The sequence below is a fragment of the Rutidosis leptorrhynchoides genome, chromosome 1 (genome assembly GCF_046630445.1).
Source record: "Rutidosis leptorrhynchoides isolate AG116_Rl617_1_P2 chromosome 1, CSIRO_AGI_Rlap_v1, whole genome shotgun sequence".
NCBI classification, from domain to species: domain Eukaryota; kingdom Viridiplantae; phylum Streptophyta; class Magnoliopsida; order Asterales; family Asteraceae; genus Rutidosis; species Rutidosis leptorrhynchoides.
Window position 1 is genome coordinate 343,017,621 of NC_092333.1, and position 72,089 is coordinate 343,089,709.

The 72,089-nt window shown below is 36.4% G+C and overlaps 1 protein-coding gene and 1 long non-coding RNA gene across 2 annotated transcripts in view; both read right to left on the reverse strand.

Annotated features, from left to right (window-relative positions):
• Window positions 1-18,790: 18,790 nt before the first annotated feature.
• Window positions 18,791-19,590, reverse strand: LOC139899737 (uncharacterized protein At2g29880-like). The gene is made up of 2 exons (XM_071882580.1): window positions 19,498-19,590; window positions 18,791-19,396 (listed from the first exon to the last, which is right to left on the reverse strand). Exons 1-2 carry the CDS (start codon window positions 19,588-19,590, stop codon window positions 18,791-18,793), a joined length of 699 nt encoding a protein of 232 aa, XP_071738681.1.
• Window positions 19,591-70,843: 51,253 nt separating this feature from the next.
• Window positions 70,844-72,089, reverse strand: part of LOC139870529 (uncharacterized) — a 2,441-nt gene continuing 1,195 nt past the window's right edge. Inside the window, exon 4 of the long non-coding RNA XR_011766593.1 lies at window positions 70,844-71,133. This is a non-coding gene — a long non-coding RNA (uncharacterized lncRNA). The remainder of the gene's footprint in view (window positions 71,134-72,089) is intronic.

Genomic DNA, 72,089 nt, shown 5'->3' on the forward strand with positions numbered 1-72,089 from the left:
CAAACGAAGACGAGTTTGGTTCTGGAATTTTTACAGAAACTAAAGGACTTATATACGGAGCTATTGCCACTAGTTTCACCTTATTTCAGTAGGTATAGAGGCCGTGGTGACAGATCGAATTCAGCCTTTGTTTTAAACTCTTTTCTAGAACGAAACTTACTTTACACTTTTTATTTGATGATGAATGATGATGACCCTTAAGACCTAATTTACATACATTTAAACCTATTGGGACGATTTACTGACTTAGTAATATTTGACTTAGGTTGAGGACTTTCCGGACCTACATACTTGCTTACTTCCCGACTCAACTTTACTACTACTTTACCACTGTGAGTTATAGCATCCCTTTTTACTTTAACTATTTTGAGAACTGAGAATACATGCGCATTTTACATTTTACATACTAGGCACGAGTACTTAAACTTTATATATGTGTGGGTTATACAACGGCATAAACATTCCCTTTAGCTCGGTAACGTTTAGTCATTGGTTTTTGAACCGGTGAACGCGAATCTTAGATATGGATCCATAGGGTTTGACATCCCCACTCGGGCTAGTAGCACTAGCATTTAATGGGTGTTTAATACTTCGTAAACATACGCACTCGCCAAGTGTACTTTCAGGGGGTTATAAACGTTAAGTTAGTTACCAAGTGCCCACGGTTAAACATATACTTTATCATACTGTTTTGAAACGCTCTTTGTAGCACTGAAATCTCGTGGCCTACATTACATGAAATGTCCCGTTCTTATTGGTTAAAAACGTTCCATATTAATTGATTTCGTTGCGAGGTTTTGACCTCTATATGAGACGTTTTTTTCAAAGACTGCATTCATTTTTAAAACAAACCATAACCTTTATTTCATAGATAAAGGTTTTAAAAAAAACTTTACGTAGATTATCAAATAATGATAATCTAAAATATCCTGTTTACACACGACCATTACATAATGGTTTACAATACAAATATGTTACAACAAAATAAGTTTCTTGAATGCAGTTTTTACACAATATCATACAAGCATGGACTCCAAATCTCGTCCTTATTTAAGTATGCGACAGCGGAAGCTCTTAATAATCACCTGAGAATAAACATGCTTAAAACGTCAACAAAAATGTTGGTGAGTTATAGGTTTAACCTATATATAACAAATCATAATAATAGACCACAAGATTTCATATTTCAATACACATCCCATACATAGAGATAAAAATCATTCATATGGTGAACACCTGGTAACCGACATTAACAAGATGCATATATAAGAATATCCCCATCACTCCGGGACACCCTTCGGATATGATATAAATTTCGAAGTACTAAAGCATCCGGTACTTTGGATGGGGCTTGTTGGGCCCGATAGATCTATCTTTAGGATTCGCGTCAATTAGGGTGTCTGTTCCCTAATTCTTAGATTACCAGACTTAATAAAAAGGGGCATATTCGATTTCGATAATTCAACCATAGAATGTAGTTTCACGTACTTGTGTCTATTTTGTAAATCATTTATAAAACCTGCATGTATTCTCATCCCAAAAATATTAGATTTTAAAAGTGGGACTATAACTCACTTTCACAGATTTTTACTTTGTCGGGAAGTAAGACTTGGCCACTGGTTGATTCACGAACCTATAACAATATATACATATATATCAAAGTATGTTCAAAATATATTTACAACACTTTTAATATATTTTGATGTTTTAAGTTTATTAAGTCAGCTGTCCTCGTTAGTAACCTACAACTAGTTGTCCACAATTAGATGTACAGAAATAAATCGATAAATATTATCTTGAATCAATCCACGACCCAGTGTATACGTATCTCAGTATTGATCACAACTCAAACTATATATATTTTTGAATCAACCTCAACCCTGTATAGCTAACTCCAACATTCACATATAGAGTGTCTATGGTTGTTCCGAAATATATATAGATGTGTCGACATGATAGGTCAAAACATTGTATACATGTCTATGGTATCTCAAGATTACATAATATACAATACAAGTTGATTAAGTTATGGTTGGAATAGATTTGTTACCAATTTTCACGTAGCTAAAATGAGAAAAATTATCCAATCTTGTTTTACCCATAACTTCTTCATTTTAAATCCGTTTTGAGTGAATCAAATTGCTATGGTTTCATATTGAACTCTATTTTATGAATCTAAACAGAAAAAGTATAGGTTTATAGTCGTAAAAATAAGTTACAAGTCGTTTTTGTAAAGGTAGTCATTTCAGTCGAAAGAACGACGTCTAGATGACCATTTTAGAAAACATAATTCCACTTTGAGTTTAACCATAATTTTTGGATATAGTTTCATGTTCATAATAAAAATCATTTTCTCAGAATAACAACTTTTAAATCAAAGTTTATCATAGTTTTTAATTAACTAACCCAAAACAGCCCGCGGTGTTACTACGACGGCGTAAATCTGGTTTTACGGTGTTTTTCGTGTTTCCAAGTTTTAAATCATTAAGTTAGCATATCATATAGATATAGAACATGTGTTTAGTTGATTTTAAAAGTCAAGTTAGAAGGATTAACTTTTGTTTGTGAACAAGTTTAGGATTAACTAAACTATGTTCTAGTGATTACAAGTTTAAACCTTCGAATAAGATAGCTTTATATGTATGAATCGAATGATGTTATGAACATCATTACTACCTTAAGTTCCTTGGATAAACCTACTGGAAAAGAGAAAAATGGATCTAGCTTCAACGGATCCTTGGATGGCTCGAAGTTCTTGAAGCAGAATCATGACACGAAAACAAGTTCAAGTAAGATCATCACTTGAAATAAGATTGTTATAGTTATAGAAATTGAACCAAAGTTTGAATATGATTATTACCTTGTATTAGAATGATAACCTACTGTAAGAAACAAAGATTTCTTGAGGTTGGATGATCACCTTACAAGATTGGAAGTGAGCTAGCAAACTTGAAAGTATTCTTGATTTTATGTAACTAGAACTTGTAAAATATATGAAGAACACTTAGAACTTGAAGATAGAACTTGAGAGAGATCAATTAGATGAAGAAAATTGAAGAATGAAAGTGTTTGTAGGTGTTTTTGGTCGTTGGTGTATGGATTAGATATAAAGGATATGTAATTTTGTTTTCATGTAAATAAGTCATGAATGATTACTCATATTTTTGTAATTTTATGAGATATTTCATGCTAGTTGCCAAATGATGGTTCCCACATGTGTTAGGTGACTCACATGGGCTGCTAAGAGCTGATCATTGGAGTGTATATACCAATAGTACATACATCTAAAAGCTGTGTATTGTACGAGTACGAATACGGGTGCATACGAGTAGAATTGTTGATGAAACTGAACGAGGATGTAATTGTAAGCATTTTTGTTAAGTAGAATTATTTTGATAGGTGTATTGAAGTCTTTCAAAAGTGTATAAATACATATTAAAACACTACATGTATATACATTTTAACTGAGTCGTTAAGTCATCGTTAGTCGTTACATGTAAGTGTTGTTTTGAAACCTTTAGGTTAACGATCTTGTTAAATGTTGTTAACCCAATGTTTATAATATCAAATGAGATTTTAAATTATTATATTATCATGATATTATCATGTATGAATATCTCTTAATATGATATATATACATTAAATGTCTTTACAACGATAATCGTTACATATATGTCTCTTTTAAAAATCATTTAGTTAGTAGTCTTGTTTTTACATACGTAGTTCATTGTTAATATACTTAATGATATGTTTACTTATCATAGTATCATGTTAACTATATATATATCCATATAAATGTCATCATATAGTTTTTACAAGTTTTAACGTTCGTGAATCACCGGTCAACTTGGGTGGTCAATTGTCTATATGAAACATATTTCAATTAATCAAGTCTTAAAAAGTTTGATTGCTTAACATGTTGGAAACATTTAATCATGTAAATATCAATCTCAATTAATATATATAAACATGGAAAAGTTCGGGTCACTACAGTACCTACCCGTTAAATAAATTTTGTCCCGAAATTTTAAGCTGTTGAAGGTGTTGACGAATCTTCTGGAAATAGATGCGAGTATTTCTTCTTCATCTGATCTTCATGCTCCCAGGTGAACTCGGGTCCTCTACGAGCATTTCATCGAACCTTAACAATTGGTATCTTGTTTTGCTTAAGTCTTTTAACCTCACGATCCATTATTTCGACGAGTTCTTCGATGAATTAAAGTTTTTCGTTGATTTGGATTTCATCTAATGGAATAGTGAGATCTTCTTTAGCAAAACATTTCTTCAAATTCGAGACGTGGAAAGTGTTATGTACAGCCGCGAGTTGTTGAGGTAACTCAAGTCGGTAAGCTACTGGTCCGACACGATCAATAATCTTGAATGGTCCAATATACCTTGGATTTAATTTCCCTCGTTTACCAAATCGAACAACGCCTTTCCAAGGTGCAACTTTAAGCATGACCATCTCTCCAATTTCAAATTCTATATCTTTTCTTTTAATGTCAGCGTAGCTCTTTTGTCGACTTTGGGCGGTTTTCAACCGTTGTTGAATTTGGATGATCTTCTCGGTAGTTTCTTGTATAATCTCCGGACCCGTAATCTGTCTATCCCCCACTTCACTCCAACAAATCGGAGACCTGCACTTTCTACCATAAAGTGCTTCAAACGGCGCCATCTCAATGCTTGAATGGTAGCTGTTGTTGTAGAAAAATTCTTCTAATGGTAGATGTCGATCCCAACTGTTTTCGAAATCAATAACACATGCTCGTAGCATGTCTTCAAGCGTTTGTATCGTCCTTTTGCTCTGCCCATCAGTTTGTGGATGATAGGCAGTACTCATGTCTAGACGAGTTCCTAATGCTTGCTGTAATGTCTGCCAGAATCTTGAAATAAATCTGCCATCCCTATCAGAGATAATAGAGATTGGTATTCCATGTCTGGAGACGACTTCCTTCAAATACAGTCGTGCTAACTTCTCCATCTTGTCATCTTCTCTTATTGGCAGGAAGTGTGCTGATTTGGTGAGACGATCAACTATTACCCAAATAGTATCAAAACCACTTGCAGTCCTTGGCAATTTAGTGATGAAATCCATGGTAATGTTTTCCCATTTCCATTCCGGGATTTCGGGTTGTTGAAGTAGACCTGATGGTTTCTGATGCTCAGCTTTGACCTTAGAACACGTCAAACATTCTCCTACGTATTTAGCAACATCGGCTTTCATACCCGGCCACCAAAAATGTTTCTTGAGATCCTTGTACATCTTCCCCGTTCCAGGATGTATTGAGTATCTGGTTTTATGAGCTTCTCTAAGCACCATTTCTCTCATATCTCCAAATTTTAGTACCCAAATCCTTTCAGCCCTATACCGGGTTCCGTCTTCCTGAATATTAAGATGCTTCTCCGATCCTTTGGGTATTTCATCCTTTAAATTTCCCTCTTTTAAAACTCCTTGTTGCGCCTCCTTTATTTGAGTAGTAAGGTTATTATGAATCATTATATTCATAGATTTTACTCGAATGGGTTCTCTGTCCTTCCTGCTCAAGGCATCGGCTACCACATTTGCCTTCCCCGGGTGGTAACGAATCTCAAAGTCGTAATCATTCAACAATTCAATCCACCTACGCTGCCTCATATTCAGTTGTTTCTGATTAAATATGTGTTGAAGACTTTTGTGGTCGGTATATATAATACTTTTGACCCCATATAAGTAGTGCCTCCAAGTCTTTAATGCAAAAACAACCGCTCCTAATTCCAAATCATGCGTCGTATAATTTTGTTCGTGAATCTTCAATTGTCTAGACGCATAAGCAATCACCTTCGTTCGTTGCATTAATACACAACCGAGACCTTGCTTTGATGCGTCACAATAAATCACAAAATCATCATTCCCTTCAGGCAATGACAATATAGGTGCCGTAGTTAGCTTTTTCTTCAATAACTGAAACGCTTTCTCTTGTTCATCATTCTATTCAAATTTCTTCCCTTTATGCGTTAATGCAGTCAAGGGTTTTGCTATTCTGGAAAAGTCTTGGATGAACCTTCTGTAGTAACCAGCTAGTCCTAAAAACTGGCGTATGTGTTTCAGAGTTTTTGGGGTTTCCCACTTTTCAACAGTTTCTATCTTTGCCGGATCCACCTTAATACCTTCTTTATTCACTATGTGACCGAGGAATTGAACTTCTTTCAACCAAAATGCACACTTTGAAAACTTAGCGTACAATTCTTCCTTCCTCAATACTTCTAACACCTTTCTCAAATGTTCACCGTGTTCTTGGTCATTCTTTGAGTAAATAAGTATGTCATCAATGAAAACAATGACAAACTTGTCAAGGTATGGTCCACACACTCGGTTCATAAGGTCCATGAACACAGCTGGTGCATTAGTTAAACCAAACGGCATGACCATAAACTCGTAATGACCGTAACATGTTCTGAAAGCAGTCTTTGGAATATCATCTTCTTTCACCCGCATTTGATGATACCCGGAACGTAAGTCAATCTTTGAATAAACAGACGAGCCTTGTAGTTGATCAAATAAGTCGTCGATTCTCGGTAGTGGGTAGCGGTTCTTGATGGTAAGTTTGTTCAACTCTCGGTAGTCGATACACAACCTGAATGTACCATCTTTCTTCTTGACAAACAAAACAGGAGCTCCCCACGGTGATGTGCTTGGTCGAATGAAACCACGCTCTAAAAGTTCTTGTAATTGGCTTTGCAGTTCTTTCATCTCGCTGGGTGCGAGTCTGTAAGGAGCACGAGCTATTGGTGCAGCTACTGGTACAAGATCTATTTGAAATTCAACGGATCGATGTGGGGGTAATCCCGGTAATTCTTTCAGAAATACATCTGGAAATTCTTTTGCAATGGGAACATCATTGATGCTCTTTTCTTCAGTTTGTACTTTCTCGACGTGTGCTAGAATAGCATAGCAACCTTTTCTTATTAGTTTTTGTGCCTTCAAATTACTAATAAGATGTAGCTTCGTGTTGCCCTTTTCTCCGTACACCATTAAGGGTTTTCCTTTTTCTCGTATAATGCGAATTGCATTTTTGTAACAAACGATCTCTGCTTTCACTTCTTTCAACCAGTCCATACCGATTATCACATCAAAACTCCCTAACTCTACTGGTATCAAATCAATCTTAAATGTTTCGCTAACCAGTTTAATTTCTCGATTCCGACATATATTATCTGCTGAAATTAATTTACCATTTGCTAATTCGAGTAAAAATTTACTATCCAAAGGCGTCAATGGACAACTTAATTTAGCACAAAAATCTCTACTCATATAGCTTCTATCCGCACCCGAATCAAATAAAACGTAAGCAGATTTATTGTCAATAAGAAACGTACCCGTAACAAGCTCCGGGTCTTCCTGTGCCTCTGCCGCATTAATATTGAAAACTCGTCCGCGGCCTTGTCCATTCGTGTTCTCCTGGTTCGGGCAATTTCTAATAATGTGGCCCGGTTTTCCACATTTATAACAAACTACATTGGCATAACTTGCTCCGACACTACTTGCTCCGCCATTACTCGTTCCGACACCATTTGTTCCTTTCGTTCTATTAACCCCTGGTCCGTAGACCTCACACTTCACCCCGCTATGACCATTTCTTTTACACTTGTTGCAAAATTTGGTGCAGAACCCCGAGTGATACTTTTCACACCTTTGGCATAGCTGCTTCTGATTGTTGTTGTTGTTGCGGTTATTATTGTTGTTGGGATGATTGTTGTAGTTGTTGTTGTTGTTGTTGTTGTTGTTGTTGGGCCGTTTGTTGTAGTTGCGATTGATGTTGCGATTGTTGGGATAATTGTTGCGATTATTGTTGTAATTGTTGTTGTTGTTGTATTGTTGATTCTTATCACTGTTTTCCTCCCACTTTCTTTTGACTTGCTTCACATTGGCCTCTTCAGCAGTCTGTTCTTTAATTCTTTCTTCAATCTGGTTCACTAGTTTGTGAGCCATTCTACATGCCTGTTGTATGGAGGCGGGCTCGTGTGAACTTATATCTTCTTGGATTCTTTCCGGTAATCCTTTCACAAACGCGTCGATCTTCTCTTCCTCATCTTCGAATGCTCCCGGACACAATAGGCACAATTCTGTGAATCGTCTTTCGTACGTGGTAATATCAAATCCTTGGGTTCGTAACCCTCTAAGTTCTGTCTTGAGCTTATTGACCTCGGTTCTGGGACGGTACTTCTCATTCATCAAGTGCTTGAATGCTGACCACGGTAGTGCGTACGCATCGTCTTGTCCCACTTGCTCTAGATAGGTATTCCACCATGTTAACGCAGAACCTGTGAAGGTATGCGTAGCGTACTTCACTTTGTCCTCTTCAGTACACTTACTTATGGCAAACACCGATTCGACCTTCTCGGTCCACCGTTTCAATCCGATCGGTCCTTCGGTTCCATCAAATTCCAAAGGTTTGCAGGCAGTGAATTCTTTATAGGTGCATCCTACACGATTTCCTGTACTGCTAGATCCAAGGTTATTGTTGGTATGTAGCGCAGCCTGTACTGCGGCTATGTTTGAAGCTAGAAAAGTACGGAATTCCTCTTCATTCATATTCACGGTGTGTCGAGTAGTCGGTGCCATTTCCTTTAAAATAGTCAAATGGAACAAGTTAATCATACAGAATATTAAGAGTAGTTAATAGTATTTCGTAGCATAATATGAACTCATTTATTAAAGCTTTTTCTTCATATTAGCGTTTTATAAGTTTAAATTCGGGTAGTACCTACCCGTTAAGTTCATACTTAGTAGCTAATATACAATTCAACTACTACAATTCTATATGAAAAACTGATTATAATAATATTTCGCGTTCAAACTTTTATCCAATATTTTACAAACTTACAATACCGCTTATTTTACATAAAGCATGAAATATAGCACACAATAACTTTGATACAAGATAGTTGTGAAGATAATTCTAGCTAGTACACAAGTCGTTCAGCAAAGGCAATAAAGACACGTAATTCATACGTCCAGAAACAAGTCATGCATTCTGGTTTTACTAGGATTACTTCCCATCCTTGGTCTTGTGGAACATAACCGTTATGGCCGTTGATAAGACAACGTGTTGTAACGTCGTCAAAGGGACGAGGGTTACGTAATGTCCAACAGTCCCGTAACAATCTAAAAACCTCATTTCTTACCCCAATTACCGACTCCGTCACTTGTGGAAACGTTTTGTTTAATAGTTGTAGCCCGATGTTCTTATTCTCACTTTGGTGAGAAGCGAACATTACTAATCTGTAAGCATAACATACTTCTTTATGTTGCATGTTAGCCGCTTTTTCTAAATCATGAAGTCTAATATTCGGATATATTGAGTCAAAATAATTTCTTAACCCGTTGCGTAAAATAGCATTTGGGTTCCCCGCAATATATGCGTCAAAGTAAACACATCGTAACTTATGGGTTTCCCAATGTGATATCCCCCATCTTTTAAACGAAAGTCTCTTATAAACCAAGACATTCTTGGAACGTTCTTCGAATGTCTTACAAACTGATCTCGCCTTAAATAGTTGTGCCGAGGAATTCTGACCGACTCTAGACAAGATTTCATCAATCATGTCTCCGGGTAGGTCTCTTAAAATATTGGGTTGTCTATCCATTTTGTGTTTTTATACTGTAAAATAGACAAGAGTTAGATTCATAAAAAAAAAATACTTATTAATACAAGCAATTTTTACATATATCATAAAGCATAAGCACACTATATTACATATATTACACCACACGAATACAACTATCTTATTCCGACCCGCTCGTTTCTTCTTATTCGATTTTGGTTCGTTTTGCCAAGTTTCTAGGGATATATGATGTTCCCCTAATATGATCCGTCGTTGTCCACATTGGTTTAGAAAAACCTGGTGGTTTAGAGGTTCCCGGGTCATTGTTACAACTTAAGGACTTCGGGGGTTGACGATACATATAATGTTCATCGGGGTTGGAATTAGATTTCTCTATTTTTATGCCCTTTCCCTTATTATTTTCTTTTGCCTTTTTAAATTCAGTTGGGGTAATTTCTATAACATCATCGGAATTCTCGTCGGAATCCGATTCATCGGAGAATTGGTAATCCTCCCAATATTTTGCTTCCTTGGCGGAAACACCATTGACCATAATTAACCTTGGTCGGTTGGTTGAGGATTCTCTTTTACTTAACCGTTTTATTATTTCCCCCACCGGTTCTATTTCTTCTTCCGGTTCCGATTCTTCTTCCGGTTCCGATTCTTCTTCCGGTTCCGACTCTTCTTCCGGTTCCTCTTCGGGAACTTGTGAATCAGTCCACGAATCATTCCAATTTACATTTGACTCTTCATTAATATTAGGTGAGTCAATGGGACTTGTTCTAGAGGTAGACATCTATTACATAATATCAAACACGTTAAGAGATTAATATATCACATAATATTCATATGTTAAAAATATATAGTTTCCAACAAAAATGTTAAGCAATCATTTTTAAAGAAAACACGGTCGAAGTCCAGACTCACTAAGCATCCTAAAAAACTCGATAAGACACACTAATGCAAATTTTCTGGTTCTCTAAGACCAACACTTGGATACCAACTGAAATGTCCCGTTCTTATTGGTTAAAAACGTTCCATATTAATTGATTTCGTTGCGAGGTTTTGACCTCTATATGAGACGTTTTTTTCAAAGACTGCATTCATTTTTAAAACAAACCATAACCTTTATTTCAAAGATAAAGGTTTTAAAAAAAACTTTACGTAGATTATCAAATAATGATAATCTAAAATATCCTGTTTACACACGACCATTACATAATGGTTTACAATACAAATATGTTACAACAAAATAAGTTTCTTGAATGCAGTTTTTACACAATATCATACAAGCATGGACTCCAAATCTCGTCCTTATTTAAGTATGCGACAGCGGAAGCTCTTAATAATCACCTGAGAATAAACATGCTTAAAACGTCAACAAAAATGTTGGTGAGTTATAGGTTTAACCTATATATATCAAATCATAATAATAGACCACAAGATTTCATATTTCAATACACATCCCATACATAGAGATAAAAATCATTCATATGGTGAACACCTGGTAACCGACATTAACAAGATGCATATATAAGAATATCCCCATCATTCCGGGACACCCTTCGGATATGATATAAATTTCGAAGTACTAAAGCATCCGGTACTTTGGATGGGGCTTGTTGGGCCCGATAGATCTATCTTTAGGATTCGCGTCAATTAGGGTGTCTGTTCCCTAATTCTTAGATTACCAGACTTAATAAAAAGGGGCATATTCGATTTCGATAATTCAACCATAGAATGTAGTTTCACGTACTTGTGTCTATTTTGTAAATCATTTATAAAACCTGCATGTATTCTCATCCCAAAAATATTAGATTTTAAAAGTGGGACTATAACTCACTTTCACAGATTTTTACTTCGTCGGAAAGTAAGACTTGGCCACTGGTTGATTCACGAACCTATAACAATATATACATATATATCAAAGTATGTTCAAAATATATTTACAACACTTTTAATATATTTTGATGTTTTAAGTTTATTAAGTCAGCTGTCCTCGTTAGTAACCTACAACTAGTTGTCCACAATTAGATGTACAGAAATAAATCGATAAATATTATCTTGAATCAATCCACGACCCAGTGTATACGTATCTCAGTATTGATCATAACTCAAACTATATATATTTTGGAATCAACCTCAACCCTGTATAGCTAACTCCAACATTCACATATAGAGTGTCTATGGTTGTTCCGAAATATATATAGATGTGTCGACATGATAGGTCAAAACATTGTATACGTGTCTATGGTATCTCAAGATTACATAATATACAATACAAGTTGATTAAGTTATGGTTGGAATAGATTTGTTACCAATTTTCACGTAGCTAAAATGAGAAAAATTATCCAATCTTGTTTTACCCATAACTTCTTCATTTTAAATCCGTTTTGAGTGAATCAAATTGCTATGGTTTCATATTGAACTCGATTTTATGAATCTAAAAAGAAAAAGTATAGGTTTATAGTCGTAAAAATAAGTTACAAGTCATTTTTGTAAAGGTAGTCATTTCAGTCGAAAGAACGACGTCTAGATGACCATTTTAGAAAACATACTTCCACTTTGAGTTTAACCATAATTTTTGGATATAATTTCATGTTCATAATAAAAATCATTTTCTCAGAATAACAACTTTTAAATCAAAGTTTATCATAGTTTTTAATTAACTAACCCAAAACAGCCCGCGGTGTTACTACGACGGCGTAAATCTGGTTTTACGGTGTTTTTCGTGTTTCCAAGTTTTAAATCATTAAGTTAGCATATCATATAGATATAGAACATGTGTTTAGTTGGTTTTAAAAGTCAAGTTAGAAGGATTAACTTTTGTTTGCGAACAAGTTTAGGATTAACTAAACTATGTTCTAGTGATTACAAGTTTAAACCTTCGAATAAGATAGCTTTATATGTATGAATCGAATGATGTTATGAACATCATTACTACCTTAAGTTCCTTGGATAAACCTACTGGAAAAGAGAAAAATGGATCTAGCTTCAACGGATCCTTGGATGGCTCGAAGTTCTTGAAGCAGAATCATGACACGAAAACAAGTTCAAGTAAGATCATCACTTGAAATAAGATTGTTATAGTTATAGAAATTGAACCAAAGTTTGAATATGATTATTACCTTGTATTAGAATGATAACCTACTGTAAGAAACAAAGATTTCTTGAGGTTGGATGATCACCTTACAAGATTGGAAGTGAGCTAGCAAACTTGAAAGTATTCTTGATTTTATGTAACTAGAACTTGTAAAATATATGAAGAACACTTAGAACTTGAAGATAGAACTTGAGAGAGATCAATTAGATGAATAAAATTGAAGAATGAAAGTGTTTGTAGGTGTTTTTGGTCGTTGGTGTATGGATTAGACATAAAGGATATGTAATTTTGTTTTCATGTAAATAAGTCATGAATGATTACTCATATTTTTGTAATTTTATGAGATATTTCATGCTAGTTGCCAAATGATGGTTCCCACATGTGTTAGGTGACTCACATGGGCTGCTAAGAGCTGATCATTGGAGTGTATATACCAATAGTACATACATCTAAAAGCTGTGTATTGTACGAGTACGAATACGGGTGCATACGAGTAGAATTGTTGATGAAACTGAACGAGGATGTAATTGTAAGCATTTTTGTTAAGTAGAATTATTTTGATAGGTGTATTGAAGTCTTTCAAAAGTGTATAAATACATATTAAAACACTACATGTATATACATTTTAACTGAGTCGTTAAGTCATCGTTAGTCGTTACATGTAAGTGTTGTTTTGAAACCTTTAGGTTAACGATCTTGTTAAATGTTGTTAACCCAATGTTTATAATATCAAATGAGATTTTAAATTATTATATTATCATGATATTATCATGTATGAATATCTCTTAATATGATATATATACATTAAATGTCTTTACAACGATAATCATTACATATATGTCTCTTTTAAAAATCATTTAGTTAGTAGTCTTGTTTTTACATATGTAGTTCATTGTTAATATACTTAATGATATGTTTACTTATCATAGTATCATGTTAACTATATATATATCCATATAAATGTCATCATATAGTTTTTACAAGTTTTAACGTTCGTGAATCACCGGTCAACTTGGGTGGTCAATTGTCTATATGAAACATATTTCAATTAATCAAGTCTTAACAAGTTTGATTGCTTAACATGTTGGAAACATTTAATCATGTAAATATCAATCTCAATTAATATATATAAACATGGAAAAGTTCGGGTCACTACATTACATTACTGTTATACTTAAACTATAGCTCACCAACCTTTATGTTGACGTTTTAAGCATGTTTTTCTCAGGTGCTTAAGGTTGCTTGCTTCCGCTGTTGTACTAGTCTTGCTGATTAGCCACCCGCTGCCTTGTTAGAGTTGTTACCGCATGAAATATTTTATCTTGCATTCAAACTTTATTACTGTTGAACAATGATTTGTAATGACCTAAGGGTCATGTACTACTATTACTTACTTCCGTTCATAGAAGCATACTTTTGGTTGTAAAACAATTGACGTTGGTTATGACGTCAGCTTTTATCATGAATGCAAACTTGTTTTGAAAACGCATATAGTGTTTGACCTGGTAATGATCCTGTTGTTGATGATTCGTACACGATGGTTTTGTACGGGGCATCACATTTGGTATCAGAGCATTGGTTGTAGGGAATTAGGTTGCATTAGTGAGTCTGGACTGACCCGAGTAGGATTCACTAATAGGACTAATCTACAACTTGCTAGTTTACTTGTTTCTGCGGAATTTGCTGCATGCTACTGCTTACTTTTACTGCTATATGCCGTATGCTACTACATGACTTCACTACTGCATGCTATTATCTGTTTTCGATTGCATGATACTTGCCGTTATTGCCATGCTATTTACTGTTATACATGATTTAGACTGTTGTAGCTACTTGGCCTAATACGTGCTTGCTTTATGACTTACTGACATGGAAAATTTATTTTTCCTTGTTCAGATGTCGGATATTCCACCTGTCGTCATTTTTGACAGCGACACAGACTCATCAGCCACTTCACCGACCGTTGTTGCCGATTCCCAGATGCCGTCGTCGACACCCACCAGTGACCCTGGCGCTTCATCCTCTGGTGCCAGTAGTCATGCACCTGCCCCAGTGGTTACCTCTAACGGAGCCGAGGACCTCCAGGAGATTCCAGCTCCACTTGCCCCCGGACCCTCGGAGCCACAGCACCATCCCGGTGGTGCTGTGATTCCCACGGATCTTGGGGAAGGTCCAGTCCGTAATGAGCATAACCATTGGTGCCGACGCGCTCCTGATGGACGTCTCGTGCCGATCGGACCCGCCAGATACCGACAGATGATGGTCGCCCGAGGAGACACAGTACAGCCACTCGTGCAGTGACCTCCACATGATTCGGACGACCCATCCTCCGCTGACTCTTTATCCGACGACACCTCCTCAGACGACTCCAGTGACGCTAATTCTGATGAGGACCCTGATGATGCACCTGTACAGCCACCCTCCACTCAGCCGAAGAAGCGGTACCATTTCGATGGTACCGTCATTCTAGGGATTAATGGAGGTCAAGCATTCACTGACGCATATGGTCAGCGTCGTAGGGTTACCGCCCGTAAGCGGCTTGTGGCGTATCCTGCTGATCCCTTCATCCGTAAGCCTTACCGCTTCGCAGCCTCTACTTCTGGAGCCAGACCGTCTGCACCACCAGCTCCACCAGCACCACCCGTACCGACTGCACCACCTGCCCCACCATCCCCCTCTGTCAAGGAACTGATGAGGGAGGTGGATATCCTCCGTGCTCGGATAACTGAGCTCGAGGACCAGATGTCCCACGTATTGGACATCCTACACCCACCTTCACCATAGGACCTTTGTAGTAGATTTCATTATGTAATCTAGTTGTAGTTTTATGTTTCACTTATGTATTGTACGAACCTATGCTGATGTATGCAACTTTTTATTAATGAATGGAACTTTGTGTTATTTAATTCTTGTACTATGTTCTATTTACATTACTGTATGATGATTCTGTGGTATTTGTACCTAGTTGCATTACTTAATAAACATGTGATGTGTTGATTCCATGTTGGTTACTATATACTGTATTATTACTATTTGAATACTGGATTTTGACTTGAGTCAAAATTTTTGTTTAGAACATCATGACCAACGGAAGATCAATACCGACCACAGCCCAAATCGAGGAAATGATTGCTGAAAGGGTAGCCGCAGCCATTGCAGAAATGCAACCCCAAGCCCCGCCGCCACTGGTTATTCAGCCCATTCATAATGGGTGTACGTACAAAGAGTTCCAAAGCTGCAAGCCCCATAACTTTAGTGGAACGGAGGGGACAGTTGGTCTCACTAGGTGGTTTGAAAAACTAGAATCTGTATTCCGAGTTAGCAACTGCTCAGAGGCAAACAAGACAAAATATGCCTCTTATACACTGGCGGATGGCGCCCTCACTTGGTGGAACACAATGGCTCAAGCCAAGGGTATTGATGAGGCGTATGCCACGCCATGGGAAGAATTCAAAGCGGCCATGATTGAAGAGTATTGTCCGAGAACTGAGATACAGAAGATGGAGATTGAGTTTATGCTGTTGAAGGTTGTGGGGAACGATCTCGATGGGTACAATCGTAGGTATTTGGAACTAGTCCTGATGTGTCCTACCATGGTTACCCCGGAATTCAACCGTATAGAGAGATACTTGTGGGGACTTCCTAAGTCCATTAAGGGAAATGTCACCTCGTCCAAGCCACCCAATGTCCCGGAAGCAATGCGCATGGCGCACACTTTAATGAACCAAATCATCATCGACGAACCGGAAAAGGCTAAGTCCGAAGCGGGAAGTAGTGATAAGCGAAAGTGGGATAACAACAACAAAGGGAGAGCCTATGATCAAAACCCGGCGAAGCGACATGAGGGTTTTAAGGGAAACAACAATGGTAGAAATCCCAATCGGAATACCAACTCGAACCCCAACTACAAAGGTACTCTACCACAGTGCAAGATATGCTACAAGCACCATACCGGGTATTGTAATGTGGTCTGTGAAAAGTGCCAACGGACTGGACATATCGGTAAGGACTGCTAGGTTACCACCCTGAATGTGAAGGCGAACCCCGATGGACCGAAAAAGTGCTACGAATGCGGACAGACGGGCCACTTCAGAAATGCGTGTCCCAACAAAAGAAAGGACAATAGACCACCGCGTGGCAGAGCTTTCAACGTTAATGCAAGGGACGACCGTGAGAACCCCGACTTGGTGACAGGTATATTTACTATCAACAATCTATTAGATTCGGTCCTATTTGATACTGGTGCCGATAGAAGTTATGTATGTAGACACTTTTGCGATAAGATTAATTGGTCGTTAGTTCCTTTAAAGGAGAGTATGCTTGTAGAGGTAGCCAATGGAAAACTTGAGAAAGCTGACCATATTAGTCGAGGAGCCATTATCAGCATAGCTGGTGTAGATTTCGAGACTGAATTGATACCCATTAAATTAGGAAGTTTTGACGTGATCGTCGGTATGGATTAGTTGGCCAAAGTAAGAGCCGACATTATCTGTGGAGATAAAGCTCTTCGTATACCATACGAAGACGGTAAGCCACTGATCATTTATGGAGAGAGATGTACCTCGAAGCTGAACCTCATTAGTTGCGTGAAAGCGCAAAAGATCATGAAGAAAGGACGTCTTGCCGTGCTAGCACATGTGAAAACATTAGAAACCGAGGTGAAGAGTGTGAAAGATGTTCGAATTGTGAACGAGTTTTCCGATGTCTTTTCGGAAGAATTGCCTGGATTACCGCCATCGAGAGCAGTAGAGTTTCAGATTGATTTAGTGCCAGGAGCTGCACCTATAGCTCGCGCACCTTATCGACTCGCACCTTCCGAAATGCAGGAGTTGTAGAGCCAATTACAAGAACTGCTAGACCGAGGATTTATCCAACCAAGTTTCTCGCCTTGGGGCTCACCTGTCTTGTTTGTGAAGAAGAAGGACGGATCTTTCCGCATGTGTATCGACTACCATGAACTCAACAAATTGACGATCAAGAATCGGTATCCTCTTCCCAGTATTGACGATCTTTTTGATCAACTACAAGGATCGAGCATTTACTCTAAGATCGATTTGCGATCCGGTAATCACCAGTTGAGGGTGAAAGAGAGCGACGTGATGAAAACTGCATTCAGAACCCGTTATGGTCATTATGAGTTTCTCGTGATGCCATTCGGTCTAACCAATGCACCTGCCGTGTTTATGGATCTTATGAACCGTGTCTGCAAGCCATATTTGAATAAGTTCGTTATCATCTTCATAGATGATATCCTCATCTACTCTAAGAGCGAAGAAGAGCATGAGCAACACCTCCGACTGGTACTTGAACTCTTGAGACAAGAACAACTTTACGCCAAATTCTCCAAGTGTGAATTTTGGTTGAAGGAAGTCCAATATCTGGGTCATGTTGTGAGCGACCAGGGTATCAAAGTTGATCCCGCCAAGATTGAAGCTATCAGCAAGTGGGAAACCCCCACTACTCCAACTCACATTCGCCAATTTTTAGGTATCGCCGGTCACTACCGAAGATTTATTGAAGGATTCTCTCTGATTGCGCGTCCTTTGACCGCGCTGACTCACAAAGGGAAGAAGTTCATTTGGGAACCTGAACAGGAATCTGCATTTGAAACCTTGAGGGGCCGTTTGGTTCGAGATTTTGAAATCCCAGTATTTGAAACCCAAGGGATTTGAAATCCTGAAGGATTTAAAATCCTGGAATTTTAAATCCCATAACATGTTTGGTTGACATTTTTTTGTTAAAAGTTTAGAAAGGATTTCTGATTAATTGACAAAACTACCATTTGTTGATAAAATATATATATGCCACAATTACTTATCAATACATAACGATAGAATTATGACCATATATTTTGATGCTAAAACAATAAACACAAATGAGCTTCCATGACATCAAAATAGAACTGGAGCTTTCTAATTACTAAATAGTTAAACCAGATTTACATCAGTGTTGATGTAATTTACATTCTTTACACAAAACAACTTTCATAATATTTGTTTGCTAATAATCACAAACCAAAAGGCTAGCTAAACATTCACAGCATCAAAAAACTAATCCATGAAAGTTTCATAATATAGTTAAAACGTACCACATGTAACCCAACTACTCTTTCAACATATACTTCACCCAACCCTCTCTATTTTCTTCATCCAAATCCCAGTAGGCTTCAACATTATCGGAATCACTTCTAATCTTTCCCATTACCTGGTACTTTTCTTCTTGAGTAAGTGATGACATTTTGAAAATATCAGTAGTGATTTTGGCCCTTTTCATTTTTAAATCCACTTGAAAGTCAATGTCTCGACTCATTGTGCTAGCCGCTTCGCTTATAGTGTTACCAAGTACATTAACTACTTCATGCAATCCATCAACAAAAGGATCAGTTTGATCTTTTCTTTTTCTTTTCTTGCTACGAACACTTGAAACATTTTTAGCTTGAATATTAGTATTTCCTTCGACTTGAACATTTTCATTAGTTGGAGAATTTGTATTTCCTTCGACTTGAACATTTTCATTAGTTGGAGTATTTGTATTTTCTTCGACTTGAACATCTTCATCAGAATCTTGCACTCCTATATTCGTCTCCTCATCGATGTCACCAAATGATCTACTTCCACTCCCGCGAGCCCGATCTTTTCCAAAAACAGTACACAATTCATTATAGTGAGGAAATGGTTTGTTTCTCCATTTAGCCGCTTCTTTATGATGCTATTCAATGCCAAAATAATTTTGTTAAATGCAAGAATAATTTATCTAACATTACACCATGCAATACCTAATCATATACTCCATAAGTATATAGCATTTACCTTGATGTACGCATCCCAAACTTCAGAAGTAGCACTCAAAAGTTTTGTATCATCAAACCAACCAAACCCGCTTGTGTTAGAACCACTAAACATGTCATGAATGTAGCGACCTCGACAAATCGTCAAGTGACGGCGTCGTCTACGTATGGTCCCATTACATAGTTATAAGTATTTATAACAAAGTTTGACCGAAAATATGTCGCATACATTTCATAAAGGATGTTTCAATGTTTACAAAAGTAATTCCCAAGACAAGTACATAACAAAAGTTATTGTTCATATGAAACACGTGCGACATAGTTTAAAATAGCCAAAAAGACGCTCCACGTATGCAAGTATACTCGACATCCAATGCAAGTATCAAAAAGTATGTGCGGAAGCATGTATCACCTAAGTTCAAGGACCTGAGAAAAACGTAGAGAATCTGTCAACGAAAACGTTGGTGAAATCATAGGTTTAAATAAGTAAATGAGTAAAAGCAAGCTGAACCACAAGAGTTGCAATATTGATAAAGTCATAGTACATTCTAAAAGTTAATATTCACGAGCACCCAATTATCAAAGCTTAACATTCCGTCCGTTGAATACCCCATAAATTAGTGCTAGAACAACACTGTTTCCCGAAAATATATTTCATCCGTAGACGGTAGCGAACCGTCAAAGATGAGGGTTGTCAACCCATATGGCCATATAACATAAGTTCTCGCTTACACCATCTGATGTAACTAATGATAATCGGATTGAGGATTTTCGTTCTAAACTCGTATGTAGAATGTTTGTTTTCCCGTTCTTGTGTTCACTTAGTTCAAAAGAATCGTTTATGTTTTCTCATCCCAAAAGTAAGTTTAAAAGAGTAAAAGTGGGACTATGATCTCACCTTGTATGCACGAACAAAAAGTACTTCGACAAGTAACGTGTGCAAAGAACAATGCTAGTCTTGACCTAAACAAATAGGTTGTATCAATAACGATAGTCACGAAGGGTCAAAGATGTTCAGTTAGTCCTATGGCTCAATACGACTCGATTAATAAAGCATGTGAATCAAATTGTCAAGTTTCATGCAAGATACAAGTAGTTGAGCATGTTAGAACGATTGTATAATCGTTTGGTTAAGGTTGACTAAAAGTCAAACTTGGTCAAAGTCAAAGTCAACGAGGTCGGGTCGGGTGTCCGACAATTTTCTCATGATGAGAAGTCATATACGAGCATAATAGTCAAGTTTCATGTTAATCGGAGTTACGGTTAAGCGGGAAACATTTTGGGAGTGTTTAAAGACAAGGAAGTTGGCCTGGGCCATTTGCGCGGTGCGCAATGGGTTGCGCGGCGCGCACCCATGTGCAATACCAGGTCAGAACTCGACCAAGGGAACCATTTATTTGGTTTTTCTGATTTGCGCGGTGCGCAGGTGCACGCGTGGCGCGCATAACCTGGGGAAGTGCTGATTGCAGAAAAAAATAACTTAAGTAACGAACCAAAACTCATTTTAACATATTTCATACACCGAAAACACTTAAAACGCATATCATATAACATGAGAAAGGTAATTTGACAAGGAGAATAACTAAACGCATTTACTCAATCAAAACCAAACAACTTATATCAAAATCACCATTAATGCTCATCATTTATTACTCCAAGTTCATAAATGCCATATTATGATTCGGTAAATTAATGCACATGTGTAATACGCCGTTTTGAAGATAATCAAGCATACAACACAACTAGACACTTACAATTAACATTGCTAAGCATTTAATGCATCAAATATTCAATTTACTTTTATCAAACCCTAACCCAAAATCATAAAATCAACAATCTTGCTTATGAAACTAATCCATGTCAAACTACATACCAATTTGAAGCTAGTGATGTTAGGAACACAATTAAAACATGAATTTTCATCATCAAATAACATATGTACACCTAAAACTCAAGATTAAACAAGCATTCTTTCAATATGAGCTAGTTACACCAAAATAGCAAGAACAAGCATACAAAACACATAATCATACTAGACTTGAGCCATAGACACTAATTAACAACCTTTTAACTCAAAAACTCAAGAACACATAAAATTAGTGATTTTAGAAAGTTACCCAAATTTGATGAAATCGGTATGGAATCGAAGAGGAGGTCACGAGGAGTTCAAATATGTAATTTGTTTGGCCCGAAGCTTGATCGATTGAATATGGATGATGAATTGCTTTTTGATGGAATTAAAGAAATGGTGGAAGTATTAGATGAAAAGGAAAATTAAATGAGGAAATGAGGTGGAAGAGGTTGACTAGTCAAGTGGCTAGTCACCACTTTGGTGTCTTGGCGAAACTAGTCCCTCAAGTTGCAATCGGGTGCGTTAAATTACCTAAAACAAGATAATTGAAACGCGTATTAATGGGAGATGTTATAAACATATAACGGAGTTTAAAATAGTTAAACGGAAAAGTTGACGGAAAAAGGCGGGATGTTACATTACCTACACCTTAAAAGAAATTTCGTCCCGAAATTTAGGTAGGCGTAGTAGTCGTTGTTTCTTCCTCGGAATCTGACGTTTCCGGAACCGGGAATAGATGAGGGTGTTTCTTTCGCATTTGATCTTCTCTTTCCCAAGTAAACTCGGGTCCCCTTTTGGCATTCCAACGGACCTTGACAATTGGGATCCGGCTTTGTTTCAATTCCTTCTCGACGTAGTCCACAATTTCAACCGGTTCCTCCACAAAATGAAGTTTGTCATTAATAGTAAGTTCCTCGAGAGGAACGATGATATCGGGCTCGGCAAGACATTTCTTCAAGTTAGATACATGAAAAGTAGGATGGACGGAGCTTAGTTGAGGCGGAAGATCCAAACGATATGCAACGGTTCCAACACGTTCTAAGATTTCGAAAGGACCAACGTACCGCGGATTTAGTTTCCCACGTTTCCCAAAACGGATGACACCTTTCCAAGGTGCGACTTTTAACATGACGCGGTCACCGACTTGAAATTCGAGGTCTTTGCGTCTTTTGTCGGTATAGCATTTTTGACGACTCCGGGCCGTCCGAAGCCTATCTCGGATTTGAAGAATCTTCTCGGTGGTTTCGTGAATGAGGTCGGGCCCGGAAATTTGCACGTCACCCACTTCGGCCCAACAAAGAGGAGAGCGACATTTTCGGCCATATAATGCTTCAAAAGGTGCGGCCTTAATACTCGCGTGATAACTATTGTTATATGAGAACTCGTCGAGGGGTAAGTGCTTGTCCCAAGCTTTTCCAAAATCAACAACGCAAGCCCGTAACATATCCTCCAATGTTTGTATGGTACGTTCACTTTGCCCATCGGTTTGGGGATGATATGCGGTGCTCATGTCCAAACGCGTTCCCAACGCTTCTTGTAACGTACGCCAAAATCTAGAAACGAAACGACCATCTCGGTCGGAGATAATCGATAACGGTACTCCGTGTCGGGCTACAATCTCTTTAATGTAAAGTCGTGCAAGTTTCTCCATTTTGTCGGTTTCTTTCATGGCGAGAAAGTGCGCGGATTTGGTGAGACGGTCAACAATGACCCAAATTGTATCATAACCGCCCGAAATTTTCGGTAGTTTGGTGATAAAATCCATCGTGATCCTTTCCCACTTCCATTGTGGGATCTCGGGTTGTTGAAGTAACCCGGACGGTCTTTGGTGTTCGGCTTTGACTTTAGCGCAAGTCAAACATTTGGCAACGTATCTAGCAACTTCCTTTTTGATATTCGGCCACCAAAATTGTTCTTTAAGGTCATGGTACATCTTATTGGCGCCGGGATGAATCGAGTATCGCGATTTGTGGGCTTCGTCTAGGATGAGGTTTCGTAAGTCGCCATATCTAGGCACCCAAATTCTTCCGGCGTAATATCGAAGTCCGTTCTCCTTAACTTCGAATCGAGAGACGAGGATGTTTAAAAGTTCACGTCCGATGTGGTTGTCTTTAAGAGCCTCCTCTTGGGCTACACGAATTTGGCTATTAAGGTTGGAGTGAATGGTGATGTTTAAAGCTCGGACACGAAGAGGCACCGCTCTTTCTTTTCGACTTAAGGCATCGGCCACTACATTTGCCTTCCCGGGGTGGTAACGAAGCTCGCAATTATAATCGTTCAAGGTTTCAATCCACCTTCGTTGTCTCATGTTTAGTTGCTTTTGATCGAAGATGTGTTGGAGACTTTTGTGATCGGTAAAGATAGTACTTTTGGTACCAAGAAGATGATGTCTCCATAACTTAAGTGCAAAGATGACGGCACCGAGTTCAAGATCATGTGTCGTGTAGTTTCGTTCGTGGACTTTGAGTTGTCGAGAGGCATAAGCAATGACTTTCTTTCGTTGCATTAGTACACACCCATAACCGTTTTTCGAGGCATCACAATATACAACAAAATCATCATTGCCTTCGGGAAGTGACAAGATAGGAGCGGTGGTTAGCTTAGTTTTCAAGATTTGGAAAGCGGTTTCTTGTTCGGATGTCCAAACGAATTTTCGTTCCTTGTGAGTTAACGCGGTTAGAGGGCGAGCGATTAAGGAGAAATCCTTGATGAATTTACGATAGTATCCGGCGAGACCTAAGAATTGACGAATTTGAGTAGGAGTAGTAGGAGTCTCCCATTTACTAATGGCTTCGATTTTTGCGGGATCGACTTTAATGCCTTGATCACTTACAACGTGACCGAGGAATTGCACTTCCTTCAACCAAAATTCACACTTGGAGAACTTGGCATAGAGTTGTTCTTTTCTCAAGAGTTCAAGCACGAGTCGGAGATGTTCTTTGTGTTCCTCTTCGCTTTTAGAATAGACCAAAATATCGTCAATGAACACGATAACGAATTTGTCGAGGTAAGGTTTGCACACGCGGTTCATGAGATCCATGAACACCGCCGGTGCGTTAGTGAGGCCAAAAGGCATGACAAGGAATTCGTAACTACCGTAACGAGTCCGGAAAGCGGTTTTGGAGACATCTTCCCCCTTAACCCTTAGTTGATGATAACCCGAACGGAGATCGATTTTTGAATATACACAAGACCCTTGTAGTTGATCAAAGAGGTCATCGATGCGAGGAAGAGGATATCGGTTTTTAACCGTCAATTTGTTTAGTTCACGATAATCAATGCACATTCGTAGGGATCCGTCTTTCTTCTTAACGAACAAAATCGGAGCGCCCCATGGTGAATGGCTAGGTTAAATGAAACCACGGTCAAGTAACTCTTGGATTTGACTTTGCAATTCTTGCAATTCGGATGGGGCGAGTCTATACGGTGCACGCGCTACGGGTGCGGCTCCTGGAATAAGATCGATTTGAAATTCAACCGGTCGATGAGGTGGAAGACCCGGTAATTCGTCGGGAAATACATCGGAATAGTCACTAACAATTGGCACATCATCGATGCGCTTCTCATCGGCCTCGACTTTCTTAATGTGAGTAAGAATTGCGAAACAACCCTTGCGAAGTAGCTTTCGAACTTTAAGGCATGAAACGAGATTGAGTCCGGTGAAATTTTTGTCGCCATAGACAATCAATGGTTCACCGTTCTCGATAGGAATTCGGATTGCGTGAAGGTCGCAAAGAATGTGAGATTTATTTTTGACCATCCAATTCATACCGATTATTACATCAAAACTTCCTAGTTCCATGGGTATCAAGTCAATTTCAAATTCATTACCCAAAATGTTTAAAGTACACCCCCGGTAATATGTATCGGCACTTAAGAGTTTTCCATCGGCCACTTCGATGGAATAAGTAGTATCTAAAGGGTGTGGTGGAGTGCAAAGAGTAGGAGTCAAAGTCTTAGACACAAAACATTTATCGGCACCCGAATCGAATAAGCAAGTAACATAAGTGTTGTTGAGAAGAAACGTACCCGTGACTAGTTCGTTGTCATCTCGGGCTTCCTCGGTGTTGATGTTAAAGGCTCGGCCTCGGTTGTTAGGGTTGGCTTTCTTCTTCGGGCATTCGTTCTTATAATGGCCCGTTTGGCCACATTCATAACAAGTGACCGTCCTTGGAGGATTGGGCCCCTTTCGAGCGACGGGGGCGGTGCTTGTGCAATTGTTGGCCCTATGACCAACTCCTTGGCAACGGTGACAAATTAGCTTGTTACATTCGCCGTAATGATGTTTGTGGCACTTGTAGCACAAAGGTAAGTTTCCGACATAACCCTTCTTGCCGTCATTGTTGAAGGGCTTTTTGGTGAAGGTGTTGTTGTTGTAGTTAGTTGATGGAGTGGCTTCCCATTTCCTTTTGTTGCCACCCAACTTGTCCTCGGCCTTAGGAGCCGGTACTACGATTTCATCAACCGTTTCAATTAATTGGCGAGCCATGTTCATAGCGGCTTGATGAGTAGTGGGTTTGGATGACATCACCCCTTGTTTGATGCTTTTTGGAAGACCGAGCATGTAGAGCTCAATCCTTTGAGATTCGGGGTTAACAAGATTAGGACACATCAAGGATAGTTCGGCGAAGCGTTGATTATAAGCTTTAAGATCGTTTCCGACCGCTTTCAAAGCTCTTAGTTCTTCCTCAAGCTTGCGGGTTTCTTCACGCGGAAAATATTCAACAATCATCTTTTCCCTTAGATCGGCCCAAGAGAGGGCATGAGCTTCATCTGTACCCACTGATTGAACATAGGTGTTCCACCATGTTAGAGCAATCTCGGAGAAAGTGTGGGTGGAGTATTTGACCTTGTCTTGATCCCGACAACCGCTTATGCTAAAGACGGCCTCGGTTTGTTCAAACCAACGAGTAAGCACAACCGGTCCACCGGTCCCATCATAAGAGTGAGGTTTGCACCCCATGAAAGCTTTGTAGGAGCACCCTTCGCTAGAGTTACCGGCTCCTTGGTTGTTGTTGTTGTTATTATTGTTGTTGTTGGACGAGTGACCGGCCATGGCCGCATCCACGGCGGCGGCTATCATGCGTTGCAAAGCTTGTTCGGGAGTTTCGGGAGGGGCGCGTCGACGAGCCATTGTTCCTTCAAAACACAAGAATACCGTTGGTTAGTATTCTAAATAATACTAACCGTGATATGAAATAAAGATAGAGAGAAAAATTATCCTTGACTCGCCTTAAATTCTTTATGTCATAATGTCGGAATGTTCATATGAGTCACCGTAATATAATCCCGGAAATTATATTACCCTAATTCATATGTGCATTCGACATTACTACATATAGTCAAGGTGGCGTGTCAATTAAATCATACAACGCAAGAGTAAGATAGAATAAGAGTAGATATGAGTAAGAGAGTTCGAGTATAAATGCACAAGTAGTCAGGTAATTCCTATGTCAAGTCTATATGCCGGTTGTAGTCTAGACTCACCAATGTACCCTATGACTCGGGGTTGACACTAATGAACTCTAAATCCCTACAACCAAGGCTCTGATACCACTTGTAGCGACCCCGACAAATCGTCAAGTGACGGCGTCGTCTACGTATGGTCCCATTACATGGTTATAAGTATTTATAACAAAGTTTGACCGAAAATATGTCGCATACATTTCATAAAGGATGTTTCAATGTTTACAAAAGTAATTCCCAAGACAAGTACATAATAAAAGTTATTGTTCATATGAAACACGTGCGACATAGTTTAAAATAGCCAAAAAGACGCTCCACGTATGCAAGTATACTCGACATCCAATGCAAGTATCAAAAAGTATGTGCGGAAGCATGTATCACCTAAGTTCAAGGACCTGAGAAAAACATAGAGAATCTGTCAACGAAAACGTTGGTGAAATCATAGGTTTAAATAAGTAAATGAGTAAAAGCAAGTTGAACCACAAGAGTTGCAATATTGATAAAGTCATAGTACATTCTAAAAGTTAATATTCACGAGCACCCAATTATCAAAGCTTAACATTCCGTCCGTTGAATACCCCATAAATTAGTGCTAGAACAACACTGTTTCCCGAAAATATATTTCATCCGTAGACGGTAGCGAACCGTCAAAGATGAGGGTTGTCAACCCATATGGCCATATAACATAAGTTCTCGCTTACACCATCTGATGTAACTAATGATAATCGGATTGAGGATTTTCGTTCTAAACTCGTATGTAGAATGTTTGTTTTCCCGTTCTTGTGTTCACTTAGTTCAAAAGAATCGTTTATGTTTTCTCATCCCAAAAGTAAGTTTAAAAGAGTAAAAGTGGGACTATGATCTCACCTTGTATGCACGAACAAAAAGTACTTCGACAAGTAACGTGTGCAAAGAACAATGCTAGTCTTGACCTAAACAAATAGGTTGTATCAATAACGATAGTCACGAAGGGTCAAAGATGTTCAGTTAGTCCTATGGCTCAATACGACTCGATTAATAAAGCATGTGAATCAAATTGTCAAGTTTCATGCAAGATACAAGTAGTTGAGCATGTTAGAACGATTGTATAATCGTTTGGTTAAGGTTGACTAAAAGTCAAACTTGGTCAAAGTCAAAGTCAACGAGGTCGGGTCGGGTGTCCGACAATTTTCTCATGATGAGAAGTCATATACGAGCATAATAGTCAAGTTTCATGTTAATCGGAGTTACGGTTAAGCGGGAAACATTTTGGGAGCGTTTAAAGACAAGGAAGTTGGCCTGGGCCATTTGCGCGGTGCGCAATGGGTTGCGCGGCGCGCACCCATGTGCAATACCAGGTCAGAACTCGACCAAGGGAACCATTTATTTGGTTTTTCTGATTTGCGCGGTGCGCAGGTGCACGCGCAGCGCGCATAACCTGGGGAAGTGCTGATTGCAGAAAAAAAATAACTTAAGTAACGAACCAAAACTCATTTTAACATATTTCATGCACCGAAAACACTTAAAACGCATATCATATAACATGAGAAAGGTAATTTGACAAGGAGAATAACTAAACGCATTTACTCAATCAAAACCAAACAACTTATATCAAAATCACCATTAATGCTCATCATTTATTACTCCAAGTTCATAAATGCCATATTATGATTCGGTAAATTAATGCACATGTGTAATACGCCGTTTTGAAGATAATCAAGCATACAACACAACTAGACACTTACAATTAACATTGCTAAGCATTTAATGCATCAAATATTCAATTTACTTTTATCAAACCCTAACCCAAAATCATAAAATCAACAATCTTGCTTATGAAACTAATCCATGTCAAACTACATACCAATTTGAAGCTAGTGATGTTAGGAACACAATTAAAACATGAATTTTCATCATCAAATAACATATGTACACCTAAAACTCAAGATTAAACAAGCATTCTTTCAATATGAGCTAGTTACACCAAAATAGCAAGAACAAGCATACAAAACACATAATCATACTAGACTTGAGCCATAGACACTAATTAACAACCTTTTAACTCAAAAACTCAAGAACACATAAAATTAGTGATTTTAGAAAGTTACCCAAATTTGATGAAATCGGTATGGAATCGAAGAGGAGATCACGAGGAGTTCAAATATGTAATTTGTTTGGCCCGAAGCTTGATCGATTGAATATGGATGATGAATTGCTTTTTGATGGAATTAAAGAAATGGTGGAAGTATTAGATGAAAAGGAAAATTAAATGGGGAAATGAGGTGGAAGAGGTTGACTAGTCAAGTGGCTAGTCACCACTTTGGTGTCTTGGCGAAACTAGTCCCTCAAGTTGCAATCGGGTGCGTTAAATTACCTAAAACAAGATAATTGAAACGCGTATTAACGGGAGATGTTATAAACATATAACGGAGTTTAAAATAGTTAAACGGAAAAGTTGACGGAAAAAGGCGGGATGTTACAATGAACAACTTGCCAATCACGCTTCATAGTCCTTACCTTTGATTCAATGTGGGGTTTACCCAACAAACCCGAGTCCGGAAATGTTTCTTTTAACTTTTCTTCAAGATGTTGTAAGTATCCCGATTTAAAGCCATTATCGGCTTTAAATCGACCACTATTAACCATATTTACTAGAATCTCCACAAGCTTTGTTTCTTCAATTGGTGACCACCCGCGATAACCTCTATTTTTGGTTGTCATAACTTATTTTAGTTTGCGAGTAAGATGACCGCGTAAAAAAAACTAAGTTAGACATTTACGTTATGCATAATTTATCAATAAATTTCATAGAACAAAATGCACATGTTTGGCATACCTAATCCAAACAGTAGCTAAAAGTAGTATAATCAAAATTAAATAATCAAGATGAAATCAAAAATATGTAAACAGGGAGTAATACATACCCATAATCAATGAAAAAGACATCATTAATTGTACATGAAATTAACTATGACTTTTAATCTACAATTGAAGTAGGTTATATAGTATATTATTTATAAAATTGACAACAAATTGAAGTAAACAAATGATGTATAACAAAATATATGTCGAATACTTACCTGCAATCGAAGAAAAAATCAGCAATTACATAGAGATATAACAGCGGCTGGGTTAGGTTTTGTGCAAATGAGAAAGATGAGCTATTGTGCCTTTATAAAAGTGAAGGGTATTTTTGTCTAAATGAGCTAGTTGAAAACTCCGTGTTTCATATTATTAAAAATCCCTTGAAATCCCTTGACTTTACAAAGCATTTAGAATCCCAAAGCAAAAGGATTTTAATATCTCCCGGTAATTTAAATCCCTCTATTTTTTTGTCAACCAAACATGGGCTTTCAATGTATTTCATTTCCAAATCCCATGAAATCCAATGAAAACCAACGAACCAAACAGCCCCTGAAGAAGAAGTTAACCACCGCACGAAACCACCGAGAAAATCGTTCAAATCCGAGATAGGCTTAGGACGGCCCGAAGTCGTCAAAAGAGCTATACCGACAAACGACGCAACGATCTTGAATTTCAAGTCGGTGACCGAGTAATGTTAAAAGTCGCACCTTGGAAGGGTGTAATCCGTTTTAGGAAACGCGGGAAGCTAGATCCGCGGTATGTTGGTCCTTTCGAAATCTTGGAGCGTATTGGAACCGTTGCTTATCGTTTAGATCTTCCGCCTCAATTGAACTCCGTTCATCCTACCTTCCACGTATCTAACTTGAAAAAGTGTCTTGCCGAACCCGATATCGTCATCCCTCTCGAAGAACTTACTATGGATGACAAACTTCATTTTGTGGAGGAACCGGTTGAAATTGTGGACACCTCCGTCAAGACATTGAAACAAAGCCGAATCCCGATTGTCAAGGTTCGTTGGAATGCCAAAAGAGGACCCGAGTTTACTTGGGAAAGACAAGATCAAATGCAAAGGAAGTATCCTCATCTATTTATGAATTCAGAAACGCAAGATCTCGAGGAAGAAACAACGACTACTACGCCTACTTAAATTTCGGGACGAAATTTCTTTTAAGGAGTAGGTAATGTAACATCCCGCCTTTTTCCATTTACTTTTCCGTTATACTAATATAAAGTCCGTTATATGTTTATAACATCTCCCGTTGATAAGCGTTTTAAATTATCTCGTTTAGGTAATTCACGCACCCGAACGAAAGTTGAGGGACTAAACTTGACAAGGGATCAAACCCTTGACTAGGTCAAAGGGTCAAACCCCTTTCACCCATTCATTATCATCCCCATCTCTCTCTTTCTCTCTAGCAAGAACACACCCCCATTTACAAAATTCATTCAATCATCATCTAAATCCCATATAGGAGGCTTACAACAAAATAAATTACATATTCGTGATCCTCTCTTCATCCTCTTCATTTTGGTACCAACCTCATCTCGTTTGGGTAACATTTCTAAAACACTAGTTTTCTTTAAATTTGTGTTCTTGACTTAAAAGTATGTTAATTAGTGTCTATGGCTCATTGTGATGTCGTGTATGTAATTTGTATGCTCGATTTGTTGTTTTTGGTGTAACTAGTTCATTATGAAAATTACTTGCTAAATCCTTGATTTTGGATGATCAAATGTTATTAGATTGTTAATGTGCATGTTTTAAAAGTGTTACTAGTATCATTAGCTTCATTTTGATGTATAGATTGATTAAAGAAACTTCATAAACGCGATTATTGATTTTGTGAACTTTTGGTTAGGGTTGACAACTCTTAAAACGAAATTTTGATGCGTTGAATGCTTGTAAATGTTATTGATAAGTGTTTAGTTGTATTACATGTTTCATTACCTTCAAAACGGCATATCATATGTATAAATTGGATTCCCGAAACTTAAATTGCAATTGATAAACTTGAAACTTGAAAATAAACCTCTATTGATCACTTGTCGGGATTTCGGTTATAGTATATGATGTTTTTGCTTGATGAAAAGTGCTTAGTTGCGTTCCTTGTCGAAAGAGCTTTCCGATGATATAAGATACATATCTTGATTGTTTACGGGTCATGAAATGTGTTGGTTTGTGTTTTGGTTCGTGCACTTAGGAAATACAGCAAACAGGGCCTGGAAAACGATCTGGACGCCGTCTAGCTTCTTGGGACGCCGTCCCAAACTTAAAATTGGGACGCCGTCTAGCTTCTCGGGATGCCGTCCCAAACTTAAAACCGGGACGCCGTCTAGCCAATTGGGACGCCGTCCCATTGTACTAAAACGGGCTGTTTACTTTGGTCATTTGACATAAAAATGTTTGCTATGCTACGGACCTCCGATTAACATGAAACTTGGCCAACATGCTCATATATGATTATATAACTTAGAAAAATTGTCGGATACCCAACCCGACCCCGTTGACTTTTCTGTTGACTTTGACCCGACCAAGTTGACTTTTAATCAAACTTAACCAAATAATTGTGTAATCGTTCTAACATGTTTTTATACTTGTACCTTGCATGAAACATGACAATTTGATTCACATGCTATTATGATCGAGTCTTAACGAGCCATAGGACTAATTGAACATCTTTGACCTATTGTGTTTACCGTTATTGATACAAACCTATTGTTTAGGTCAAGACTAGCATTGTTCTTTGCACACATTTACTTGTCGAAGTACTTTACTACTCGTGCACTCAAGGTGAGATCATAGTCCCACTTTTACTCTTTTTGAACTTACATTTGGGATGAGAAAACATAAACATTTCTTTACTAAGTGAACACAAGTACAGGAAAACAAACATTCTACATACGAGTTTAGAACAAAATCCTCAATTCGATTATCATTAGTTACACTTGCCGGGTGTAAGCGAGAACTTATGTTGTATGGATCCATATGGGTTTGACAAACCCTCATTCAAACGGTTCGCTACCGTTTACGAATGAAATATATTTTCGAGAAACAGTGTATGTTCTAGCACTAAGTGATGGGGTTCAATGGAAGGAAATGTTAAGCATTGATAATTGGGTGCTCGTGAAACAAACTTTTGGAATGTATTACTATCATTTCATTGATGCAAATCTTGTGGTTCACTTGTACTTACTTACTTAAACCTATGATTTCACCAACGTTTTTCGTTGACAGATTTCTATGTTTTTCTCAGGTCCTTGAACGATACATGATACATGCTTCCGCTCATTATTTGATACTTGCATTGGATGTCGAGTATATGTGCATTTCATGGAGCGTCTTTTGACTTTACTTTAAACCGTGTCGCCTAGTTTTCATTCGTATTATAACGTTGTAACTTAACTATTGGTTGAACAATTCTTGTAAACTTTGGGAACAATCTTTATTTTGAAATGAAGGCGACATATTTTTGGTCAAACTTTGTCTTAAAGACTTATGACCACGTAACGGGACCTAAGTAGACGGCGCCGTTAAACATGATTTGGTCGGGTCGCTACAGATGGTATCAGAGCGTTGGTTGTAGGGATTTAGAGTTCATTGGTGTCGACCCCGAGTCATAGGGTACATTGGTGAGTCTAGACTACAACCGGCATATAGACTTGAAGTAGGAATTACTTGACTACTTGTGCATTTATACTCGAACGCTTCTACTCATATCTACTCTTAGTTCATCTTAATCTCACGTTGTTTAATTTGATTGACACGCCACCTTGACTATATGAAATGATGTCGAATGAACATATGAATCAGGGTAATATAATTTCCGGGATTATATTACGGTGACTCATATGAACGTTCCGACATTATGACATAAAGAATTTAAGGCGAGTCGAGGAAAAACTTCTCTTTATCTTTATTCTATATCACGGTTAGTATTATTGAGAATACTAATCAATGATATTCTTGTGTCTTGAAGGAACAATGGCTCCTCGTCGTGTACGCCGCAATGAAACTCCCGAACAAGCTCTCGAACGGATGATAGCTACCGCCGTAGATGCGGCCATGGCCGGTCACTCATCCAACAACAATAATAATAACAACCACAACAACAACAACAACAACAATGGAGCCGGAAACTCAAACGAGGGATGCTCCTATAAAGCTTTCATGGGGTGCAAACCTCACACTTTTGATGGAACCGGGGGACCGGTCGTGCTCACCCGATGGTTTGAGCAAACGGAAGCCGTCTTTAGCATAAGCGGTTGTCGGGACCAAGACAAGGTCAAATACTCCACTCACACTTTCTCCGGAATTGCTCTAACATGGTGGAACACCTATGTTCAATCGGTGGGTACCGATGAAGCTCATGCCCTCTCTTGGGCCGATCTAAAGGAAAAGATGATTGTTGAATATTTTCCGCGCGAAGAAACCCGAAAACTTGAGGAAGAACTAAGAGCTTTGAAAGCGGTCGGAAACGATCTTAAAGCTTATAATCAACGCTTCGCCGAACTATCCTTGATGTGTCCTAATCTTGTTAACCCCGAATCTCAAAGGATTGAGCTCTACATGCTCGGTCTTCCAAAAAGCATCAAACAAGGGGTGATGTCATCCAAACCCACTACTCATCAAGCCGCTATGAACATGGCTCGCCAACTAATTGAAACGGTTGACGAAATCGTAGTTCCGGCACCTAAGGCCGAGGATAAATCGGGCGGCAACAAAAGAAAGTGGGAACCCTCCCAATCAAGCAACAACAACTTTGCCAAGAAATCTTTCACTTTCGACGGCAAGAAGGGTTATGCCGGGAATCTACCTTTTTGCAACAAATGCAACAAACATCATTTTGGCGAATGTAGTAAGCTAATTTGCCATCGGTGCCAAGGAATTGGTCATAAGGCCAACGATTGTAAAAGTGCCACTCCCGTCGCTCGAAAGTGGCCCAATGCACCAAAGACGGGCACTTGTTACGAATGTGGCCAAACGGGTCATTATAGAAATGCATGCCCAAAGAAGAAAGATAGCCCCAATACGCGCGGCCGAGCTTTCAACATCAACACCGAGGAAGCCCGGGATGACACTGAACTAGTCACGGGTACGTTTCTTCTCAACAATTCTTATGTCTCTTGCTTATTCGATTCGGGTGCCGATAAATGCTTTGCATCCAAGACTTTGACTCATTCTTTTAGCACTCCACCTCTTCCATTAGATACCACTTATACCATTGAAGTGGCTAACGGGAAACTATTAAGTGCTGACACATATTACCGGGGGTGTACGTTAAACATTTTGGGTAAGGAATTTGAGATTGACTTGATACCCATGGAACTAGGAAGCTTTGATGTAATAATCGGTATGAATTGGTTAGTCAAAACGAAATCTCACATCCTTTGTGATCTTAACGCAATCCGAATTCCTATCGAGAATGGTGAACCTTTGATTGTTTATGGCGATAAGAGTTGCACCAGACTCAACCTCGTTTCGTGCCTTAAAGTTAGAAAACTGCTCCGTAAGGGTTGTTTTGCGATCCTTGCCCACGTTAAGAAAGTCGAGTCCGATGATAAGCATATCGATGATGTGCCAATTGTTAGTGACTTTTCCGATGTATTTCCCGACGAATTGCCGGGTCTTCCACCTCATCGACCGGTTAAATTCCAAATCGATCTTATTCCGGGAGCCGCACCCGTAGCACGTGCACCATATAGACTCGCCCCATCCGAAATGCAAGAATTGCAAAGTCAAATCCAAGAACTACTTGATCGTGATTTTATCCAACCTAGCCATTCACCTTGGGGCGCTCCGATTTTGTTTGTTAAAAAGAAAGACGGATCCCTACGAATGTGCATTGATTATCGTGAACTAAATAAATTGACGGTTAAGAACCGATATCCTCTTCCTCGCATCGATGACCTCTTTGATCAACTACAAGGGTCTTGTGTATATTCGAAAATCGATCTCCGCTCGGGTTATCATCAATTGAGGGTTAAGGGGGAAGATGTCTCCAAAACCGCTTTCCGAACTCGTTATGGTAGTTATGAATTCCTTGTCATGCCATTTGGTCTCACTAACGCACCGGCGGTGTTCATGGATCTTATGAACCGCGTGTGCAAACCGTATCTCGATAAATTCGTTATTGTGTTCATCGATGACATATTGATCTATTCTAAAAATGAAGAAGAGCACGAACAACATCTCCGACTTGTGCTTGAACTTTTAAGACAAGAACAACTCTATGCCAAATTCTCCAAGTGTGAATTTTGGTTAAAGGAAGTTCAATTTCTTGGTCATGTTGTAAGTGACCAAGGTATTAAAGTCGATCCAACAAAAATCGAAGCCATTAGCAAATGGGAGACTCCTACTACTCCTACTCACATTCGTCAATTTTTGGGTCTCGCCGGGTACTATCGTAGATTCATCGAAAATTTCTCTTTGGTTGCACGTCCTCTAACCGCATTGACTCACAAGGGAAAGAAATTCATTTGGGCGACCGAACATGAATCCGCATTCCAAATCTTGAAAACGAAGCTAACCACCGCTCCTATCTTGTCACTTCCCGAAGGCAATGATGACTTTGTTGTATATTGCGATGCCTCAAAACATGGTTTTGGGTGTGTATTGTGTAGTGACCCGAACTTTTCCATGTTTATATATATTAATTGAGATTGATATTTACATGATTAGATGTTTCCAACATGTTAAGCAATCAAACTTGTTAAGACTTGATTAATTGAAATATGTTTCTTATAGACAATTGACCACCCAAGTTGACCGGTGATTCACGAACGTTAAAACTTGTAAAAACTATATGATGACATATATATGGATATATATATATAGTTAACATGATACTATGATAAGTAAACATATCATTAAGTATATTAACAATGAACTACATATGTAAAAACAAGACTACTAACTTAATGATTTTTAAACGAGACATATATGTAACGATTATCGTTGTAAAGACATTTAATGTATATATATCATATTAAGAGATATTCATACATGATAATATCATGATAATATAATAATTTAAAATCTCATTTGATATTATAAACATTGGGTTAACAACATTTAACAAGATCGTTAACCTAAAGGTTTCAAAACAACACTTACATGTAACGACTAACGATGACTTAACGACTCAGTTAAAATGTATATACATGTAGTGTTTTAATATGTATTTATACACTTTTGAAAGACTTCAATACACTTATCAAAATACTTCTACTTAACAAAAATGCTTACAATTACATTCTCGTTCAGTTTCATCAACAATTCTACTCGTATGCACCCGTATTCGTACTCGTACAATACACAGCTTTTAGATGTATGTACTATTGGTATATACACTCCAATGATCAGCTCTTAGCAGCCCATGTGAGTCACCTAACACATGTGGGAACCATCATTTGGCAACTAGCATGAAATATCTCATAAGATTACAAAAATATGAGTAATCATTCATGACTTATTTACATGAAAACAAAATTACATATCCTTTATATCTAATCCATACACCAACGACCAAAAACACCTACAAACACTTTTATTCTTCAATTTTCTTCATCTAATTGAACTCTCTCAAGTTCTATCTTCAAGTTCTAAGTGTTCTTCATAAATTCCAAAAGTTCTAGTTTCATAAAATCAAGAATACTTTCAAGTTTGCTACCTCACTTCCAATCTTGTAAGGTGATCATCCAACCTCAAGAAATCTTTGTTTCTTACAGTAGGTTATCATTCTAATACAAGGTAATAATCATATTCAAACTTTGGTTCAATTTCTATAACTATAACAATCTTATTTCAAGTGATGATCTTACTTGAACTTGTTTTCGTGTCATGATTTTGCTTCAAGAACTTTGAGCCATCCAAGGATCCATTGAAGCTAGATCCATTTTTCTCTTTTCCAGTAGGTTCATCCAAGGAACTTAAGGTAGTAATGATGTTCATAACATCATTCGATTCATACATATAAAGCTATCTTATTCGAAGGTTTAAACTTGTAATCACTAGAACATAGTTTAGTTAATTCTAAACTTGTTCGCAAACAAAAGTTAATCCTTCTAACTTGACTTTTAAAATCAACTAAACACATGTTCTATATCTATATGATATGCTAACTTAATGATTTAAAACCTGGAAACACGAAAAACACCGTAAAACCGGATTTACGCCGTCGTAGTAACACCTCGGGCTGTTTTGGGTTAGTTAATTAAAAACTATGATAAACTTTGATTTAAAAGTTGTTATTCTGAGAAAATGATTTTTATTATGAACATGAAACTATATCCAAAAATTATGGTTAAACTCAAAGTGGAAGTATGTTTTCTAAAATGGTCATCTAGACGTCGTTCTTTCGACTGAAATGACTACCTTTACAAAAACGACTTGTAACTTATTTTTCCGACTAGAAACCTATACTTTTTTTGTTTAGATTCATAAAATAGAGTTCAATATGGAACCATAGCAATTTGATTCACTCAAAACGGATTTAAAATGAAGAAGTTATGGGTAAAACAAGATTGGATAATTTTTCTCATTTTAGCTACGTGAAAATTGGTAACAAATCTATTCCAACCATAACTTAATCAACTTGTATTCTATATTATGTAATCTTGAGATACCATAGACACGTATACAATGTTTCGACCTATCATGTCGACACATCTATATATATTTCGGAACAACCATAGACACTCTATATGTGAATGTTGGAGTTAGCTATACAGGGTTGAGGTTGATTCCAAAATATATATAGTTTGAGTTGTGATCAATACTGAGATACGTATACACTGGGTCGTGGATTGATTCAAGATAATATTTATCGATTTATTTCTGTACATCTAACTGTGGACAACTAGTTGTAGGTTACTAACGAGGACAGCTGACTTAATAAACTTAAAACATCAAAATATATTAAAAGTGTTGTAAATATATTTTGAACATACTTTGATATATATGTATATATTGTTATAGGTTCGTGAATCAACCAGTGGCCAAGTCTTACTTCCCGACGAAGTAAAAATCTGTGAAAGTGAGTTATAGTCCCACTTTTAAAATCTAATATTTTTGGGATGAGAATACATGCAGGTTTTATAAATGATTTACAAAATAGACACAAGTACGTGAAACTACATTCTATGGTTGAATTATCGAAATCGAATATGCCCCTTTTTATTAAGTCTGGTAATCTAAGAATTAGGGAACAGACACCCTAATTGACGCGAATCCTAAAGATAGATCTATTGGGCCTAACAAACCCCATCCAAAGTACCGGATGCTTTAGTACTTCGAAATTTATATCATATCCGAAGGGTGTCCCGGAATGATGGGGATATTCTTATATATGCATCTTGTTATTGTCGGTTACCAGGTGTTCACCATATGAATGATTTTTATCTCTATGTATGGGATGTGTATTGAAATATGAAATCTTGTGGTCTATTGTTACGATTTGATATATATATAGGTTAAACCTATAACTCACCAACATTTTTGTTGACGTTTTAAGCATGTTTATTCTCAGGTGATTATTAAGAGCTTCCGCTGTCGCATACTTAAATAAGGACAAGATTTGGAGTCCATGCTTGTATGATATTGTGTAAAAACTGCATTCAAGAAACTTATTTTGTTGTAACATATTTGTATTGTAAACCATTATGTAATGGTCGTGTGTAAACAGGATATTTTAGATTATCATTATTTGATAATCTACGTAAAGCTTTTTAAACCTTTATTGATGAAATAAAGGTTATGGTTTGTTTAAAAATGAATGCAGTCTTTGAAAAACGTCTCATATAGAGGTCAAAACCTCGCAACGAAATCAATTAATATGGAACGTTTTTAATCAATAAGAACGGGACATTTCAGTTGGTATCCGAGCGTTGGTCTTAGAGAACCAGAAAATTTGCATTAGTGTGTCTTATCGAGTTTGTTAGGATGCATTAGTGAGTCTGGACTTCGACCGTGTTTTCTTTAAAAATGATTGCTTAACATTTTTGTTGGAAACTATATATTTTTAACATATGAATATTATGTGATATATTAATCTCTTAACGTGTTTGATATTATGTGATAGATGTCTACCTCTAGAACAAGTCCCATTGACTCACCTAATAATAATGAAGAGTCAAATGTAAATTGGAATGATTTGTGGACTGATTCACAAGTTCCCGAAGAGGAACCGGAAGAAGAGTCGGAACCGGAAGAAGAATCGGAACCGGAAGAAGAATCGGAACCGGATGAAGAAATAGAACCGGTGGGGGAAATAATAAAACGGTTAAGTAAAAGAAAATCCTCAACCAACCGACCAAAGTTAATTATGGTCAATGGTGTTTCCGCCAAGGAAGCAAAATATTGGGAGGATTACCAATTCTCCGATGAATCGGATTTCGACGAGAATTCCGATGATGTTATAGAAATTACCCCAGCTGAATTTAAAAAGGCAAAAGAAAATAATAAGGGAAAGGGCATAAAAATAGAGAAATCTAATTCCAACCCCGATGAACTTTATATGTATCGTCAACCCCCGAAGTCCTTAAGTTGTAACAATGACCCGGGAACCTCTAAACCACCAGGTTTTTCTAAACCAATGTGGACAACGACGGCTCGTATTAGGGGAACATCATATATCCCTAGAAACTTGGCAAAACGAACCAAAACCGAAGAAGAAGAAACGAGCGAGTCGGAATAAGATAGTTGTATTCGTGTGGTGTAATATATGTAATATAGTGTTCTTATGCTTTATGATATATGTAAAAATTGCTTGTATTAATAAGTATTTTTTTTATGAATCTAACTCTTGTCTATTTTACAGTTTAAAAACACAAAATGGATAGACAACCCAATATTTTAAGAGACCTACCCGGAGACATGATTGATGAAATCTTGTCTAGAGTCGGCCAGAATTCTTCGGCACAACTATTTAAGGCGAGATCAGTTTGTAAGACATTCGAAGAACGTTCCAAGAATGTCTTGGTTTATAAGAGACTTTCGTTTGAAAGATGGGGGATATCACATTGGGAAACCCATAAGTTACGATGTGTTTACTTTGACGCATATATTGCGGAGAACCCAAATGCTATTTTACGCAACGGGTTAAGAAATTATTTTGACTCAATATATCCGAATATTGGACTTCGTGATTTAGAAAAAGCGGCTAACATGCAACATAAAGAAGCATGTTATGCTTACGGATTAGTAATGTTCGCTTCTCACCAAAGTGAGAACAAGAACATCGGGCTACAACTATTAAACAAAACGTTTCCACAAGTGACGGAGTCGGTAATTGGGGTAAGAAATGAGGTTTTTAGATTATTACGGGACTGTTGGACATTACGTAACCCTCGTCCCTTTGATGACGTTACAACACGCTGTCTTATCAACGGCCATAACGGTTATGTTGCACAAGACCAAGGATGGGAAGTAGTCCTAGTAAAACCAGAATGCATGACTTGTTTCTGGACGTATGAATTACGTGTCTTTATTGCCTTTGCCGAACGACTTGTGTACTAGCTAGAATTGTCTTCACAACTATCTTGTATCAAAGTTATTGTGTGCTATATTTCATGCTTTATGTAAAATAAGCGGTATTGTAAGTTTGTAAAATATTGTATAAAAGTTTGAACGCGAAATATTATTACAATCAGTTTTTCATATAGAATTGTAGTAGTTGAATTGTATATTAGCTACTAAGTATGAACTTAACGGGTAGGTACTACCCGAATTTAAACTTATAAAACGCTAATATGAAGAAAAAGCTTTTATAAATGAGTTCATATTATGCTACGAAATACTATTAACTACTCTTAATATTCTGTATGATTAACTTGTTCCATTTAACTATTTTGAAGGAAATGGCACCGACTACTCGACACACCGTGAATATGAATGAAGAGGAATTCCGTACTTTTCTAGCTTCAAACATAGCCGCAGTACAGGCTGCGCTACATACCAACAATAACCTTGGATCTAGCAGTACAGGAAATCGTGTAGGATGCACCTACAAAGAATTCACTGCCTGCAAACCTTTGGAATTTGATGGAACCGAAGGACCGATCGAATTGAAACGGTGGACCGAGAAGGTTGAATCGGTGTTTGCCATAAGTAAGTGTACTGAAGAGGACAAAGTGAAGTACGCTACGCATACCTTCACAGGTTCTGCGTTAACATGGTGGAATACCTATCTAGAGCAAGTGGGACAAGATGATGCGTACGCACTACCGTGGTCAGCATTCAAGCACTTGATGAACGAGAAGTACCGTCCCAGAACCGAGGTCAATAAGCTCAAGACAGAACTTAGAGGGTTACGAACCCAAGGATTTGATATTACCACGTACGAAATACGATTCACAGAATTGTGCCTATTGTGTCCGGGAGCATTCGAAGATGAGGAAGAGAAGATCGACGCGTTTGTGAAAGGATTACCGGAAAGAATCCAAGAAGATATAAGTTCACACGAGCCCGCCTCCATACAACAGGCATGTAGAATGGCTCACAAACTAGTGAACCAGATTGAAGAAAGAATTAAAGAACAGACTGCTGAAGAGGCCAATGTGAAGCAAGTCAAAAGAAAGTGGGAGGAAAACGGTGATAAGAATCACCAATACAACAACAACAGCAATTACAACAATAATCGCAACAATTATCCCAACAATCGCAACATCAATCGCAACTACAACAAACGGCCCAACAACAACAACAACAACAACAACAACTACAACAATCATCCCAACAACAATAATAACCGCAACAACAACAACAATCAGAAGCAACTATGCCAAAGGTGTGAAAAGAATCACTCGGGGTTCTGCACCAAATTTTGCAACAAGTGTAAAAGAAATGGTCATAGCGCGGCGAAGTGTGAGGTCTACGGACCAGGGGTTAATAGAATGAAAGGAACAAATGGTGTCGGAACGAGTAATGGCGGAGCAAGTAGTGTCGGAGCAAGTTATGCCAATGTAGTTTGTTATAAATGTGGAAAACCAGGCCACATTATTAGAAATTGCCCGAACCAGGAGAACACGAATGGACAAGGCCGTGGAAGAGTTTTCAATATTAATGCGGTAGAGGCACAGGAAGACCCGGAGCTTGTTACGGGTACGTTTCTTATTGACAATAAATCTGCTTACGTTTTATTTGATTCGGGTGCGGATAGAAGCTATATGAGTTGAGATTTTTGTGCTAAATTAAGTTGTCCATTGACGCCTTTGGATAGTAAATTTTTACTCGAATTAGCAAATGGTAAATTAATTTCAGCAGATAATATATGTCGGAATCGAGAAATTAAACTGGTTAGCGAAACATTTAAGATTGATTTGATACCAGTAGAGTTAGGGAGTTTTGATGTGATAATCGGTATGGACTGGTTGAAAGAAGTGAAAGCGGAGATCGTTTGTTACAAAAATGCAATTCGCATTATACGAGACAAAGGAAAACCCTTAATGGTGTACGGAGAAAAGGGCAACACGAAGCTACATCTTATTAGTAATTTGAAGGCACAAAAACTAATAAGAAAAGGTTGCTATGCTGTTCTAGCACACGTCGAGAAAGTACAAACTGAAGAAAAGAGCATCAATGATGTTCCCGTCGCAAAAGAATTTCCTGATGTATTTCCGAAAGAATTACCGGGATTACCCCCACATCGATCCGTTGAATTTCAAATAGATCTTGTACCAGGAGCTGCACCAATAGCTCGTGCTCCTTACAGACTCGCACCCAGCGAGATGAAAGAACTACAAAGCCAATTATAAGAACTTTTAGAGCGTGGTTTCATTCGACCAAGCACGTCACCGTGGGGAGCTCCTGTTTTGTTTGTCAAGAAGAAAGATGGTACATTCAGGTTGTGTATCGACTACCGAGAGTTGAACAAACTTACCATCAAGAACCGCTACCCACTACCGAGAATCGATGACTTATTTGATCAACTACAAGGCTCGTCTGTTTATTCAAAGATTGACTTACGTTCCGGGTATCATCAAATGCGGGTGAAAGAAGATGATATTCCAAAGACTGCTTTCAGAACACGTTACGGTCATTACGAGTTTATGGTCATGCCGTTTGGTTTAACTAATGCACCAGCTGTGTTCATGGACCTTATGAACCGAGTGTGTGGACCATACCTTGACAAGTTTGTCATTGTTTTCATTGATGACATACTTATTTACTCAAAGAATGACCAAGAACACGGTGAACATTTGAGAAAGGTGTTAGAAGTATTGAGGAAGGAAGAATTGTACGCTAAGTTTTCAAAGTGTGCATTTTGGTTGGAAGAAGTTCAATTCCTCGGTCACATAGTGAACAAAGAAGGTATTAAGGTGGATCCGGCAAAGATAGAAACTGTTGAAAAGTGGGAAACCCCGAAAACTCCGAAACACATACGCCAGTTTTTAGGACTAGCTGGTTACTACAGAAGGTTCATCCAAGACTTTTCCAGAATAGCAAAACCCTTGACTGCATTAACGCATAAAGGGAAGAAATTTGAATGGAATGATGAACAAGAGAAAGCGTTTCAGTTATTGAAGAAAAAGCTAACTACGGCACCTATATTGTCATTGCCTGAAGGGAATGATGATTTTGTGATTTATTGTGACGCATCAAAGCAAGGTCTCGGTTGTGTATTAATGCAACGAACGAAGGTGATTGCTTATGCGTCTAGACAATTGAAGATTCACGAACAAAATTATACGACGCATGATTTGGAATTAGGCGCGGTTGTTTTTGCATTAAAGACTTGGAGGCACTACTTATATGGGGTCAAAAGTATTATATATACCGACCACAAAAGTCTTCAACACATATTTAATCAGAAACAACTGAATATGAGGCAGCGTAGGTGGATTGATTTATTGAATGATTACGATTTTGAGATTCGTTACCACCCGGGGAAGGCAAATGTGGTAGCCGATGCCTTGAGCAGGAAGGATAGAGAACCCATTCGAGTAAAATCTATGAATATAATGATTCATAATAACATTACTACTCAAATAAAGGAGGCGCAACAAGGAGTTTTAAAAGAGGGAAATTTAAAGGATGAAATACCCAAAGGATCGGAGAAGCATCTTAATATTCGGGAAGACGGAACCCGGTATAGGGCTGAAAGGATTTGGGTACCAAAATTTGGAGATATGAGAGAAATGGTACTTAGAGAAGCTCATAAAACCAGATACTCAATACATCCTGGAACGGGGAAGATGTACAAGGATCTCAAGAAACATTTTTGGTGGCCGGGTATGAAAGACGATGTTGCTAAATACGTAGGAGAATGTTTGACGTGTTCTAAGGTCAAAGCTGAGCATCAGAAACCATCAGGTCTACTTCAACAACCCGAAATCCCGGAATGGAAATGGGAAAACATTACCATGGATTTCATCACTAAATTGCCAAGGACTGCAAGTGGTTTTGATACTATTTGGGTAATAGTTGATCGTCTCACCAAATCAGCACACTTCCTACCAATAAGAGAAGATGACAAGATGGAGAAGTTAGCACGACTGTATTTGAAGGAAGTCGTCTCCAGACATGGAATACCAATCTCTATTATCTCTGATAGGGATGGCAGATTTATTTCAAGATTCTGGCAGACATTACAGCAAGCATTAGGAACTCGTCTAGACATGAGTACTGCCTATCATCCACAAACTGATGGGCAGAGCGAAAGGACGATACAAACGCTTGAAGACATGCTACAAGCATGTGTTATTGATTTCGGAAACAGTTGGGATCGACATCTACCGTTAGCAGAATTTTCCTACAACAACAGCTACCATTCAAGCATTGAGATGGCGCCGTTTGAAGCACTTTATGGTAGAAAGTGCAGGTCTCCGATTTGTTGGGGTGAGGTGGGGGATAGACAGATTACGGGTCCGGAGATTATACAAGAAACTACCGAGAAGATCATCCAAATTCAACAACGGTTGAAAACCGCCCAAAGTCGACAAAAGAGCTACGCTGACATTAAAAGAAAAGATATAGAATTTGAAATTGGAGAGATGGTCATGCTTAAAGTTTCACCTTGGAAAGGCGTTGTTCGATTTGGTAAACGAGGGAAATTAAATCCAAGGTATATTGGACCATTCAAGATTATTGATCGTGTCGGACCAGTAGCTTACCGACTAGAGTTACCTCAACAACTCGCGGCTGTACATAACACTTTCCACGTCTCGAATTTAAAGAAATGTTTTGCTAAAGAAGATCTCACTATTCCGTTAGATGAAATCCAAATCAACGAAAAACTTCAATTCATCGAAGAACCCGTCGAAATAATGGATCGTGAGGTTAAAAGACTTAAGCAAAACAAGATACCAATTGTTAAGGTTCGATGGAATGCTCGTAGAGGACCCGAGTTCACCTGGGAGCGTGAAGATCAGATGAAGAAGAAATACCCGCATCTATTTCCAGAAGATTCGTCAACACCTTCAACAGCTTAAAATTTCGGGACGAAATTTATTTAACGAGTAGGTACTGTAGTGACCCGAACTTTTCCATGTTTATATATATTAATTGAGATTGATATTTACATGATTAAATGTTTCCAACATGTTAAGCAATCAAACTTGTTAAGACTTGATTAATTGAAATATGTTTCTTATAGACAATTGACCACCCAAGTTGACCGGTGATTCACGAACGTTAAAACTTGTAAAAACTATATGATGACATATATATGGATATATATATATAGTTAACATGATACTATGATAAGTAAACATATCATTAAGTATATTAACAATGAACTACATATGTAAAAACAAGACTACTAACTTAATGATTTTTAAACGAGACATATATGTAACGATTATCGTTGTAAAGACATTTAATGTATATATATCATATTAAGAGATATTCATACATGATAATATCATGATAATATAATAATTTAAAATCTCATTTGATATTATAAACATTGGGTTAACAACATTTAACAAGATCGTTAACCTAAAGGTTTCAAAACAACACTTACATGTAACGACTAACGATGACTTAACGACTCAGTTAAAATGTATATACATGTAGTGTTTTAATATGTATTTATACACTTTTGAAAGACTTCAATACACTTATCAAAATACTTCTACTTAACAAAAATGCTTACAATTACATTCTCGTTCAGTTTCATCAACAATTCTACTCGTATGCACCCGTATTCGTACTCGTACAATACACAGCTTTTAGATGTATGTACTATTGGTATATACACTCCAATGATCAGCTCTTAGCAGCCCATGTGAGTCACCTAACACATGTGGGAACCATCATTTGGCAACTAGCATGAAATATCTCATAAGATTACAAAAATATGAGTAATCATTCATGACTTATTTACATGAAAACAAAATTACATATCCTTTATATCTAATCCATACACCAACGACCAAAAACACCTACAAACACTTTCATTCTTCAATTTTCTTCATCTAATTGAACTCTCTCAAGTTCTATCTTCAAGTTCTAAGTGTTCTTCATAAATTCCAAAAGTTCTAGTTTCATAAAATCAAGAATACTTTCAAGTTTGCTAGCTCACTTCCAATCTTGTAAGGTGATCATCCAACCTCAAGAAATCTTTGTTTCTTACAGTAGGTTATCATTCTAATACAAGGTAATAATCATATTCAAACTTTGGTTCAATTTCTATAACTATAACAATCTTATTTCAAGTGATGATCTTACTTGAACTTGTTTTCGTGTCATGATTTTGCTTCAAGAACTTTGAGCCATCCAAGGATCCATTGAAGCTAGATCCATTTTTCTCTTTTCCAGTAGGTTCATCCAAGGAACTTAAGGTAGTAATGATGTTCATAACATCATTCGATTCATACATATAAAGCTATCTTATTCGAAGGTTTAAACTTGTAATCACTAGAACATAGTTTAGTTAATTCTAAACTTGTTCGCAAACAAAAGTTAATCCTTCTAACTTGACTTTTAAAATCAACTAAACACATGTTCTATATCTATATGATATGCTAACTTAATGATTTAAAACCTGGAAACACGAAAAACACCGTAAAACCGGATTTACGCCGTCGTAGTAACACCTCGGGCTGTTTTGGGTTAGTTAATTAAAAACTATGATAAACTTTGATTTAAAAGTTGTTATTCTGAGAAAATGATTTTTATTATGAACATGAAACTATATCCAAAAATTATGGTTAAACTCAAAGTGGAAGTATGTTTTCTAAAATGGTCATCTAGACGTCGTTCTTTCGACTGAAATGACTACCTTTACAAAAACGACTTGTAACTTATTTTTCCGACTAGAAACCTATACTTTTTTTGTTTAGATTCATATAATAGAGTTCAATATGGAACCATAGCAATTTGATTCACTCAAAACGGATTTAAAATGAAGAAGTTATGGGTAAAACAAGATTGGATAATTTTTCTCATTTTAGCTACGTGAAAATTGGTAACAAATCTATTCCAACCATAACTTAATCAACTTGTATTCTATATTATGTAATCTTGAGATACCATAGACACGTATACAATGTTTCGACCTATCATGTCGACACATCTATATATATTTCGGAACAACCATAGACACTCTATATGTGAATGTTGGAGTTAGCTATACAGGGTTGAGGTTGATTCCAAAATATATATAGTTTGAGTTGTGATCAATACTGAGATACGTATACACTGGGTCGTGGATTGATTCAAGATAATATTTATCGATTTATTTCTGTACATCTAACTGTGGACAACTAGTTGTAGGTTACTAACGAGGACAGCTGACTTAATAAACTTAAAACATCAAAATATATTAAAAGTGTTGTAAATATATTTTGAACATACTTTGATATATATGTATATATTGTTATAGGTTCATGAATCAACCAGTGGCCAAGTCTTACTTCCCGACGAAGTAAAAATCTGTGAAAGTGAGTTATAGTCCCACTTTTAAAATCTAATATTTTTGGGATGAGAATACATGCAGGTTTTATAAATGATTTACAAAATAGACACAAGTACGTGAAACTACATTCTATGGTTGAATTATCGAAATCGAATATGCCCCTTTTTATTAAGTCTGGTAATCTAAGAATTAGGGAACAGACACCCTAATTGACGCGAATCCTAAAGATAGATCTATTGGGCCTAACAAACCCCATCCAAAGTACCGGATGCTTTAGTACTTCGAAATTTATATCATATCCGAAGGGTGTCCCGGAATGATGGGGATATTCTTATATATGCATCTTGTTATTGTCGGTTACCAGGTGTTCACCATATGAATGATTTTTATCTCTATGTATGGGATGTGTATTGAAATATGAAATCTTGTGGTCTATTGTTACGATTTGATATATATATAGGTTAAACCTATAACTCACCAACATTTTTGTTGACGTTTTAAGCATGTTTATTCTCAGGTGATTATTAAGAGCTTCCGCTGTCGCATACTTAAATAAGGACAAGATTTGGAGTCCATGCTTGTATGATATTGTGTAAAAACTGCATTCAAGAAACTTATTTTGTTGTAACATATTTGTATTGTAAACCATTATGTAATGGTCGTGTGTAAACAGGATATTTTAGATTATCATTATTTGATAATCTACGTAAAGCTTTTTAAACCTTTATTGATGAAATAAAGGTTATGGTTTGTTTAAAAATGAATGCAGTCTTTGAAAAACGTCTCATATAGAGGTCAAAACCTCGCAACGAAATCAATTAATATGGAACGTTTTTAATCAATAAGAACGGGACATTTCATATTGATGCAACGAACGAAAGTCATTGCTTATGCTTCTCGACAACTCAAAATTCATGAACGAAACTATACGACACATGATCTCGAACTCGGAGCCGTTGTCTTTGCACTTAAAATGTGGAGACACTATCTTTATGGAACCAAGAGTACTATCTTCACCGATCACAAAAGCCTTCAACACATTTTCGATCAAAAGCAACTAAACATGAGACAACGAAGGTGGATTGAAACCTTAAACGATTACGATTGCGAGCTTCGTTACCATCCCGGGAAGGCAAATGTAGTAGCCGATGCCTTAAGTCGAAAAGAAAGAGCGGTGCCTCTCCGTGTCCGAGCTTTAAACATCACCATTCACACCAACCTTAATAGCCAAATTCGGGTAGCCCAAGATGAGGCTCTCAAGGATGAAAACATCTCTCTCGAACACTTGAACGTCCTCACCTCTCGATTCGAAGTTAAAGAAACCGGACTCCGATATTTCGCCGGAAGAATTTGGGTGCCTAGTTATGGGGATCTACGAAGCCTTATTTTAGATGAAGCCCATAAGTCGCGATACTCGATTCACCCCGGTGCCAATAAGATGTACCACGACCTTAAACAACTATATTGGTGGCCGAACATCAAAAGGGACGTAGCTACTTATGTTTCCAAGTGTTTGACATGTTCCAAAGTCAAAGCCGAACACCAAAGACCGTCCGGATTACTTCAACAACCCGAGATCCCGCAATGGAAGTGGGAAAGGATAACGATGGATTTTATCACCAAGCTACCAAAAACGACGGGCGGTTATGATACCATTTGGGTTATTGTTGACCGTCTCACCAAATCCGCACACTTCCTTGCCATGAAAGAAACGGACAAAATGGAGAAACTTGCACAACTTTACATTAAGGAGATCGTAGCCCGACACGGTGTACCATTATCAATTATCTCCGACCGAGATGGCCGTTTCGTTTCTAGATTTTGGCGTACATTGCAAGAAGCGTTGGGAACACGTTTAGACATGAGCACCGCATATCATCCTCAAACCGATGGACAAAGCGAACGTACAATTCAAACCTTAGAGGACATGTTACGAGCTTGCGTGGTTGATTTCGGAAAAGCTTGGGACAAGCACTTACCTCTCGCCGAGTTCTCTTACAACAATAGTTATCACGCGAGTATTAAAGCCGCACCCTTTGAAGCGCTATATGGCCGCAAATGTCGTTCACCTCTTTGTTGGGCCGAGGTAGGCGACGTGCAAATCACCGGACCCGAACTCATTCACGAAACCACCGAGAAAATCGTTCAAATCCGAGATAGGCTTAGGACGGCCCGAAGTCGTCAAAAGAGCTATACCGACAAACGACGCAACGATCTTGAATTTCAAGTTGGTGACCGAGTAATGTTAAAAGTCGCACCTTGGAAGGGTGTAATCCGTTTTGGGAAACGCGGGAAGCTAGATCCGCGGTATGTTGGTCCTTTCGAAATCTTGGAGCGTATTGGAACCGTTGCTTATCGTTTAGATCTTCCGCCTCAATTGAACTCCGTTCATCCTACCTTCCACGTATCTAACTTGAAAAAGTGTCTTGCCGAACCCGATATCGTCATCCCTCTCGAAGAACTTACTATGGATGACAAACTTCATTTTGTGGAGGAACCGGTTGAAATTGTGGACACCTCCGTCAAGACATTGAAACAAAGCCGAATCCCGATTGTCAAGGTTCGTTGGAATGCCAAAAGAGGACCCGAGTTTACTTGGGAAAGACAAGATCAAATGCAAAGGAAGTATCCTCATCTATTTATGAATTCAGAAACGCAAGATCTCGAGGAAGAAACAACGACTACTACGCCTACTTAAATTTCGGGACGAAATTTCTTTTAAGGAGTAGGTAATGTAACATCCCGCCTTTTTCCATTTACTTTTCCGTTATACTAATATAAAGTCCGTTATATGTTTATAACATCTCCCGTTGATAAGCGTTTTAAATTATCTCGTTTAGGTAATTCACGCACCCGAACGAAAGTTGAGGGACTAAACTTGACAAGGGATCAAACCCTTGACTAGGTCAAAGGGTCAAACCCCTTTCACCCATTCATTATCATCCCCATCTCTCTCTTTCTCTCTAGCAAGAACACACCCCCATTTACAAAATTCATTCAATCATCATCTAAATCCGATATAGGAGGCTTACAACAAAATAAATTACATATTCGTGATCCTCTCTTCATCCTCTTCATTTTGGTACCAACCTCATCTCGTTTGGGTAACATTTCTAAAACACTAGTTTTCTTTAAATTTGTGTTCTTGACTTAAAAGTATGTTAATTAGTGTCTATGGCTCATTGTGATGTCGTGTATGTAATTTGTATGCTCGATTTGTTGTTTTTGGTGTAACTAGTTCATTATGAAAATTACTTGCTAAATCCTTGATTTTGGATGATCAAATGTTATTAGATTGTTAATGTGCATGTTTTAAAAGTGTTACTAGTATCATTAGCTTCATTTTGATGTATAGATTGATTAAAGAAACTTCATAAACGCGATTATTGATTTTGTGAACTTTTGGTTAGGGTTGACAACTCTTAAAACGAACTTTTGATGCGTTGAATGCTTGTAAATGTTATTGATAAGTGTTTAGTTGTATTACATGTTTCATTACCTTCAAAACGGCATATCATATGTATAAATTGGATTCCCGAAACTTAAATTGCAATTGATAAACTTGAAACTTGAAAATAAACCTCTATTGATCACTTGTCGGGATTTCGGTTATAGTATATGATGTTTTTGCTTGATGAAAAGTGCTTAGTTGCGTTCCTTGTCGAAAGAGCTTTCCGATGATATAAGATACATATCTTGATTGTTTACGGGTCATGAAATGTGTTGGTTTGTGTTTTGGTTCGTGCACTTAGGAAATACAGCAAACAGGGCCTGGAAAACGATCTGGACGCCGTCTAGCTTCTCGGGACGCCGTCCCAAACTTAAAACTGGGACGCTGTCTAGCTTCTCGGGACGCCGTCCCAAACTTAAAACCGGGACGCCGTCTAGCCAATTGGGACGCCGTCCCATTGTACTAAAACGGGCTGTTTACTTTGGTCATTTGACATAAAAATGTTTGCTATGCTACGGACCTCCGATTAACATGAAACTTGGCCAACATGCTCATATATGATTATATAACTTAGAAAAATTGTCGGATACCCAACCCGACCCCGTTGACTTTTCTGTTGACTTTGACCCGACCAAGTTGACTTTTAATCAAACTTAACCAAATAATTGTGTAATCGTTCTAACATGTTTTTATACTTGTACCTTGCATGAAACATGACAATTTGATTCACATGCTATTATGATCGAGTCTTAACGAGCCATAGGACTAATTGAACATCTTTGACCTATTGTGTTTACCGTTATTGATACAAACCTATTGTTTAGGTCAAGACTAGCATTGTTCTTTGCACACATTTACTTGTCGAAGTACTTTACTACTCGTGCACTCAAGGTGAGATCATAGTCCCACTTTTACTCTTTTTGAACTTACATTTGGGATGAGAAAACATAAACATTTCTTTACTAAGTGAACACAAGTACAGGAAAACAAACATTCTACATACGAGTTTAGAACAAAATCCTCAATTCGATTATCATTAGTTACACTTGCCGGGTGTAAGCGAGAACTTATGTTGTATGGATCCATATGGGTTTGACAAACCCTCATTCAAACGGTTCGCTACCGTTTACGAATGAAATATATTTTCGAGAAACAGTGTATGTTCTAGCACTAAGTGATGGGGTTCAATGGAAGGAAATGTTAAGCATTGATAATTGGGTGCTCGTGAAACAAACTTTTGGAATGTATTACTATCATTTCATTGATGCAAATCTTGTGGTTCACTTGTACTTACTTACTTAAACCTATGATTTCACCAACGTTTTTCGTTGACAGATTTCTATGTTTTTCTCAGGTCCTTGAACGATACATGATACATGCTTCCGCTCATTATTTGATACTTGCATTGGATGTCGAGTATATGTGCATTTCATGGAGCATCTTTTGACTTTACTTTAAACCGTGTCGCCTAGTTTTCATTCGTATTATAACGTTGTAACTTAACTATTGGTTGAACAATTCTTGTAAACTTTGGGAACAATCTTTATTTTGAAATGAAGGTGACATATTTTTGGTCAAACTTTGTCTTAAAGACTTATGACCACGTAACGGGACCTAAGTAGACGGCGCCGTCAAACATGATTTGGTCGGGTCGCTACAACTCCTCTCGACATGAGTACTGCATATCACCCACAGGCCGATGGGCAAAGTGAACGAACGATTCAGACCTTGGAGGACATGTTGCGTGCATGTGTTATTGATTTCAGAAAAGCCTGGGAAGGGCATTTGCCACTCGCCGAATTTTCTTACAACAACAGTTATCACTCGAGTATTAATGCCGCACCTTTTGAAGCGTTGTATGGCCGCAAGTACCGATCTCCTATTTGTTGGGCCGAAGTAGGTGAAAAGCAAATCATCGAACCTGAGGTAGTCCATGAAACAACGGAGAAGATTGCTCAAATTCAAGCTAGACTTAAGACTGCCCGTGATCGTCAAAAGAGTTATGCCGACCTTAAACATAAAGACTTTGAATTCAACGTGGGTGACCATGTAATGTTGAAGGTTGCACCATGGAAAGGTGTGATCCGTTTTGGAAAACGTGGGAAGTTAAACTCGCGATGCATTGGTCCTTTTGAAATCTTGGAACGTGTTGGACCCGTTGCATACCTTTTGGATCTACCAGCACAATTGAGCTCAGTTCATCCTACTTTTCATGTATCGAATTTGAAGAAGTGTCTAGCTGAACCGGAACATGTCATACCTTTGGAGGAACTTACGATTGACGACAAACTACACTTCGGGAAGAGCCTATCGAAATTATAGACCGTGAGGTCAAGACTTTGAAACACAACAAGATTCCAATTGTCCGAGTATGGTGGAATGCCAAACGAGGACCTGAGTTTACCTGGAAGCGAGAGGATCAAATGATGCAGAAGTATCCTCACCTTTTCCCAACTCCTCCATCTACCTCAGCTTAAAATTTCGGGACGAAATTTTCTTTAACAGGTGGGTAATGTAACGACCCTGGTTTTTCCATCTTTTATTAATAATGTTTATTATTAATGCTCGCGTGTTAATGAATGTATTTCTATACATTTACTTGTTACCATACATGACTTTAAATGCCCGACACGTCTTTGTGACACACGAACTTTTCACGAATAATATTTCGGATATTATTTGCATCCATGATTAATTATTATTAATCATTTTTAATTAACTAAGGTTACTAGTTAATTACTTGGGCTTTTATTGGATTTATTTGTTAACAACTTGAACTTGGGCTTTTATTAATGCTAATGGACTTAGAAGCCCACCTACACACTTAAATGGACTTGTTAGCCCATCTTTCATGTAAGTATTACATTTTTTTAACTAGATTATTTAGTACTTATGGAATCTAGTTACTACATCCTTACACCATCTTCCAACACCATGCAACCTTATTTCCATCTTTTTGAGCCAAATACATGAAGTAACTTGTGGATTTTTCCCTCTCCCCTTCCCTTTTGAAAACCGTCGGCATTAGCTAGATACAAGGGAGGTTTTATTTCATTTTTGTATTACTTAATCTCTTGTAAACTTCATTCATTTCACACACACTCTCACTTGCAACTCTTTTACTCTCATTTTCTCTCAAGACTTGTAAGTAACATGAAATAATTTCTCTTCTTTCTCCTTAACCAAAACTGCCACCATCATTCATTCATTACTTATTTTTGTTTAATGTTTATTTACTAGTTGTTGTTGTTGTTGTGTTACTTGTCTTTGTTAGTTGTTTACTTACTAGTACAAGAATCAAACTTTCTAGTTAGATTCTTCATATTATCTTGTATTTACAGGAACATACAAGAATAAAACTTCCTAGTTTATGTTCTACACTTAATTTTTTAAAAGATTGTAAGTTCATGTGTTGTAAATCATTGCTTGAAGTTCATGTTGTAAACTTAAAGTTTGCTTTCTTAAAGATCAAAGCCTTGGCTTGAATCATTAAAGTATGAACAACCATGAACTAGTTACTTGTTTATTTAGTTTATTTCTTCATTTCAAGCACTTTTGAATTCGTGATTTGTTGTTATAATGGTCAAGTGTTACTAGTTAATTTTGATCTCATACTTTCTTGAACTAAAGTTAACTTTGTAAGTTCAAGAACATGGAAGTTTACTTTCTAGTTACAACTTCATATACTTACGAAGGATCTAAGTTTCTATAGCTTATGGTATACTTATTTTGTTATAAACAGGAGCTTGTAAGCTTACATACACTTTACTAGATGAAAATCTAAGTTTTATAACTTATGGTTTCAGTAAAGTAAAGATTCAAGTGTTATTACTTAGGATCTAACTTAATAACTTTTGATCTAGACTTTTGGGTCTTGGATCTTCAAGATCAAACTAAGAACTATGTTCTACAACTTAAGATCTTGATTAGTTAGTTTACTTTCAAGTTTGTAGCTTAATATTACTTTTAGAGTTCATGTATGTGTCGGATCTAAGATCTTGATGTAACTTTGGTTCATCAAACTACTTGCAACACTTAATTGAGTTGTGATACTTATCTTAGACTTACACTTGTGTTATGATGGTTAAAACTTGGTAAAGATATTGTAAACACATCAACGAGTTGTACACTTGAAGTTATATTAATCAAGGATGAGAACCGTGATGAACGTCAAGCACCAAGAACCCACCGGAACACACTGTTTACTATTTTCTGGAACTGATCAGATCACATGGGCTACTGTAAAGTTAATTTTCAGTTAGCTCTATTCGAGTAGATAGTTTTTCGTTTAAGACTTATCTTAATCCGAGTTACGGTTTAGGATCTATGGCCCTCCAAACGTCACTATGTCCTTTTAACGTTGTGCCGAAAATTCTAACCTACTCGCACTTAAACCGTCGCCACGGTCAAACGAATACGAGTTTGGTTCTAGAATTTTTACATCAACTAAAGGACTTATATACGGAGCCATGGCCACTGGTCTCACCTTATTTCAGTAGGTATAGAGGCCGTGGTGACTGATCGAAGTCAGCCTTTGTTTTAAACTCTTTTCTAGAACGAAACTTACTTTACACTTTTTGTTTGATGATGAATGATGATGACCCTTAAGACCTAATTTACATACATTTAAACCTATTGGGACGATTTACTGAATTAGTAATATTTGACTTAGGTTGAGGACTTTCCGGACCTACATACTTGCTTACTTTCCGACTCAACTTTACTACTACTTTACCACTGTGAGTTATAGCATCCCTTTTTACTTTAACTATTTTGGGAACTGAGAATACATGCGCATTTTATGTTTTACATACTAGGCATGAGTACTTAAACTTTATATATGTGTGGGTTATACAACGGCATAAATATTCCCTTTAGCTCGGTAACGTTTAGTCTTTGGTTTTTGAACCGGTGAACGCGAATCTTAGATATGGATCCATAGGGTTTGACATCCCCACTCGGGCTAGTAGCGCTAGCATTTAACGGGTGTTTAATACTTCGTAAACATACGCACTCGCCAAGTGTACTTTCAGGGGGTTATAAACGTTAAGTTAGTTACCAAGTGCCCACGGTTAAACATATACTTTATCATACTGTTTTAAAACGCTCTTTGTAGCACTGAAATCTCGTGGCCTACATTACATTACAGTTATACTTAAACTATAGCTCACCAACCTTTGTATTGACGTTTTAAGCATGTTTTTCTCAGGTGCTTAAGGTTGCTTGCTTCCGCTGTTGTACTAGTCTTGCTGATTAGCCACCCGCTGCCTTGTTAGAGTTGTTACCGCATGAAACATTTTATCTTGCATTCAAACTTTATTACTGTTAAACAATGATTTGTAACGACCTAAGGGTCACGTACTATTATTACTTGCTTCCGTTCATAGAAGCATACTTTTGGTTGTAAAACAATTGACGTTGGTTATGACGTCAGCTTTTATCATGAATGCAAACTTGTTTTGAAAACGCATATAGTGTTTGACCTTGTAATGATCCTGTTGTTGATGATTCGTACACGATGGTTTTGTACGGGGCATCACACTTTCAGTTGGCATCAGAGCTGGTATAACGCCGTCCATGTGTGGCGGGTTAGTCGTAAAAGAGGTTCTCACAGTGTGACTTGTGGCGAAGCATTGGCTCTTACTCCTTACGATCCCTTACGAGGGTTGGCAGTAGCCGAGAGGCAGGCCCTAAAATCAGTATCTGAGGTACACTCAGTGGTCACCAGGCGGTTAGCTGGGAAGGCACTGGGTGAGACGGTGGTTGTCCCCAACTGTGTTACAGTTGGTATCAGAGCGGTGGTCTTAGTGAACCAGGTCTTGCATTAGTGTGTCTAACTGATAGTTGATAAGATGCATTAGTGAGTCTGGACTTCGACCGTGTCTGCATGTCAAAAGTTTTGCTTATAATTTTGTGTCAAAAATTACCTGCTTATCATTCTTAGGGAATCACTTGCTTATCATTCCTAGTCTAGACACATCTTACTGCATTGATTGCATGAATAGTGTATAGAAAAATTCATATCTTAGCGTATCTGTTACTGTAGACTTTATCTGACACGTTTCCTTAATTCCCTCCGTAATTTACGGGATCTTCTGTACTATAGACAAGTATTCTATGTAATTAGAATATCATCCGATATCCAAAAACCATTTTATATCAAAAACCCTTTATCTAACCGTACCTGATGGAACTCACAACAAGTTCAAGTCCCTCGAATTTCGACAGCTATTCCGACATGGATGTTCACCTAAACTCCGGAAGCAACGTCACCAGAATGAATCAACCAATCAGTCAAACCCCAATTCATCTGATGGGTTCGTAACCTACTTAATTAATGGAGACAAGAAGAAGGTGAACCTTTCCATCAACCGAATTCACCTATCAGCAATGAACCTGAAGCGCTTACCGGCAAACCTGTTCGAAATACCATTTTCTCTTTCATTTCCAGGATAACTCATCACGATTATATTCTATCCAAAATTCTAAACCTTATTCATCCGCTCGTTCTGACCGACAATCATCCCGGAATAATAGAATAAGCCAATGAACTTCGCGCTCGAGTAATCAATTTGGAGAATATGGTGCAAAATTTACCAGCTTCAACAACATCACCGGCACCAACGGTACCATCAGTAACAGCACCAGTACCATCAACAATCCATGCCTCAACATCTCATTCTATACCTCGAGTATAATTATCGTTCTACGAATCGTTCTACATCAATTATTTTCATTCTACGTAACGATTATATAATTTCTAATGTTTTAAAGATTATGTGTTCTAGTTCTAACGATAAATCAAATGAGATTTATATAATATTAACTCATTAAATCCACGATTATATCTGAAGAAAATATATATGTATATATGTTTTCATAAAGATTGTAATCAAAAATTCTTTTGTACAAACTGTTAATGGTGAAAATATTTTAACGGGTAGGTAATACCCGAGGAATATTTAGATTTCACATTAATAAGTACACTGTACATTCTTTCAAATCTAATTCAACAGTCATTTACTATCCTATTTACAACCACCGATATACGTATCCGTTTACCGCAAAATAACCATTTTCATTCAATTTCTTATTTGGATTCTGATCTATCAGAATCCAACAAGTGGCATAATGAAGAAAGTATTGAACAAAATAAAATTTGTTAGAAACAAACAAATTAACTATGAGAAAATTTTTGTTAAGAATTCACGCTAACTGTTCCTAGCTAACTGATTACATTTTATTTATCGCAGTTTATTTATCGCAATTTAATTATCGCAATTCTATTTATCATCATTTAATTTCTGTTATTTACTTTACGCACTTTATTTATCGTCATTTAACTTCTGTTATTTCTTTTACGCACTTTAAATATCGGGACACGTATACAAGGTTTTGACATATCATATCGACGCATCTATATATATTATTTGGAATAACCATAGACACTCTATATGCAGTAATGATTGAGTTAGCTATACAGGGTTGAGATTGATTCTCAAATAATATATATAATTTGAGTTGTGATCGAGTCTGAGATATGTACACGGGTCACGATACATATTAATTAATTCAAATATTATAAACTATATATGAATTATTGAGTTAGTAACTGTGGACTGCTAACTGTGGACTACCAAGATTGGACAATTAAAATGAATTAAAATATTGATTATAACATATGAAACTAAACAATTCTTCAAGTTTGTCACTTGATTTCATCTTAAACCTCATTTGTTTCTTGACGATTACAATCTGCGTTCAAACATTTCACAATTCTTGAAAACACCTCAATCGAGAGGATGAACCAACCGCACTTCAGCTATGGAAGAAAAGATTGATGTATATAGTTATGCACCTGAAAACACTCGGAACCTGAGTAAACGTTTAACACGTATTTTTGCTAGCTCCTTTGGCATTGTTATTCCCGAAAATCACTTTACAATACCTTTCCAAACTAGTCAATTTTGTCACAGCTTCAGCAAATCAAATTCTACTTTTCATTCGAATAAACTCTATTATAACCTTGTTATATAAGTTTACATTTCGTCGTTGTTACCGGGGAACCGTTTATATCCCACCACATTAGCAGTAAACTTGCTAGCAACTTCATTACTCATTAGCTTAAGTCTCTCCGAAGAACCATTATATCTGTTCATTAAAACCCTATCATGTACTCATCAATATTTGTGACGGTGATTGCCCTATCAAATACCAGGAAGCATCAATCAGCATCTTTAATCTCGCAGTGTTTCTACATTAACAGTTATATGTATACATATAACATTTATCTCTTAGAATCATGATATTCCATTCTGAAATTCTGAAAAGTACCCAGTCTACGAATCAATACTCCAAATTTTGAAAATAGCTGAATGAAGCAGCAGAAAATGTAAACAACTATAAACAACTCCAATCATCAGAAGTTTAATAATAAAGAATAGTATGTTGGCAAAGCTCAGAAAAGTTGGAAATGGAAAACGAATTGAGCAAACCATGAAGGAGACCGAGGACAAATACAAGAACCAAACCCTATATTCAAAGAATCCAGATGAGTCTGTATCCGATGAAATATTTAGAGAATATCTTGCTCCGTACTCATGTTAAATCTTGTGGAAAAATCTTTCTTCATCAACCTTCGATCTTAAAAATTCTAAAATATCATCATAAATATCTTCGATATTTCTGAGGATATTTTCATAAATATTCTTGTCCAAAATTATTTATCTCTTCGTGCTATCTATATTACATCAAAAAGGAAACTGTTTAGTTTCTATATTCTGTAAACTTTTGAGTTTAAAATATGAATGTTTTTGAAGTAGTGTTGGGAACTGAAGCATGAGTTAGTATAATATAATGACAATTGATCAACGTGATTATATTACAGTACCTCATGCTGAGTTTCTAATGGAATGTTATGATTCAAAAATCATAACGTCATCATGTGCCATGTTACATAACTCTTCCATTCTGCTTAACTTCTAAACATATCAAGAAAGTATATTCTTGATAGTTCTATTCTCAGTAATTCTGGTAATTTGACAAATCAAATCGTGCTAATACATTCTTTCTTATTTAGAACATGATGATTATCTGAAATTCCATACTTACGAATTCTGGACCGTTACTCGCTTTACTAGAGGTCGGGAGGATAATAAAAAGTCAAAGAGTTCCAAAATATAAGAGAAAATATAAAGCCCAATAACAACACGAAAGTTATAAACCGTAGATATTAATACGAATAGCAATATAAAGACACGGTATAATTAAGAATAGTATCACCCTGATAGTGCTCCAAATGAACATATATTTAGTATCAATATCCTTCCAATATGTAAAGTTTTCAGTTGCAATTGTTCTATTTCAAGTAATATTCGTTTATATTAAATAAGTGCGAAGACAAAAGGCGAAAATGAAGATTTGAAGACGCAAACGTCCAAAAAGCTCAAATGTACAAGATACCATCCAAGTGGTTCAATTTATTGATAAGAAACGTCTAAAAATGACAAGAGTACAAGTTACAAAACGCAAAGTACAAGATATTAAATTATACGAAAGGACGTTCAAAAATTCGGAACCAGGACCTGAGCCAACTATCAACGCCCGACGCAACGGACCAAAAATTATGAGTCTACTATGCACAAGAATATAATATAATATATATATAATTATATAAAATTATATATATTATATTATATAATTAAATATAACGTCGACAAGCTAGCAAACAAAGCAATTGGGCATGACCAGGCTGGCCATGCGATCGCATGAGATTAACACTGAGAACCCATGTGATCGCATGAGCCTCAGGATCAGACCACATCTTTAAATAGCCAGCCTTTCTGCTCGACTCTTTACACAATAATAATAATATACTCCTCTGTAATAATATATATATATATATATATATATATATATATATATATATATATATATATATATATATATATATATATATATATATATATATAGTATAGTGTAGTTTTATATTAGATTAGTTTGGTTTATGTAAAAGTTATTTTACGGGTTCTAAAGTCGAAGTTCTGTCTGTGTAAAGCTACGCGATAAATACTCAATGTAAGTTATGTTCTCCTTTTTAAATTAATGTCTTGTAACTAAGTTGTTATTATGCTTATTTGAACCGAAGTAATCGTGATGTTGGGCTAAATACTAAGTTTGGGTAATTGGAATTTGGACCATAATTGGGGTTTGGACAAAAGAACGACACTTGTGGAAATTAGACTATGGGCTATTAATGGGCTTTATATTAAATTAACGATACCTCGTTAATTTAATATAAAGGTTACAATTTGACGTATCTATATATAACCACATACGCTTAATCGGATACGATGGGCGGGATATTTATAAATACAAATTATTGTTCATTTGACCGGACACGGGGATGGATTATTAGTCAATGGACTCATTAAAACAGGGGTGGATTACATTCAAGGGTAATTGGTGCAATTGTTAACAAAGTATTAAAACCTTGGTTTACATACAGTCGATAACCTGGTGTATTCATTAAACAAAGTATTAAGACCTTGTTACAGTTCGAATCCCCAATTAGTTGGAATATTTGACTTCGGGTATAAGGTTAAATTTGTCGAGCATTTTATAATTATGACCGATGAACTATTATGGACAAAAACCAGATAGGTTTCAAATACATCCAGGACAAAGGACAATTAACCCAGGGTAATAAATAATCAAAACGTCAAACATCATGGTTACGGAAGTTTAAATAAGCATAATTATTATATTGTTATTTATTTAACGCACTTTAATTATTATCATTTATATTTACGTTTAAGTTTTAAAATCAACAAACTGGTCATTAAACGGTAAACCCCCTTTTATATATTGTTACTATATATAATATATTTTGTACAAATATAATTGTTTAAAAATATAGTGTAAAAATAGTCGTCTCCCTGTGGAACGAACTGGACTTACTAAAAACTATACTACTCTACGATTAGGTACACTGCCTATAGTGTTGTAGCAAGGTTTAGGTATATCCCATCTGTAAATAAATAATTAAAACTTGTGTAATTTGTAACGTATTTCGTATTAAAAATATTTAGTATTTCGTACCCCACCTCGCACACATCACACCCCAAGGCAATAGTAGAAGTAAACAGATTTTTCTGGTGGAAGATTGAAAAGAAGGATGACAGGAATGATAATTAGGAAAAATATCAAGGATTAGAACTGGATTAAACATTTCCGTAATCTTTTGGATGTATGAACTAAGAAAGAAAGTATAGGAATGGTGAGAATAATGGAACGAAAGAGTTTAATTTATAATGGAAATACCAAACAGAGTAATCAAGGCAGATCTCCGCATTTAATTAGAGAAATCCCGATTTCTTTATTCGCCGAAGAATCAGATCTTATAGATCTCCAAAGATTTTTTTTTTAAATTCCTTAAATTCCGAAAATCCACCGTGAGTACGTCAAAAGTTAAATCTCAATCTCAATCTTTTGTGACAGCTTCACTCGTACGCTTCACATAATTGAATTGTTTTATCTATATTAGTCAATAATGATAAAACTCTATTTATCGACTCATATTCGTCATAAAAACAATTTTTATTGTTATCCATGACGACCTCACTCAAATTTCGGGGCGAAATTTCTTTAACGGGTAGGTACTGTGACGACCCGAAAATTTCCAACCAAATTTAAACTTAATCTTTATATTATTTCAACACGATAAGTAAAGTCTGTAATGTTGAGTCTTAAATAATTTGAAGTGTTTTCATTTATGTCATTACCCTTTGACTGTTCCGACAATTCACGTATCATTAATTGTTAATAAATGCATTAAATGTAATTACAAGATTTATTATAGTTGTTATATTATTATATTCATTTCTATTAAAATAAAAATCAATATTAATAAAATTATGATACAAATATAATTTATGTACAAACTATTATAGTATTATTATTATTAATACTATTTTAAATATAAATAATCTGTAGATATTAATTTTATATAAATTGTTATAGTATTGTTATTACTAATATGATTATTATTGTTAGTATTATTATAATTAGTATTATTATTATTATATTAGTATAATTAAAAATTATCAATTGAATTTTTATTTGAAAAACATAATCTATTATATTTAGAATTATAAGTAATCATGTTATTATTATTATCTTATTATTTCTATTATTATTATTATTATTATTATTATTATTATTAGTATTCTTATTAATATAAATGTTAATAATATAATAATCATTAATACCTTGATAATTAACAATACTAATTAGATTTAAATAATTTATAACTACAGATATATATATATATATATATATATATATATATATATATATATATATATATATATATAACTACATGTACATATATAACATGCAGACTTATATATAATCACATATACAGACATGGATACATATACATATATATACGGATATACACATAAATGAGTATAAATAGATACGTATTCTGTTGCACATCTCGATCAGACTGTAGTTGATTATTGTTTCTGTCTCTAATCTAGATTACAAATCAAATTGAATCACAGTAGCATGACAAATTCTGTTAGCAGTCTTCATCGACCTTTTTATTTTCTATTATTCTTTTGTCCTTGTGATTCTTGCTGTCGACCACGATTGATAATAAATCACATGAATTATACAATGTATTTGATCAAGCCCTTCCTTTTACCCATAGCCAATATCAATTAAAGCAACACAAAACCACCATAACCATCGACACTTATCCTTATATTTTTTTTTCTTTCTGCTTCACAGTGCAAACTCTCTCTACCTTCAGCAAGTAAACCACACCATCGAAACCATGATTTGCAGCAGCTACTATGCTATAATATTTCTGTTTGAAAACCGAACACCATGATTGAAACAACCATCACTCACCTCTTTCTCTCCCTTTATCTCTCTTTTATTTTCTATTCAACAAAACCCATCACCACAGTGGGTTATACTTGTCTACTTGAAACGAATGAACACTGCCTCCACTAGCACAAACAACCATCGCTAATGTGTTCAGTTTTCATCGTGAACAACTCAACACAAACCAAGAACCATATACCTGAAAAACAGCCCGAACCAATAAATCATATGCTTCGTTTTCTGTTCGAATAACCCAGGTATGAAAACCCACTCGTTTTATATCTATATGTAGACTGCCTTTACTTTATAAATGAATCGGGAATAAACTTATATCTCTACTAGTTGATGAAACCTGGGCCCGACTTAATCATTAAAGTTAAAGGCAACTAATTGATAAGAAGGAAGGGTGGCCGACAATTATCTAAACATTTAACTCTATCTGATTATTTAAAAGAAACCGATGCATTACAATGATTCTAGTGGGGATGTTATGTTACGAGACATTTTTAGTAATTCATGATGGGCTTATAGTGATATTGGATTATATACATGACTATTATATGGGGCTTAGATTCATGTATCTGTTGAGCCGTGCACTTGGGTCTCTAATTAGGCTGGACCAGTAACAAATAACATAAGTAAACGAGTTATGCTCCTGTAAATGTTGATGTTTAGATATAGATAACGATTCAGTGATAATATAGAGTATGATGATGGTTACACGATGGGATGTCGATGACGATGGATGATGATTCTGTGATAGTCATGATCATGATGATTATGATGTTTGTGATTAAGTAATGATGATGACTAGGATCGATGAACATGATGATGATGTTTCGATCGTGACTTTATGAAGATTAGTTTACGGCAATGATATTTGTAATGGTGTTTATGATAATTAAGAACCGAATTTAATTGGATATCTAGAGGTCGATGCAGATGTATATGGATTGGGTTTAGCTAATTGAGTTGTAAACTGAAAACCAGACAATTAATAAGTTAAAAGAAATTAATTACGATTTAATCAGAAAGAAACAAGATGGAGTAATGGTTAGGAGTGGTGTCTGTTGAACGGGAGGTCTCAGGTTCGAAACTAGGCTAGGGCATATATATTTTTTTCTTTCAATAGAAGAATGGTTGGGCTGTTACGAATAATTGGACTTGTGAATGTTCGGGCTTGTAAAACTGCAGTTGGGCCGAAGGATTTAGCCATTTAGTTTTAGGACGACTTGAACCTTGGGCCACCATTTACAAAGCCCACCGATTTCTGTTCTATTCTATTAAGGTTGCTGAAGTCGTGTTACTAATCAGAAAATCTAGGATGGACGATGGGTTTAGAGTGTTGGATTTAAGCGAGAGGTCTTGGGTTCGAGCCCGGGGGATGACAGTTTTTATTTTAAGAACTTATAAGGTAGTACTTTATTTTATTGTTATTAATATTCTTATTATTATCATTATTATTATTATTATTATTATTATTATTATTATTATTATTATTATTGTTATTATTATTAATTATTGTTGTTTTATGATTATTATCATTAATAAGTATTAGCAGCAAGTATTATAAGTATTATTATTTTTATCATTAATATCATTATTATTAATAAAATAAGTATTATTAGTATTAATATCGTTAATATTATCATTATTAGTAAAATTATTATTATAGTTACTATAGTTATTATTATTACTACTATTATTATTATCATTTTATTTATTAAAACTATCATTTTTATTATTTTTATCATTTTTATTATTATTATCAGTAGTAGAAAAATTATCATCTTTATCAAAATTATTATTATTATAATTATAATTATTATTATTATTATTATTATTATTATTATTATTATTATTATTATTATTATTATTATTATTATTATTATTATTATTATTATTATTATTATTATTATTATTATTATTATTATTATAAAATGAAACAACTTTTATTTTATCATATAACTATTAATTATATAAAACTATATTTTTATATATTCTTTTAAAGTAAGATATATAAAATGAATATATATTTTAGTTATTAAAGGAACACATAAATCATAAATAACATATATATCACTAATAATAATATATAAATTTGTTCGATTCCCAGTATATGTGTTAATATATATACACATGATATAGGTTCGTGAATCCGAGGCTAACCCTGCATTGTTCAGTTGTTCAATGCCGTCATATGTATTTTTACTACAAAATACAGTATTGTGAGTTTCATTTGCCTTTTTACCCTTTATATTTTTGGGCTGAGAATACATGCGCATTTTTTATAAATGTTTTACGAAATAGACACAAGTAATCGAAACTACATTATATGGTTGAATGATCGAAGCCGAATATGCCCCTTTTTGCTTGGTAACCTAAGAATTAGTAAACCGATCTACTAATTGACGCGAATCCTAAAGATAGATATATTGGGCCTAACGAACCCCATCCAAAGTACCGGATGCTTTAGTACTTCGATGTTGTTTTTATCATGTCCGAAGGATTTCCCGGAATGATAGGGGATATTCTTATATGCATCTTGTTAATGTCGGTTACTAGGTGTTCAATCCATATGAATGATTTTTGTCTCTATGCATGGGACGTATATTTATGAGAAATGGAAATGAAAATCTTGTGGTCTATTAAAATGATGAAAATGATCGTTTATGATAAACTAATGAACTCACCAACCTTTTGGTTGACACTTGAAAGCATGTTTATTCTCAGGTACGAAAGAAATCTTCCGCTGTGGATTTGCTCATTTTAGAGACATTAATTGGAGTCATTCTGACATATTTCAAAAGACGTTGCATTCGAGTCATCGAGTTCATCAAGATTATTATTATTAGGTCATTTATAGGTTGGATATTATGAAATGGTATGCATGCCTATCAACTTTCGATGAAATGAAAGTTTGTCTTTTAAAAACGAATGCAATGTTTGTAAAATGTATCATATAGAGGTCAAGTACCTCGCGATGTAACCAAATGTAATGTATTCGTCCTGATGGATTAGGACGGGTCCTTTCACTTCCCGCACCGACGTTTAACATTGGGCTGGTTTTCAGAACGTCTAGAGTTTGCGATTGCTGCTTCTCTGCTAGACTGTTATCGTTCAGCATGAACTTTAGCTTTTCGATCACTTTTTTCTCGACGTCGACTGAGATCATTTTGGTGATCATGTCGGTGTCCTTATGAGACGATCCGATGCCGCTTGAACCACAAGTTTTAAGATCAAGAGTGCCGAGCTTCAACCTATCTCCACCGAGTGGTGATCCCTGGTGTGTGTCCTCGTCGTCGTCGGAGACATACATCTCGTCTCCCGATGCGCCACCGAGTGGTGATACCTCGTGATTGTTTTTGAGGTTGAGGTGGCTCCACCGGTGGTGAGCTTCCTTTGTTCACATGTGGTTGAACGTCGTCGTTCGTTCCTTTCTTGCTTGCCGTTTCGCTACTTGGTTTCACTGTGTTGTTCGTACCTTTAGGTGGCGCCATTTGATCAAACCAAAATCGTTATGGTATAAATAGATTTCGGGTTTGAGTGATTGATTTGGGAAAAAGAGTAAGTCGAAATTTTTTAACTCCAATAATTGTGCAAACCCCGATTTGAAATCTGGATTCCAAGGACGTAAAACAATCGATTGAATTAAACTTATTCGATCGGAATCGAATAAGTTAATATCTCAGAGTGTGAATTGGCTCCGATGATGATCGGAGTGCTGATCAGAAGTAAGCTAACGACTGGAGTAATGCTATCGCAATTGATTTGAGCAGAGTAACATTAATGCATCCAGTTTTATGTGATTGGTAATCTTGTTCGCGTATTTATAGATGTTAGGAGGGAATGATGACGTGGCACATGTCCCTTTCATGGTTGTAACGAACTTTGCTAATCCCGAGGGGTGACGTGGCGCCTGTCCTTTTCATGGGAATAACAGATCCTAACAAACTTTCCTAGATTCGCGGGCTGACATGGCGTGCAACTTGCTTGCATGCTTGTTCCGGGATGGAGTATCTGTTCCGGGACAGTGCACATTCTCCGGGACGACGTGCTTATCTCGGGAGGGTATCATTATGCCGAGTTGAAATGCAGAACCGAGAAATGATACCGGTACCAGCAGCATGTCGGTTCCGGCTAAGGTGTCAGAACTCTTAGCCTAATCCAGCTAAGTGTTTCTTCACGGTTACAATCATCATGACTGGCTACATGATGCTGGTTACGTGTGTGTTTGTCCAGGCCGGATTATATACGGCGTTCCCGGCTAGCTGCTATCCGATGTGCGCCTTCCCGGGTGTGTGCATAAATAACCTTCTGTTCAGATGCCGGGAAGACGTTGTTTTCCGGGATAGGCCTATGTCGGGCGAAAACCCTAGCCGGGATGCTGCTTTTTAGTGTCTTTTTGAGACGGATCGTTATGCGTATCATTAGTATCCGTCACTGCATTTTAATACTACCGATGAATGTTTACTAACTTTTGCTCAGGAAGTATTTTTGTCAAAAAATAATATTTTTATCGAAGAATTGTTTAATTTTAGTCCGGAACCTTAACAAATGTATTGGAAAATAAAATCCTCTATAACGAATATTAAAATTTCTCAGTAATAACAATTTCGTTGAACATTAATCATTTTTAATCCTTTAAATTATAGAAGTAAGATTAAAACAATATTAAATTCATTAATAGCAATGTTATAATATTCATTCATTATTCAGTTAACGAGCTAACGTTTCTTGAAACATCACTTATTGAAATCATGATATCATCTATTTTAACATAAAACTTGCAATTTAAAAAATAAAATCATGACTAGCATCATTATCATTATTTAGGTAAAAGAGAAAAGAGATATATAGTTAAGTGGCTAAACATGTATTAATCTCTATTTCTAGTTAATATAAAATATAAATTCAGGAATATTCTTCACACATATGCAATCTAGAGGCATGTTACTTTCCTTCTTTATATGTTTTTTATTGTCTAGGAACCTCCTCTTTTGTAATATTATAAGTAACATTTATAATATAATATAATATAAAATTAAAATTAAAATATTATCATTAAGCGAAAAAATGATTGATAACTATTTTAGTAACGTTGTTTATTTAGAAATGGATCATGGGATGCACAACCTGTCTTTGTCCTTATACGAGTAGGTGATTAGATTTATGTTTACGAACATGTAGTCAAAGATCTTTGAATGCCACATTTTAATTGGAATTTATTGTTAATATTTTCACATACATTCACGAAAATTTTGATAAAATATACTCCAAAAATGACATGGTCTAATGAGAAAAAAAAATATATAAGATAGTGTATGTTAATCGTGAACACATCATTTTATGAACAATTATGTTAATACAACATTTCTATTTTCATAATCGCAATTTGGTCATACATACAATATGTTCGTTGTTATACCTATTATGTTTCAACGTATCACTTTCATAACTATAAGACGCACAATGACTAAGCGTGTGTTGTTTACCTCTTAATTGAATAATTTAGCACTATATTGGCTTTAACTAGCAAAAAGACCCGTGGATTCACGGATTTGTTAAATTAAATCTATAAAAAAAACAAAAAAACAAAAAGGACATTAGTAAATTCTATTATGAAATAATATAGCTACTTTTTTATCATCATAAGTTTACACTAATATTAGAAAAACACAACACTCACACCCTCTATTATGTACATGCATAATAAAAATAAAATCACACATCCATAAATGATGCTCAAACAGTATTTCAAAACAACAGCTTCCAAAATTGTAAAATTGCGTACCTTCTTTTAATTGATGTATTTGAACAGCAATATCACACCATCATTCTCAAATTTTAAGGCAAAATACAATCAAATCAAAACTATACCACATAAAGAAAGGCAAATAGTAAAAAGAAGAGAGTAAGATATGTTACTTCCATTACCCTAAGTAACTAACGTATCAAGAACTATTATTAAAACTTATGGTGTTACCCTATGACAACAGCCTCATAAATAGCAAGACCAATTGCAGTCAACTTGCTATGTCCACAACCAGCAAGCAAAGGTTTTGTACTACTCTTTCTCCAAAATATAACATGAATGAATACTTAAAGGTAAATTCTATAAAACTACACCACAACTAAATCATAACCCACTATGGATATATTTCAATTTCTTGAAAACCAATACATATTACCTCAAAGTTTTTTTGATTTCAGGGGAACCAATACAAATTAAACCGTACATTTTTAGCATTATCTTCATATGGATCTTGTGCCATCCAAGAGAGCTATCCAAGTCTGAGAAAAATAAAAATAAAAAAAGGAACTATTACATTGTTACAATTGAAGTTATTTTTAACAAAATAACCGCTACAATACGATCTTATAATAACCTAAAAACTAATAAACACTCTTAACACCCCCGTTAGAAGCATAAAAAAGTATAGCAATACGAAACATAAAGATATAGACAATAGAGTTTTTGGTGTGAAGAACTTGAGGGGAAATTGATAGGTCAATGGAACATTGTCATTTGTCAATAACAATAAAGCATTTCTTTTTTGCATCAAGAAACCAACATCAAAAGGATCTGCATACCTCCATACTTCTATAATGAGCATAAACATCAATATCATGTATTGGTGAGCATCTCTTCCACATTTAATTCATGGATCGAACAAAATATAACGATTTAATGAGCAAAAGATAACGAAATAAATAAAGAAGAACTGGAAATGGAAAATTATTAAGAAGCATATTTTGCAATGTTGTTATCCCACTTGAATAGCTCACCCAGTTTATACAAATAAGTCAATATGATATTTTAACCATATAAGACTATTCAAGACAACATGACTTTTTTGTAAGCGAGCACATGACCAGACAACTGATGTTTCAACCTCACTATTCATATACCATGTAAACCTTGAAAATTGCATATCTAATGATGATAACAAAAACAGTACAATATTTTCTGAAAAATGTCTAGAAGATACCAATTATCTCAAGAAACTTATGAGATACCCTTACGCTAAAATGATCATTTTATCTCAACTATAATACATTTTTGGAAATACCTATTATGAAAGAAATCAATGGTTCCAAACACTTTTAGGGGGTTTCTGCTTTATGGTCAAACTGGAAATTAGCTAATCAGCAAGTTGTTATATGTAACTACAAATCAATGCACAATGTACCAACTGAACAAAATTCTTCAATGTACAGTGTGATAATATTGCAACAATAAATGACAT

Bases quoted from the DNA above. Each gene is read 5' to 3' on its own strand.
- LOC139899737 (XM_071882580.1), bottom strand. From the start codon at position 19,590: ATGTTTAGTGGTTCTAACACAAGCGGGTTTGGTTGGTTTGATGATACA. The intron at 19,397-19,497 runs GTAAATGCTATA...GGCATTGAATAG, and splicing joins TTTGGGATGCGTACATCAAG to CATCATAAAGAAGCGGCTAA.